The 61,935-nt window shown below is 34.3% G+C and overlaps 4 protein-coding genes, 1 long non-coding RNA gene and 1 pseudogene across 7 annotated transcripts; 3 read left to right on the top strand and 3 right to left on the bottom strand.

Annotated features, from left to right (window-relative positions):
• Positions 1-119: 119 nt before the first annotated feature.
• On the bottom strand, positions 120-2,075 carry LOC111402890 (SUN domain-containing protein 5-like). The gene is made up of 2 exons (XM_023031209.1): positions 1,986-2,075; positions 120-1,557 (listed from the first exon to the last, which is right to left on the bottom strand). Exon 2 carries the CDS (start codon positions 856-858, stop codon positions 472-474), a length of 387 nt encoding a protein of 128 aa, XP_022886977.1. The 5' UTR covers positions 859-1,557; positions 1,986-2,075; the 3' UTR covers positions 120-471.
• Positions 2,076-4,252: 2,177 nt separating this feature from the next.
• Positions 4,253-12,201, bottom strand: LOC111402891 (probable inactive ATP-dependent zinc metalloprotease FTSHI 1, chloroplastic). Of its 2 annotated transcripts, none has more exons than XR_002704361.1 (15): positions 11,329-12,201; positions 11,170-11,254; positions 9,760-10,194; positions 9,625-9,678; positions 9,458-9,523; positions 8,520-8,615; positions 8,294-8,422; positions 7,384-7,436; positions 6,792-6,987; positions 6,582-6,696; positions 6,202-6,476; positions 5,602-5,685; positions 5,415-5,511; positions 5,023-5,272; positions 4,253-4,690 (listed from the first exon to the last, which is right to left on the bottom strand). XR_002704361.1 is itself a non-coding variant. In XM_023031210.1 (15 exons), exons 1-15 carry the CDS (start codon positions 12,006-12,008, stop codon positions 4,514-4,516), a joined length of 2,808 nt encoding a protein of 935 aa, XP_022886978.1. In that variant the 5' UTR covers positions 12,009-12,201; the 3' UTR covers positions 4,253-4,513. The 2 variants fall into 2 exon arrangements, 1 of the variants encoding a protein (XP_022886978.1); XM_023031210.1 differs by having other exon boundaries at positions 5,399-5,511.
• Positions 12,202-25,164: 12,963 nt separating this feature from the next.
• On the top strand, positions 25,165-33,540 carry LOC111402892 (calcineurin B-like protein 7). Of its 2 annotated transcripts, none has more exons than XM_023031211.1 (9): positions 25,165-25,307; positions 25,821-25,924; positions 26,021-26,103; positions 32,156-32,215; positions 32,297-32,405; positions 32,543-32,595; positions 32,704-32,784; positions 33,037-33,149; positions 33,244-33,540. In XM_023031211.1, the coding sequence occupies exons 2-9, from the start codon at positions 25,834-25,836 to the stop codon at positions 33,323-33,325; spliced, it is 672 nt and encodes a 223-aa protein (XP_022886979.1). In that variant the 5' UTR covers positions 25,165-25,307; positions 25,821-25,833; the 3' UTR covers positions 33,326-33,540. The 2 variants fall into 2 exon arrangements, with proteins under 2 accessions (XP_022886979.1, XP_022886980.1); XM_023031212.1 differs by lacking the exon at positions 25,165-25,307 and adding an exon at positions 25,442-25,494.
• Positions 33,541-36,487: 2,947 nt separating this feature from the next.
• On the top strand, positions 36,488-38,356 carry LOC111404830 (annotated as a pseudogene).
• Positions 38,357-59,415: 21,059 nt separating this feature from the next.
• LOC111402850 lies at positions 59,416-59,947 on the top strand. The gene has a single exon (XM_023031152.1). It carries the CDS (start codon positions 59,555-59,557, stop codon positions 59,945-59,947), a length of 393 nt encoding a protein of 130 aa, XP_022886920.1. The 5' UTR covers positions 59,416-59,554.
• A 764-nt stretch (positions 59,948-60,711) lies between these two features.
• LOC111402893 lies at positions 60,712-61,929 on the bottom strand. The gene is made up of 3 exons (XR_002704362.1): positions 61,673-61,929; positions 61,141-61,233; positions 60,712-61,038 (listed from the first exon to the last, which is right to left on the bottom strand). It is a non-coding gene; the product is annotated as an uncharacterized LOC111402893 (long non-coding RNA).
• Between the last annotated feature and the right edge of the window lie 6 nt (positions 61,930-61,935).

Below are 61,935 nucleotides of genomic sequence, written 5' to 3' on the forward strand. Positions count from 1 at the left end.
GGGGGGAATTATTGCTTAGCTTTTTCTTTTTTTTTTCCTTAGTTTTTTTTATTAGAAGATACCCTTTATTTTTACCCTCCTAACCCAAATCGTATGGGTCCGCCCCTGGCCATTCGGGATGAAATGAAAGCTTTCCAGGTTTCAGGGTCAGCATTTTTTCATTAATGAAAGAAATATAACGCGAATGAGTTAAAAACAAAACCTACAAAAATTTCTCGTGTAGCTAATTAAAAGGTCGTACGCATCACTATTTCTTTACATTCCATGAGATTCTTGATCTCCAATTTGAAACTCCAGAAGAGATGTAAATGTCACTACCTCTTTGTCAAGCTTGGGAAAAACAACCCCCTGCCTTCTGTTAAGTTCCATGATGTACTCCTCAAGCACTGAAAAGTTCAACTCAAGCGATCTGACCCTCTGCAACAATATTTTAGAGCAGCATCCGCATGCAATCTGCCATTGGGTTGTTGCCTACCCTTTACCAAGGATGCTGCTAGTGGTCGGTTTCTTTGGATCTGCATTAAGCTTTTGTCCTTTCGTAGCATTTTCTATTCCCCTATTGGCAGCGTCACTCACACTCACGTTACGAGAAACATCATCTGCTTCACACTTGCTGGAGCCTGGTTCTGGCAGTGTCACAGGCATGGGGACGGTAGAAGACTCCCCAGAACCAGAAATAACAATAAGATACTCAAGCATATGTTCAATTGCATCAACTCCATTCACCTCTACAACACTTAATGTACAGTAAAATTCTGAACCATAATGACTGGGTAAATCCACGTCCAAATATCTAACCAATTTTGGTTCAGGCAGCTTAAAGCATTGAGCATGCTTGACATTTGCAGCAACAAACATCCCCAGGGAATTCCATGTCTCAGTTGGATACACCAAACTCCAGGATAACTCAAAATCTTTAAAATTAGATGAATAATGCTCAAAAATCGCAATTTTGACAGCATCGACCAAAGTTTAATCTGCAAGCTCAATTATAAAGAACTCCCCACCAACCAAACACTGGTTTTCTGAGATACTTATCATGATCCTTTCCAGTACATTGCTTGCTCCCTTCGCTTCCTTGTTATGAGCCACCACTTTTGCACCCTTGAACGCTGAGGCATAGTTATAAGGTGTTCCATCAGACTCAAGCCTGCGCATGATATTTACTAGCTGACTTGGATTACTCGCACCTCTCTTGGCTTGAAATATACTTGAACTTGTCTAGAATAGGATAACTTAATGGAATTCTCCCGTTTTGTTGGTGTTCTTCTGTTTCCTATAATCTTCTTGTGGTGGTACTTGACAAACAAAAGAATCATAACCTAACACAAATGATGATACTTCCACTAATCCACTTGTTTCCCGTAGTGAGTATTCCAGGATAATTATCATAGGAAGTGGAATCATTAATCATCAAAGACACATTCAGCTCCAAGAAAGCCCCACGGGTTCGAGTGCTATTTGCAATTTCTGTAATAGGAACAGCACAGTTGAATAATAACTTCTCAGCGCAGACACTAGAGTTAGTATTGCTCCAGTTATAGATATTCAAACCTCCTGAAAACGAACAAACCAACAAGCTACGCTAAAACGCATTCTAGAATACCAAGTCATTTTGTATGCAAATACAATTATCAACTGCTAACACAACGGGGCAGTTCATTTTAAGCGATTCAGCAAATTTCAACTTGCAGTTGCCATAAACAATTTCGAAAGGAAACTTCAATTTAGTACCCCAAATCCATTAATAATAAATTAGCCAAAACCCAGTAGATTTTCCATATTCTCTAACCTTAAAAACATAAAGAATTCAATAAACTTACAAAATTAATAAAAATAAACATGCCTAAACATTGGGAACTCCAAATGTAAACAAACCCACTATCAAATATTCACCAAATTTAAAAGGGCAAGCCGAAAAATAAAAATACAGAAATGGGCATAAAAAATTAAGGCAGGTAGACAAGAAGAAAAGCAGCTAGTACCTTCGTTGCCGCAGGTGAGGCCAAATTTAGTATAGAACAAGAAAACAACAGACCAAAATCTACTGGTCCTTTATTTTATTTTATTTTATTTATTTATTTATTTTTTTTTTTTTTGTGTGTCAGAATTTCCCTTTATTTTTATTTTGCCAGAAAAGATATCAAAATTACACGATGACTACCTAATTAACGGGGTTAATCTGGGCTTGTCATCTTGCTCTCAACGTGCATGACACAGTTGAGCAGGCAGATCACAACGCTACAGCCTACAAGTGCAGGAGCGATCATGGTCAAGGAACAGAGGAAGGATACAATGGCCCCTCGCATATGGGTAGCAAGAGGGCGGCAAAAGTCGAGAAAGTTGGCAGTGCTAACGGAGCGTTTGTTTACCATTTTTGTAAAAATGAGAATGGAAAATATAATCGCTATAAACCCCACACAAGATAGAGGGATTCAAATTTGGTGATTTGATGTGATGAATAATGGTAATATTTTTCATTTTAATGAGAAAAGAATGAGAAACAAACGGGGGCCTAGATCTTGAATATTAATTTTCATTTTTCATTTTTTTCTTTTTTTTTTAAATTATAAAAACACAATTTTGAATTGAAAAATATAAAAACAATATAAGCCCCCATTTGGTTCTAATTTTTCATCATTAAAAATTAATTTTTTTATCGTTACTTTCAATAGTCAGTCATCATTTTTGACTTCTTCACTCACAGTAGGACTGTCAATGGATTGAATTTTGATCCGAATATAATCTGAAACCTATGAAATTAATGAGAGATGGATTTACGGTTTCAATCCAATAACCCAATCGAGATCTGAATCCGATAATCTGTTGATTAAATTAATCAAATATGGATATAGGTTAATCCGATCCGATAACACCCCGATGCGATTTATTATAATAACATATTATATTTTTTATATTATCAAATAATTTATGACACTGTTTTTTCCATTTTGAAAATTGTATTATACTTTACACATAATTTTTAAATAATAAATAGTATTATATAATAAGATAATATTTTTAATTGAAGATAATATTTTTAATTGAAATTTTTGAAGAGATTTAATTTTTTTATTAATTAAAATAAGATAAATCTAATAATTAATTTATTGATTAGATTTACTATAGTAAATTGTTTTATAACATAAAATACTAACAATTAATATGTTCAAAATAATTTACTTTGTTTAAATTGATATTGTTTATAATTAAAATCTTATTGAAACTATGATTTTTAATGAAAATAATAAAGTAAACTAGTAAACACTTAGAGTTGACAAATGATTATGATTAATATCTCACATTGAAAGATCACTAAATCATTGGAAGATGATAATAATTTAAAAAGTTAGAATCCCACAATGGAATATTACTAAAACATTTTAAGAAGAGTCTCTTTGAAAAATGAGTTCAAATGAGTGTTATTTGGATAAAAAAAAAATAAAATGATTTGAACCTTCTAATATATAATAAGTGAGCCCATCAAGATAGTTCAAATATTTTTTAAAATAAATAATTAATTAAAATCTTATCGATTCTATGATTTTTAATTAAAAAATAAATAAATATTTTATTTGTCTAATTTTTTTAATTTCAAATCGGGTTATCGGATCGAATATTCTATTACACAGCTAATTGAATTTGGATTTAACATTCAAATATCCGTCATATTATCGAATCGAATAATTATTCTTAACGGATTGAATCGAATTTGAAAATCCAATCCGATCCATTGACAGCCTTACTCACATATAGGACTACTTTTTTCTCTAGTATTAAAAAAATTGATTCTCATACTCATTATCGATGTATTCGAAGCGGATTTGGAAAAATTCAAGTCCATTTAACATTCAGAACGGTCTTGATGGGGAATTTTGCATCCAACAATTTACATATTCACATAGTGCTTATTTGATAGAGATTTTGATAATTGATTTTTTGACCGTTACAGATAAAGAGTCTATTTAGGAGCAATTTTTTCATCCAAAAAAATGATTTTTTGACTGTTATTTCACTATTTCAGCCGTCATATTTGACTTCTTCTCTCACAGGTGGATCCCACTATTCTCCTAACGGTCAAAAAAATCAATTCTCAAAATCACTCCCAAGCAGACTCAAGGTAAATCATACTTGTGAAAGAAGAATTAAAAAATGACGACTGGAACAGTGAAATAACAATCAAAAAATTAATTTTAATTGACTTATAATCTATACCAAACAAGCACATATAATAAAGTGTTTTGAGATAGTCTCATAAATAGTACGGGTTATGTTAAACCAACAATAATGATATTATGAAATCCAACAATAGATTATCAGTAACATTACAAATAAATGGTACATCCTAAATAAAAAAGACCTGGATTTTATTTCGTCTTCTCCATATGGATCATGATTGGATAAACCTAGTACTCTGCAGCCCAAGAGCTCGTCTGAACCATGTAATTATCAAATTGAATGGACAGAATGGATTCACAGAAAACAGCATACTATCAGATAAAAGTCCTACTTTTCATGAAGACAGAAGTCTGTATTCTACTTTATCTAGTTCTGCTTGCTTTTGTTCGAAAAATGGAAGGCCCCCTGGATCTCTTTCTTCCAATATAAAACTTGTGGGAGTTTGCGGAGGATAATTGTCAATGATAAACTCTATATCATTCCCGCGAATCTCTTTCTGGTTAAGAAGAACCTGCATTACAAATAGAGGTTTGGCTAAGCCTAATGACAAGAACGAGACAAGAATAAAGTTTTAAAGAAGTAAGCTTTCGAACTAAAATCTCCAATAAGAAGTAACTTCTAGAAAAAGCTAAAATTATTTAAAAGCAACTCCTAATTTTCGACACACGTTTAGTTAAGCTAAAACCTGGCCAAGCAGGCTCAACGCCACATGTTGTGCCGGACATGCTATGAATAAGAGGGAAATCACAACTCTTCCTAATTATTTTATGACTATGCATCCAAGGAGGTAGGAAAGATAGATGGGAAAGAAGATAAGCTAGATCAAGCATGTCAACTACATACCTTAACAGTCTTCAGCAAAGCAGCACTATGCAGTCTCAGCAAATCAACGGTCTTTCCATACATATTATGCATTAATTCTTCTGTCCTCTTTGCAATGTCATCATCTAATCTGAAGTTGACTGGAGGCTCAATTAAGTCGTAGTCATCGTAAAGTGATCCTTCAAAATCAAGCCGTGGGCCCACAAATTTTGCTCTCTTTCTCCAAGGAGCAGGTTCTCCATGCACCACCATTGGGTTCTCCAGATTCCATCTGCAAGAAGAACAAGTATCTAATTAGATATTATACTTTTCCTGGATTACAGAATTTATATGGTCTGTTCCAGGAAGGTTTTATCAATTCCTTTTAACCATCTGAAAGCAACAAATGGACACCCACATCGTAATAATCTTACGAGCAAGCCAAGATGCATCAGCAAGATAATGAACTGATGCCTTCGAAGTATCCCTCCCGAAAATGACCTCTTCAGCAGCTCTGCCTCCAAGTAATACCTTTATCAAGAAGATATGACATTTTTTATGACTGAATGCTAAAGAAACACACGGGTGAACAAAAATAAACCAGAGAACTCGAGTGTGAACCTGAAGGCGGTGTAACAACTGAGGTCGACGCTCAAACATGTACGCGTCATCATCAAGACGATGAAATACAACTTGAGACAGTGTCTGTATGTAACATCAAGAGTAATTAATTAATTAATTATTGTTTGGATAGAAAACCATTATTCTCCTAGAAGTATATCCTAATAAAGACCTTTAGTTTCAACTTCATGATCCAAGCACAGTGCAGGTCAAAAAATTAACTAAAGCTAAGTATGGAAATGCTAATTTTATATGACAGTGAATAAAAGACATCTGTCAACTTGTGCCCCAAAAAGTGCGTGAATCAATACCAGACTGAAGCCGGAAGTAACAAAAAGAAAGGTAAGACACAAATTCTACAATGGATGTGAACAAGTGATAATACTTTTAGAACAGGATTGAGTATTGTGTTGTGCTTACATTTTTTCGCAGTTTCAGATTTCCAAGTACTATCCTAAAATCCATGCCCCCTTTTCATTTATCACGAAGAGCACTCTAAGGTTGTGCAACATCACAGGTAAGCTAGACCAAAATTGCCAAGAACTGAAAAAATATATACTTTTAGGAGACTAACAAAATCCAAAAAGCTAGGGTATAGACCTGTCCACGAGGTTTGATTGATATGCGATCACATCTCTCAATATTTGCATTCTCAAAGCGCCTTAGCAGATGAGCAGTCAATGCGGTCCCCACTTCCGTAGTAGCTCGGCGACATTGGCCTTGATGGCCCAATTTTATTCCATCACGCTTGGGTCCCACAGTAAGACGGTCAACTGCATCATCCATGTCTTCCTGAAGAATTGCATTATGCCTTTTCCTGACAGCCACAAGAGCGGCCTCTTGGAGCAGCTGTGCCAGCTTCGCCCCCGACCACCCTGATTTACATTATTTAAGGATGTTCCGAAATGAAGATTATTTAGCAATGAACATAACAATCACAATAATTTCTTCAAATATTAGCAGTTAAATAGAATGCATACCAGGCAAGTTGTTTGCATAACTGGTCAATTCAACAGTATCTGATAATTTCACCTTACGGCCATGAACTTTTAATATTTCCAATCTTCCCTTTGCATTTGGAGGCCGGATTCTTATCTATAAGATAAATAGTTTGAAAAAGAAATTATAACTGCTGAAGATAAGGAGTTAAACACCCTTTGATAACTCTAAATCCTATTTAAAGGTACAACCTTGCGATCGAACCGACCAGGACGAAGAAGTGCAGGGTCCAACAAATCCATTCGATTAGTGGCACCCAAAAATATGACACCTTTTCCTGTATCAAATCCATCTAGTTCGATCAAGAGTTGGTTCAATGTGGTTTCTCTTTCTTGAGTTGCTGCATTGTATAGATGGTCTGTTGTCTCACGGAATATTCCTTGCCGCCTGTGTATTAATAAAGTATAATTAACAATTGAGGATCATTTATATTCTCCAAGTCGTACATCAATAAGAAAAGAGAATAGTAAAATTGGCCAAGAATACACGAAACATAGAACATATTAGAAACAGAGGAATGCAAGGATTGGTTGGTTATGCAGATGGAGTATCAGAAGTTATGAATAACTTCATAATATTATGAAAATGTTGAAAGAAAGTCAAAGAGGCTCTAGCTTTTACCCCTGGACTCTGCTTTAAATATATTAATTTAACTATGTAAGGATCAAAAAGGTTTCCTTCAAGAATTTTTTCTCGTATAATTACGTGAGAAACATAGATGTTATAAATTTATAGTAAATTCCAACACACTATTAGCTGAAAGAAAATATAGAACAACCATACCTTGTAGCCAGGGCATCAATTTCATCAATAAAAATGACCGATGGTTTATTTACCTGTAGAAAGAGTTATCAAGTCATGTTTTATCATGTATAAAAGTAATCATCTCATTACCTAAAGCATAGTGAGGAAAACTGTTCTCATAATTTCGAACATCCTCATGGTAGAAATAATGTACAAATCTTCCCTTTTCCTTCATTATTAACATTTCCCCTTTTGAGTTTCATAAAATCCTTTAACTTTGCTGATGTTATGACATATTTATTGGTTGCAAGAAGAGAAGGGTATCACCAATTTGACTATGATCCATAATCACCTGCAAGGGTATCACCAATTTGACTATGATCCATAATCACCTGCACTCTATTGCATCGTGAAAGTTCGAAATCCCACAAAATACTAGAAACCCATGCTCTTGCCAACACCATAGCCTTTATAATAAATAGAATATCACTATTTGAGACCATATTTGAGTACATAACATAGATCTTTGAGTAATTTCGTCATAATGACTGGATAGATATCTTGCGTAAAGAAGAATCAGAGTTGGTAACAATACATGGTTATATATTTTCAATTTTTATACAAGTTTAAGGTGTCCAACCAGACTTGGATAAAGAAGTGCATATCCTATCAAACTTTCCGTTGGTGGAAAGATTGTCAACATGAATTTAGATCACATTACTGATAAAAGTATTAATTATGTTAGATGTTCCTGAAAGAAGACAGAAGATAGTAACAATTGACGTTCATAAATCAAGCCAGTGGAAAGCTAATTCTTCAAAGATTAAATGACATAATAATTAAATGCATAAAGTTTCAACAGTTTCGCCAAATTGATGGTTTGATAAAAAATAATGAGTCACATTCACAATTTATAAGTTTCACTGAATAAAAATTGTGGATGGTTTACCTTTGCTCTCTTAAATAAATCTCGTATACGAGCAGAACCAACACCAACTAAAACTTCCACGAATTCAGATCCAGCCATTTGGTAGAATGGAACACCAGCCTCACCTGCTATGGCCTTGGCAACTAGAGTCTGATAAGGCAACATGTGATTATATTAGAAATCAATATAGAAAATATCAATAATATCAATCTTTGAGTGTAACGTGATTCTAGAAAAGACAACCAACCTTGCCACATCCTGGAGGGCCCTCGAGAAGAACTCCATGTGGAGGCTTTATCCCCATTTTATCAAATAGTTCAGGATTTTTCAGGTATCGCACCAACTAATCAGCATCGAAAGTTAAACAGAAAAATCAGTGTCGAACATTAATGAACATAGCTAAATTATTCTATTACATCTAGAATTAACGAGGACATATATCACATACTATTTCAGCCTCAGAAGTCTTATTCTGTAAAACAAATTTTTCATCCAAATATTCACAAAGATTTTTTACTACTTTCAAGTTTCAAAAGAAATGTAAGTTACAGCCCCTAGTAGATATGCAATCATCGACCTTTTAACAAACTTGTAACAATCATCCAATTTTTCTTTAACTTGTGAGGGTTAAAAGGGATGTTTTTTTCTTCCTCTTCTGTCTAGAAAGGATTTCGCCAGCTGTTAAAAGGACAAAATTTCCATAAAGCAAATACTGCAGATATTTAAAAGTTAACATTGATCATTATCATACCAGAATGGACAGTGAGAAACGAGGATAAAAACCAAGAAAAAGATGTAGAACTAATTAAGGGAATGACTACTTGGGGATGATGTATTTCTTGCACATAGCCATAGAAGCTCTAATTTACAAGAGGAATGCAAGATAATTGAACAATTTAAAGATGAAGAAGTATCCCAAACTTAACATGAAAGGATATTGTTGCAAAGAATTGATTTCATTGGAGTTTTCAACAAATGCAATGATGGAGCAAATGAAGCGGCGAAAAACGATTCATCATTCATGTAGCTGATACAAGTTTATTAGGAAGAAATGTTATAGTCATTGTTTTATGTTCAAAAAGGGTTTCACTAAGAACGAAATAAGTCACTGGTAATTATTTTTTCAGGGTAATGAAAAATTGTACATACATATAAAAACTATAAACATGTAACGGAAGTATATACCTCTTGGAGCTCTTCAACTGCTTCCTCAATGCCTGCCACATCATTAAATGTGACTCCAGTGGAACCCTGAAAGTAGATAATCATTCCATTAAAAAGGCCAAAAATCATACCTGCTTATGAGGAAATTTAGGAATGCGACAAGAAGTAAATTAAGAAGTATAACTGACATCCACACGCGCTTGTGGTTTTGATTGAGAAAATTCAATGCCTTGCCATATATCCTGCATAAAATAGAAAGAAGTGAGGGTCACTTTGCATGAATAGCTAGCCTGCCAGAAATAGTTGTAGGAAGCAATGCTCACCCATTTACGGAAATTCTTTGGTCTTCTAGAAAGGGTAAAACGGACAAGAAGAACCATGGTAAAAAATACCAGCATAATTGGTTTCAGCATTTCAAGACTAGCAGACACCCCACCAAAAGTGTATAGTTCGTACATCTTGGAAAAGATTCCTCCATCACCAAAAATATCGGCAAGATTATCCCACGCTCTTTCAAGAACTCCAAAAACAAGACTAAAAATTAGTTGCAGAAATGGTTTGGTAATAGGCCATATGATGTATACAGCCGCTGCAAAAACAAAGCTGGTAGCTGCAAATATTGCAGAAGCCAAAAATCCTCCAACAACAACTGCAGCTGCAGCCATTGCAGCAGTCAGCACTCCAAGTTCAACCATCATTCTACTCGATATTTTAGATGCCACTGGGTGAGGATATTCTGGCAATTTTCCTACATAGGACTATAAAAACAAAACTAACTGTCAGACAGAAGGGAAAAGCAAAAAAGGAGGAGAACACTTTGCAAATTAATAATAAATTCTTGGTAGACCATATGTGCTTTTAAACTTTGGTGGATGATTGTGATAAAGAAAAATCACACATAGTGCTTAATTCGACCATTTTGTATGTACATAGAGGTTGTTTGGGCTCCATTTTATCCAAAATGCATTTTTCTCTCTCGTCTTTTAACTACACATTCTCCAATAAAAAAATATTACACGTAAATAAAAAACTTTTCCTTTTATTAGCCCCACATTCTTAAAAATAATCACTATTTCAAAATATATTTTCCCCAGAAACACATTATAATGAAGCCCAAACAGGGGCCTAACATGCAATAAATGATAATTCCAAGTCCTTGAAAGGTAGTCTATTCTGTAGTGTGTTTCATCCTATTGGCACATGAGAATTTTAACTTCTCGTTCAAAAACATAGCTTGCTGTGTGTTTTAAGACATTAAAATGAAAGGTATGTAGTTATCACTATCACATGCATAGAATATCCACTATCGTGAGTTAATGGTTATGATAGTAGACGTGTTCTTGAACGCTTAGCCTAATCTTTTCATCATAAATTCCATTCATAGTTTATTTGATCACACAAGTTCTCTTACAAAAGAAGAACTCCATTTAGTACAAGACACAGAGTGAGTGATAAAAGTATGAAATCTTATTGACAGCAGTTCCTAAACCTCAACAGAGAAGCGACAAAATAATAACCAGATTCAAAGCTTCCTCGCGAACTCACTGAAATGAAAGACTATTCCAGAAAGAAATGTCTTTTATATTTCTAACAGCATTTTTTACTACTTACCTCCAGCATCCCATTTTCTCCCCATCCACACAATTCCAACCCGAGTCAATAGAGTATATTTGCATACCATTGGCATGAGCAGATATTCGAAGAGGAATTGCTAACAAAAATCAGAAGAATACCATCATTTGCTTCTCGATTTCGTATCTTGGCCCCTGGTACTCCTCCAAAAGAACTTGGGCTTGGTCTCGATCCAGCTTCATTGCCCTATAACCAAAATTCACAACATCAAGCAGACCAAACACAATCAAAGACAAAATGTCTTATGTTACAGTACAAACCATTTAGTTCTATGCAAGCTCTTTTCTCCAGGTATTTCTTTCAAATCGACCACAAAATCCCTGTATGCATAATTACCACTATTCTCCTTAAAAGTCACCAACTTTATTTTATCACTCTTCAAGTACTTTTGAAAATCCACGTAGCTCAATTTTGGCAACTCCTTCAAATTCTTGTTGAACTCCTCTTCCTCGGATAAATTTATCCCAAAAACTTGCTCGGGTACATAAAGTTTTCCTTTATACTCCCTCAGGATATCGTTCAAATAAACTCCTTCCGACTTCACTAAATTGCTGTCAATATCACTCTCCTTTCTACTCACTAATGCCTTCAAATTCAACCTCCTTATTATTTCAAAAACCGGGTTATCAAAACGCTTTTCACTCAAACTCACCTTCTCTTTCAATGTGTACAATCTATCCCCAACCAAATATTTAGGTTCCACTTGACTCGGGTTTTCCCTTAAAACCCTAGTCACAAAATCCTCTTTCTCAACATCAGAATTCAACAAAGTCTTGGAATTTGAACCAGGTTTTTGCAAAAAAGCACGTGGACTATTGAGAAAATACAATCTTTTTGGAAGTATGGGGGAAAAGCTCAATCTTTTATGAGATTTTTGGTCTGAAAAATTGGTGGGATAATTAATGAAGGGTTTAGGAGTGCCAAATTGTAAGTAATACATGTTTCTTTTAGCGAAGAATTGGGTTAAACTACTGGATTGAGGTTTCGGGGATTATTAGGAGACAAAAATTTTGGCATTTCTGCTGGAATGAGTGGGAGAGTAAACCTGCACACAGACGGAGAAACAGGGATAGTGAAGGAGACAATGAGGAAGGAGGAGAAAACAGGGATTAAATCGTATGCAAAAAAGGATGTGTCCTATTAAAAATGAAGTCGCATGTTTCTTGGGTAGTTTTAAAAAGACTTGGCCAAAACATCTTCTTCTTTTTTTTTACTTTGAATTTTAAACAATTAAATATTTTTATGATCATCTCTTGAATGTTAAAAGATAAAGATATCCATGTGTATGTTACACAATTACAAAATATTATTTTCTTTAAAAGATATTATTACTCTTTTAGTTTACAAGTGAAAATATGAAGACTTTTCACTTAAAAATTCAAAATCAACTAATTTTTCTTATTTATTTATTTCAACACAAATAAAAATTTTCTCATTTTTCATCCGTTTCAATCTCAAAACTTCAAAAATTTATCGAACGTTGAACAAAAAAATATTTTTTCTATATCCCTTCTAATCGATAAGCATATTTACATATGTTTAATTTCGTTTTCATTAAATTAGTATGCGTTTTAATAGATAAATCTTATTTTGATGTAAATTAATATGTAGATAATTTTTTAACAAATCTATAATTTTTTTAAGTATGAACAAGAAAAAAATTATCTATATGTATATTCTTTCAGACGAAATCCATCTGCATAAAAAATAGTCGACTATTTACCTGGCTGTTTGCTGACTGGCCTGCTTTTGTTGAATAAATTTATATTGCCCAGTGGATGAACCGATTTTTCAACTAAATTTTTTCTTATAATTAAAAATTTTGTTTCAGCATGTAGATATGATTGTAATTCCGATTTTTTACTTTGGTGATTTGAAATTCGATAAAAAAAAGATCGATGGGCATTGATGTCACATAAGACACTCAACCTTGAACTCAACCTTCCATATGACCTGACCTTCCCCTTTTACATATTTCCCACCAATGAGGTCAGGCCGTAAGTCCATTAATGCTATTTTTTCCCTACATTTTAGAAAACATTAATCCTACTTCGACAATAACTCGCAGTGATTCTTATCCACATTATAAACTTATCATACTTCGATTCAAACTTAAATAGAACACTTTCAATGTAACACAAATACCTTACATAATGAGGATGAGGATTACATGTGTTCAATCATCCTAAAACTCTGCTACCAACATCTATAAATACATGTCCAAGCCTTATTATTCAGGTACATTCTATATTATTTTCAATTCATAGCCTCACGCATAAATTCTCCATCTGACTTAAGCGTCGGAGGAGTGACGAGGACACACTTCGACGCCTTTGTTTCACGTATTGGAAGCACTCATTCGCAATCAATCTCCGTCATTAAGCACATCAAGCTTAGGGATAAATAGGTGCATTTTTTGGTAGTATCATTGGCACAGTCTGTGGGAAGCTCTATCAAAAGTCATTATTAACACACATCCACAACATCTTCTGGCAAACTTATCCGTTCCTAGCCAATTCCCCGCCAAGGATCCTCTGGTTCCTCAGGAGGAATCATTAGGGGAGCCAGCACCTCTACCAGCAGTCATTACTCCCGAAGCTTTTGAGAAACTCCGTCAACAAATTGTCACGCTAACTCAGTTGCTAAGTCACAGGAGTCCACATCCAGTACCACCACAGGAGGGTGGTTTTATGGCTGATGCTCGAGCTCAGACCTCACGACACATCAGTAGTGATGTAGGAACCTCGGGCATACTTCATGAGGCCTCGGGCTCGAGGTCAATTGCAATTGATATTCAATGATAACGACACGTAGGAACTTGGTACTTAATATGACTCAATCAGAAATGTCAAATGATCTCTGATATATTTGAGCCCATTATCGCAATAAGTCCATAGTCGGATCAATGTGCTACATCAGGAAACACCAATAAAAAGAAATGGGTTATTTCATTTAATAAACAAATAATTATGTATACATAATAAATAATAATATGACTATTTTGCTTGCATTGTCGACGAACAACACTCCCGAAGTGGTAATGTCTTGAAACCACTTATAAACATCCGAGATTGTCTTTTAAGCTATCGCGTGACTAGCTTTAAAAAAGAAATAGAAAAAAATGTTAAAAAAAGTATAGATGAGTAAGCGTAGCGTACTTTACTATAATCATAAAATATGTACTCGGGCATAATTCTTCTCCACTCTATCTCGAACACTTTCCACTTGTTAGTATCACCTCTCGGAAGAGATTGAGGTACGTTTTGTCGACGAGTGACCTTCTTTGTGAAAGGAGAAATGTCGTACTGTGATAACAATTTCGGCCTCTTGTCGACCCCCTGCTCCAGCACGTCAACAATATAATTATTACCCTTTATCACGGCTAGGGTCCTCTCCTTATCTTCTACCTCCTCCGTGCCGAGTATATTCTCTATCCTAGGGACGTCATCCCCTTCTCCGTCTCGAGGCTCACCATCCCTCCGTCCTTTCCTCGTCCTCAGCCACCTGTCTCATCCCCATCGGGACCACCCCCTCCATCCTCTTCTCCTCCTCCTCCGCCACCTCTTCCGTTCCCATGTGACTACTTCCTTCGTTACCTCTTCTATCCCCATCAGAGCCAATCCCTCATCCTCTCCTTCTTCGCCATCTTTTTCATTCCCATCCGGGCCATTTCCTCTCGCTCCACAGATAACAAAAATGATTCTAATGTACCATCACCTATCCAGAACTATGGGTGACCCTCTCTCCATCACTCCCTCGACTGCCTGAAATATCGCCTCGGAGCGCTGAGACATCATCCGAAGGTCTACTAAATAGCCTCGTAGTGCGCCCACCTCCTCTTGTAGTGCGCCCATTTATTTTTGTAGCCCGCCCATCTCCCCCATTATAACTTCTGTCAAGTAGACATACAGATTATAAAAATAATAACTCTAACTATGTGTAGGAGATCTACGTGGGAGGTTTTTGGATAGGGGAGAATATCTCATCAATATAGGTAATTCTATCGACGAAGGTGATCGTTGATCTACTGGACCGCAATCCTACACAATAATAACATTAAAAATTATTTACTTAATTAAAACAGGCTAACTCATACAAAACGATAATCAATAAATTATATTCAATTCACATACCCGATCTCAATTCAGGATAGAATCGGATATCTGGTCGTCCTGAGTATGTGAAACGACTCATTTATGCACAAAACCTCGACTCCCTTTCTCCGTCGATGGAGTCAACTGAGTTAGGACTTCAAAATAATATATTAAAATTTCAACTAATTAATCATCATGTGCTAAGATTTTGAAATGACATACAATACAATTCGCCAATGTATACTCACCTAAGCATCGTCGATGATAGCTGATAACTGTTTGTCCGATAAATAATCTTCTGCTCAGGATGCTCTCCAGTGATGCATCCAAAGACAATATGTCTCCTCTCACCTTACAAATCGGGTACCCAAGAGGGAGAGTCTCACATGCCCAAATCTACAACACATATAATTATTATATATAAATTTAGAGGGTGTTTGGTTAGGATTAAAATTAATTTTTTTAGTAGATTGTGATAGAAGTTTTTAAAATTTATGGTTAAAAAGTTGTGGGACATATGAAAGATGTGATTAATATTTATTGTTTGACTTTGATTTAGATTAAAATTAGATTTAAAACCGTACCAAATGGGCTATTAATATAAAAAATATTTTAACGTTGATTATTTTATTTGATGAAGACGTGTAAGGTGTCCTCAAAACATCTCTGACCAATGAATAGTTGTCAAAGGTATCGATGTTTTCAATAATTTCCAAATGAAAAATGTCGATTGTAATCTTTTTTGTGATGACACCTCACTACGCTATTAAGGATATAGACCAATCCTAGCTTCAACCTGTCCAACATCTTGGTCGCACTCCCTGATTGCGCCAATGTATTGCATTAGAAGTGTTGTCCCCTGTCCATAAAAATACATATTGTACAGCCTATTACTTCTTTAAGTATCGTCCTGAGCTGTTTCATTGCCCGTAATCTTCAGTCCAGTCATCTGGGCAAACTCAAACATAGAGAAATTGAGGACCTTGTCCTTCAGGTCGAACTGGAAGGCATCGCTATCAACTGGCCTAAGCAGCTGACATAGTAGTGCATCAATGATATGTCCAGAGTACTGCACCTCTCTCAATTGATACATGACCCACAAGAAGGATTGTTATAGCATATATGCATCCTGATAATCAAGCAACTCCAATACTGTAATAAAATTATCAAAACTACTGTTCAAAGTAATTTTTCCCACCATTAATCCCAACTCAACATTTAGATTGTACTTCATTCTGCAAAAATTAAAATGTTAGAACCTTCAACAAGAGATAAAGGAATAAAACGTAATACCAGAAAATTAAATGAACAGAATTGTAACTAGCATACACAAGAAAAAAATATTTATTTTACGTCGATACTAATAAAAAATGATTTAATAAACTAAAGAAGAAGCACAAAAAAAGCAAAGAATTACAGACAAAACAAAAAATAAAGAAAATAAGAAAAGATCAAAATAAAGAATATAGCTATTATTTAATTAAAATTGAAAAAACTAAAGATTTGTTTAAAAAGAATACTTTATTAAAAAGGAAATAACATATATAAATTAAAGAGGGTAAAAATTATTTAATTATAATTAAAAAAATAAAGATTTGTTTAAAAAGAATTTTAACTTGAAAAAAATAAAAGGAAAAAAACGAATTTGGTATTTGGTTAAAAAGAATATTTGATTTGGTAATATTCAATTTAAACTTCTTTATTCAATTTTTAAAAAAGAATTAAATTTTCTTAATTTATAAATTTAAAAATATTTAAAAATTAAACAAAAGGAAATTATAAAAATTAAATAAAGAATATAAATATTATTCAATTTAAATTAAAAAAATTAATATTTGTTTAAAAATAATTTTAAATTGAAAAACGATAAAAAAAAAAGGGGAAAAAAAGAAATTGGTATATTGGTTAAAAATAATATATAATTTCGTAATTTTCAATTTAAACTTCTTTATTTAATTAAAAATAGAATCAAAATTTCTTAATTTACAAATATAAAAATATGTAAAACAAAAAATTTAAACAAAATGAAAATTATTAAATTAAATAAAGAATATAAATATTATTTAATTTAAGTTGAAAAAAATTAAGATTGATCATAAAAAAGAATATTTAATTAAAAACAACTTTAAATTGGAAAAAATAAAAAGAATAAAAAAGGATTTTGTAATTTAAATAGAATATTTAATTCGATAATTTTCAAATGAAACTTCTTTATTTAATTTAAAAAAGAATTAAAATTTCTTTATTTAAAAATTTAAAAATATATAAAAAATATAAAAATTAAATGAAGAATATAAATATCATTTAACTAAGGCTAAAAAAAATTAAAGATTTGTCTAAAAATGATATTTAATTAAAAAGAATTTTAAATTGTAAAACAAAATAAAAGGAAAAATGAATTTGATAATTTGGTTAAAATGAATATTTAATTACATAATTTTCAATTTAAACTTCTTTATTTTATTCAAAAAAGAATTAAAATTTCTTAATTTATAAATTTATAAATATAAAAGAAGAAATAAACAAAGGAAATTTGTAAAAATTAAATAAAGAATATAAATATTATTTAATTGAAATTGAAAAAAAATATGATTTATCATAAAAGAATATTTAATTAAAAAGATATTTAAATTAAAAAAATAAAAAGGTAAAAAGGAATTTGATAATTTAATTAAATAGAATATTTAATTTGATAATTTTCAGTTTAAACTTGTTTATTTAATTTAAAGAAAAAATTAAAATTTCTTAATTTATAAATTTTAAAATATATATATAAACAAAAAATTAAACGAAAGAAATTATAGAAATTAAATAAAAATAAAAATATTATTTAATTAAAATTGAACAAATTAAGATTTGTTTAAAATGAAGATTTGATTAAAATTGAAAAACAATATGAAAGGAATAAAAGAATTTTGTAATTTGGTTAAAAAGAATATTTAATTTAAAAAAGAATTAAAATTTCTTAATTTATAAATTTAAAATATATAAAAAAAAAATTAAACAAAGGGGGCAAAAAAATTAAAAATTGTCAGACTGTGCTGAAAACATTCGAAAATAATCTGCCGTCGACTGTCGAAGTTAATGGCCTTGTTGTGTGGTGGTGAACGACAGGTTGACTCTGACGATGACTTCTTCAGCTGAATCTCCGCTCGAACATTAGGTTGAAGATGAGGGTATTTTTTGGTTTTGGTATTTAACTTATCATTTTTAGATAACTTTTTATTTTAATGGTCAAAGGCCATTATGAAAACATTGGCCGAGTCAACAGGCCATTTCCTTGTATTTCCTCGTGTTTCTTTTATGCTAATGCCGAATGGTGATAGGAAATGTTCTACTAAAATTAAAGATGCATGTTCTATCATAATTTTATATTCACAAAATGCACGGATAATATTTAGGGTCAATTGCCCAAAACTTCTCTCTAGAAATATTTTCATATGCAATATATCCTCTACCTATTGAAAATCGTAGAAAACCCTCATGTTTGAAACTTTTTGTGCAAAAAACTTTTTACAGTCAAGATCCATCAAATTTGTCGTTAAAAACAGTAAAAAAATGTCAAAATAAAAAAGGAGTAATTTAAATTTCAGTATCTAAATTTTTTATTTTGCTACGAATTAAATCTAAATATTTTAGCCGTGCCACTTACAATTCCAAAATTTTCAAACTTTATGTTTCACCCCACCCACTCCATCTTCTTTTCCAAAAATAAATTGAATAGCTGAAACCTTGTCAGTTGACCACAATTCCTCCAAAGTCAAACTTGACCCTCCCTTATTTCCTCCGAAGTCAAACTTAACCCCACCTTGAGTAAGAAGACGAAGTGAAGTGACGTGGAGTGAGATGACGTGGTGTGGCATGGAAAATAAAGTTTTAAAAATTTGAGATTATAGGTGACACTTAAAAAAAACTTGGATTTAATTTATAAAAAAAATAAAAAGTTTGGATATGTAATTGTTCATTTTTAATTTTGACATTTTTTAATTGTTTTTAATGACATTATATGACGGATTTTGACGGCAAATGATTTTTCGCACAAAAGATTTCAAACAGGGAACTTTTCTGCAATTCCTAATATTTACTGTATATCTAATAATAAAAGAAAACTACATTACCAGAAAATAATAATGAAACAAAACAATAAATATAAAAATTATAGAAACACTTTACTTTGTTCCTTGACATAAAATACAATATAAAGATAATGGATACCTAAATATAGATATCTTGTGTACATTTAACTTCTTTTCAGAACCCGTGTTGTGAGATATTCACTAAACTTGTCATTGAGTTCGAAATCATTGAATGACGGTGATCATGCTTAATTATTATCTCAACGCATTATATACCCTATAATGTCATAGTCAAATTTCAAATAGAAATATGTTGCCGATTCTCTAAATTTATGTAACAAACGGAAGAACTTAAAAGGAGCAATGGTCGCTGCCTTTGTGCTTGGGGCTTGTCACGTATGATAGTTCAGCCTCTAGATTAATCATGCATTCGCTCTTCAGAATAGTTCAAATTCGATTTAACTTCACGGGCCAAATATTCAATGCATATCTCAATATTTTGGCTAATTTTAATGCAGATGCTCTAAACGTTATTTAAAATGGGTGACTGAATATGACGTGAGTGGTGACGGAAATTATTTTCTTATGATAATAACCACTCAATTTAAAAATTATTACATTAGTGGTCATTCAATTAAAAATATTAACTTACATCCTAGGTTATGCCGTTAAGTGGCTATGTGTGATGATGTTTATTAATTTGGAGTTAAAAATGGGAGATTAAACACATTTAGACGAGAAAATGTAATGTGACTTTAGTTTTGATCAGATTTTTAGGCTTAAACCATTTGGTAAGCTCACTCTTTTTTATTGTAATGATTTTTGTTGGCTTGTCATAGTAAATAACATCGTTTAATGACATGTAGAAACTTAACGAGGTCACGTGAAATTTAAATTGTTTTTTATTGAGTGACCATTAGCATAATTAACTCGATTCAAAATACCACGGAATTTGTTCCTTGCTCCGGGTCACCAAATTGTCATTTAGTAGAATTTCTCACCTTCGAGTTGGGAAACTGTCCTTGAAATATCTGGAAGCTGCAACTTGATCTCTGAATTTTCTTATGTTTTCAATTAGGTCCCTAAAATATCTTGAGTCTGCAATTCAGTGCCTGTAATTTTTTTATTAGTGCAAATCATCCCTAACTTATCACGTTTCCACAAATTAACAATTGAGCTCTCTGCGACCTGCAAATTGGTTATTGAAAGGTTCGGCCCAAAAGTGTTTGGTCCAAACCCCTATCCAACTTTCCTAGACCCAATTCTGCTACTATTCCAAATAATAATGTTATTCATATTCATCGACCGCAATAGTCATTTTACAAGCTGCCCGCTATTTGAGGTCTTAATTTTTTGTAACTTCGTTGCTTCAAATAACCATATAATGTTTCAAATAACAAGTTACTGCATATGGATAACTATTGCAACTACTGACTATGAATATCGTTACTATATTCGAAAAAGATTATGGCTAGGTTACAAGGAGGAATTAGTGGAGAATGCTCAAGATTTTCCAAATAACCTTTGACTCTTTTTTTTTTTTTTTTAATTTATTAAATATATTTAAAATTAAAGGCATTTACAATATCCATTTTACCCCATTTTGAACGTTGAAATTTGAAGGGCCTATAAATCATCTCCTACCACAAATCGATCCTTCAAGGTCTCTTCATCAATTTTCATCTCCATCTCTATGTCTCATATTGTGTGATTGAATTTACATTAATGGTTATTTTCTTTGATTTGTTTTGTTAGTTTCTAAATTTTTAATTTTTTGGCTTACAATGTTCTTCGAGTAATGTATTTTATACTTTAAACTTATCTATTTAGATGTATACTTACTTTGACATTCAAAGATTTGGAAAAAATAATTGATTTGTAGTGTTGGGAAAGTGGATTGTCGTTGTGATCACAAACCCCCAATGGGAGTCTGTGAAGGTATCTCCTACCCTCAAATTTGAAATTCAAATGGGTTGACTGTGGAATGGAGGGTATTTTTATCTTTTCACATAAAAGAGGCATTTATCACTTATATTTCGTAAGTTGGGGTGTGTTTTTGATTGCGAACATGAAATTTACATAGAAAAAAATAAATTCTAAATAATTCAATTGCTTAGAAATTATTTGCAAGAAAATTGTCTATTAAATGTGTTTGATTGATTTTATTTCCAACCTAGAAAATGTTATATTTGTCTATTTTTTATTGACGGATAAATAGGGAAGAATTGGTAGATGAAAGAGAAAGATGAAGTGAATTACTTGAAAAATAAATATCTACTCCTTCTAAAAAAAATATTTTTCTTATTTCAAGAAAAATATGATCACGTGATCAAAAGTAGGAAAATATTTTTTATGGAAAAAAATATCAATCAAAGAGCACACAAATAGGAATTTGGGTGAAAAATAACGTTTTTTATGAAACATATTGACAATCAAATGTACTCTTAGTTTTCTTTTTCAAATGATGTCTTTGACTTTGATTACATTCCATTTTCCATCACTAGTCAATTAATGGTCCGTTTGATTGTAAAGATGAAATTTGGATGGAAAGAATACGAATTCGAGAGAATTGAAATACCTAGAAATTATTTTACCGGGAATTGTTATTTACTGTATTTGATTTGTATAATTTTTTACGTGAAAAATGTTGAAGTAAAAGTGTTTTTTGGTGTTCATTTGACATTTTTTATATGAAAATTATTAATTAAAGAGATGAAATTTACTGGTATTGGGGATAGAATTTGTTTTCATTGAAAAAAAAGGTCAAGAAAGGCATTTATCTTTTAGTGTTTATTTGACTTTATTTTACATGAAATTTGTCAATTAGGGTCCATTTGATTGCAAAGATGAAATTGAATTGCCTAGAAAATGAATTTCAGGGAATTGAATTACCTAGAATTGTTTTCCTGTGAATTGTAAATTATTGTATTTGATTGGTATAATTTTTCACGTGGAAAATGTTGAAATAAAAGTATTTTTTAATGTTCGTTTGACTTTGTTTTACATGAAAATTGTCAATTAAAGGGAAATATTTTTTTACAATAATTCTTAGAATTGATTTTCATTACCAAAAAAAAAAAAATAATCGCTACAGTAGGGTGGAATTTGAATTCTCATCATATATGGTGAGAATTCAAATTCCACTAAAACAAGGAAAATTCCAAGTTCTAAGAAATCCAAGAAATGCAATTCCATGAAAAATATAAGGTATCAAACACCAAAAGTTGGAATTTTCAATTCCAATTCCATCTTTTTTTTTTCCATTTCCATGCTATCAAACACTCCCTTAAAGGAAAATATTTTTTTTACAATTAGGGATATAATTTGTTTCCATTATACAAAAAAAAATAAAAAAAATTTGATAGCAATGGCCTAGAAAATCAATTCCCACCATATTGGTGAGAATTGAGTTTTAAGAAAAACCAAGAAAACCAATTACCTGGAAAAAAATATGCTATCAAACAACCAAAAAGTGGAAGTTGCAAATTGAATTCCATTTTCCATCAAAAATAATGACCTATCAAACAGGTCCTAAAATTTTCAAGCTTTTTCCCTTTTAACATAGCAACTATTGAAATGTTAAAAATAATACTTTGCTAGACAAATGCCCAAATAAGAGAGCAATAGGTATTGCACTATGTCTCAGTCGAGATTTTTTATTATTGTTTTTGAATAAAGTTTCTTGTACAAAAGCTTCTAGTGTATTTGTCAATTCATTTGTCAACTGCTTTTTTACATGAAACAAGGTTGATTATTTTTTACAATTCTCCGATAAGGCAGACTTTATTAAAGAGGGGAAAAACACCCCTTAAGCAAGACTCTAAGAAATTATACCCCATTTGAGCCCCAGTAAATTTTAATACATTTTTTTCTTCTTTCTTAGTAACTACACATTCTTCAATAAAATAATATTACACATAAACAAAAAAAAATCTTTTCTTATTTTTCAACCATACATTCCCCCCAAGAAATACTATTTAAAAAATTATAACATCAAATGATGGTGGCGAAACAGGGTCTTAATATTTTTGTGAAATTAGACTAGAACTTCCTGATTTGCACAAGCAAGCATGTTAGCGTCGGTCCAAATTGAAGACAATAAATGGAAATTGTCGTACAAATAACACTAGAAAAATATATAATTGACAAACAAAAGTCAATCAAATAATAAAATAACCGAAAATGATAATTATGAAATATTGATCATGTTGAGACTTAACTACACGATTTTCACTTGATAGTGAGGCTAAAGTGTTATTAATTTCCAATACATAAAACAGCAGTCTAATTTCTTTTATTAGTATTCTAATTTTTCAAGTTGCATAATTTAGGCGTCATTCAATTAATTTTTGGTACAATGCACACACATTGTTCGATAGTGATTATAAGAATTGATTTTTTCACAGTTAGAAAGAAAAATAATAACGACTGAAATAGTAAAAAAATAATCAAGAAAATTAATTTTTTTAGTGAAAATTGCTACCAAACGGGGACTTAGACAAATAGTATGCAATTGAAAAATTTATTTGATTACAATTCCAACAAAATTAACGGATCATACTACATGAAGCTATCAATATTTTTCTCCTTAATCAAGTGTCCATTTTACTAGAAAAAAAAAATGGAAAAAAATATTTTTCTCCTTAATATTTTTTTTCAAACAATGACTAAGTGTCATGCCCCTTTACTAGTATAAATACTAAATATAAATCTTTGCATGTATTGCAATTAACATGACAATTGATTTTATGAATATAAGTTTATTTGGTAAGCTATTGACATATTCTATCCATCTTCACTGGGTAATGGCTCTTTTCAAAATTTAATTTTATCTTCCAAAATTTTATTAAATGTTGAGCTATGTCGCGACTATATTTTTTATTAGACGATAATATCTCTATTTCTCGTACGTTACTACTTACTTGAACAGTGAACTATTTTACGCCTACTTCATTCACATTTTTCTATCTTCTATCTAGCTCGGAATATTCTTTGGTTTATATTTCAACCAATTTTATTTTATTTTTATTTCTTTCAAGATTGTGAAAATGTTAACCAGCAGAATTATATTACAATAATTAGAGGTTTAATATACATTTTGCCTCTTTTATTCCTTCACACGAAAGCAAAATTCTCTCTTTCGGCAATTAAAATAAAAAAAAAAAAAAAAAAAAAAAAAAAAAAAAAAAAAAAAAAAAAAAAAACTCAAGAGTAGTGGGGGTGCAATAATGTCAACCACATGAACACGCAGAGTGACAATGTCAACCGCCCCATTTAGTATGCTGACACATTAATAATAAAAAATATTCTTTGTTTTTGATTTATATGATAAATTTCAAATATAGTACAGATAGTAGCCTAAAAATCGTTTATTGAATGGACTTTACCAAATAAAGAAAGTTATTAACCCCTTGTTTGGCCTCCATTTTTTAGAAATGGATATAGATAGAATATTATTTTTTTGAAAAATGAGTGGTTGAAAAAAAAAGAAAAATTTTCGATTTATGTGTAATATCATTTTATGAAAGACTGTGATTGAAAATAAGAGAGAGAAAAATGTAATGTAATGAAATAGAATTTAATGGGGGTCAAGCGGGAGTTTGACCCCCATTTAGTAAAAATGAAAATGGGTGTAATAATGTTTTTTTTGAAAAATGAGTGGTTGAAAAAGAAGAAATTTTTTTCGATTTATGTGTAATATTATTTTATAAAAAATTATGTGGTTGAAAATAAGAGAAAAAAATAAAATATACTGGAATGAAAATTAATGGTGACCAAACGGGGGCTTAAAATCTTCACGTAAGTGACGCAAAAGAAGACTTTTTCCTTCCTCGACATGAACTATAAAATATAAAAAAACGCACATAGTTTGAACAGAGTTTCATAAAATAATACAAACCTGTCTTTGTTTTTTAAAAATATTTTTCTAATATAAACAATGTGTAATAAATTGTTGATGAATATCTTTACGATTTCATATACAGGTTGTTTATATAGAGCAATCTGAGTTTACCATCCGACCAAACAACAGCCTAACGCCTTCACCAGAACAAAAAGAAAAAGATAAAGGTATCTTTCTTCTCTTAATGTTTGAATGCTGTAAATATATATTCTTTGTGTAACAGAGCCTGGATTTTCATGTCAAGGGGCGAAAAAAAAAAAAAATAAATAAAAAAAAAAAAAAATATATATATATATATATATTATAAATCCAGAGAAAATTTTGAAATTGTTGCACAGATGATGGCTCTGCACGGTGGGTGTACTTGTTATTGTGGATTTCTTTGAGTGTGGTAAAGAAAATGATAAACATGCTTTTTGACCTGTTTTTAATGGCGTATGAAGTAGCAAGCCAGAGAGTCGTCTCATAATTAGTTGCAACTGTTTCATTGTTGAAACAGTTGATTCTCTTGAATCTCTGCAAATTCACCTGTAATTTTGATTTTGATCAATCCACGATTTTTATTGAGAAAGTTTAAATTACGGTTATGAATTTCTGATCAGTGCAAATGTTAATGAGTGCATGTCTGCTCTTTTTTTCTTATACTGTCGTTTATTTATAAATTTTCTCGTCTTCCTCAGTTTGCACAGGATTATGCATTCCATAAAGAGCTGTTTTTGCTCATCGAAACCTAGATATTCAGCCCGGTTTAAAGACCATGCCATTCTCGCTGCCGAGACAACTTGTGAGTTAATTGGAACACTCTTATCTGTTGAACGAAATAAATATGAATTATGAACAGTTTTCACATTGATTCTGAAAACACTGTTTCTGTTGGCAGTTAATGTGAACGAAGTCGAGGCTTTACATGTTCTGTTTGAACAACTAAGCCGTTCCATTATCGATGATGGTCTTATTCACAAGGTATAATTATCATAGTTCAACCGTAAAGTTGTAATCTGAATAGCAATACTAGAATAATTTACTTGTAGATTAAGCCCTGATCCCTGGAGTCGAGATCAATAACAAATAGAAAATGAGCTAATTCTTGTTGAAATGTGAAGATTCTTTCCTTCAATTGTTATTCTTTCCTTTGCCAGTACTAATGTAACTGTACAGCAAGTGTGGGTAGGTTCATTAGACACAACTTGATTATAGGAACACATTACTCTAGTATAACTTGATTGTTAGAACTGTAGCTTAATTGTAGGATCGAGATTATTGTGCCATTGCTATATATATGTACCTATAAATCTCCATTGAAAGCAAGAATAAGAAAATATTCTTCCTTGTATTTGATTTTAAGTTGCTATCAGAGCTTGTTTAACTCGAATCTCAGAAGCTTCATCTCCCTCGAAAGATGAACCGATATTTCCAAGTTTTTTGCTGAAGAACTGATCCCATTAGATTCTTTGACAAAGAAATTTCTGGGATCAGAAAATATTGATCATAGAGGAAAACTCTGCAATCGGAGGTCCGGAACCGATTTTTTTATTTACACTGCTAATTCCATCTCTGACAGCCTCTGAACACAAACCACATAACCATTTACCATCAGATTTTGCCTTCACTTATATAATCCTGCGTACAATCTGCTTTCAAACCACGACACTCACACCTAAATCATTTCAAAGTCCACAATGAATACCACCATGAATAAGACAGATTGTGTGGTAACAAACTTACTCCCATTATTATTCAATCCGAAGGTTCCTCTTTCAATGCAGGGATTTTACTCAATGAGACAAACTATGATATGTGGTCTCAAATCATGGAAATGCATATTGCAGAGAAGGAGAAACTCTCCTTCATTCATGGGAATTCACAGGTACCTATAGAGAAAGATGATGGATATGAGAAGTGGTATACGGATAATCAAAAGGTCAAGAGATGATTTTTGATGTCTATTTCTCCAAAAATTACGAAGCGGTATCTTCGTTTACCCATGGCTCGTGATATTTGGAAAGCTCTCTCTAAAGAGTTTTATGATGGAACGGATGAGTTGCAAGTTTTTGCCTTGAATAACAAACCTCTCACTGCCAAAGAAAGGGGGAGAGCACTTTCGGTGTATTATGGAGAATTGACTGAAATTTTTAGTGAGTTGGATCATGTGATAAGGTGATCATGGAGAGTGAGAAAGATGTTGAATCTTGTCGAAAAGTAGTCCAATGGAAAAGGGTGCATATCTTTCTTACCGGATTAGATAGTGATTTCGAACAAATTCGTGGTGAAATTTTGAGGGAAAAATCGATTCCTGAACTAGAAGAATGTTACGTATTGATCCACCGTGTGTCCATTCGACGTACAATGATGAACTGGTAACCTAAAAACTTTGAAACTTCAGCCATGGTGGCCCAAAACCGTTTTCTCAAAAACCAGCAAACAAAGTCTAACCACTGGAAGAATGGTGCTGACAAATCTGCTTATAAATGCACTCACTGTGCTCAAACTGGTCATACCAAAACTAGATGCTTTGAACTTGTGGGGTTTCCAGAATTGTGGGATCATAGCCACTATCCATGAAAGAGGAATTCCAAGAAATCCTCTACTGCTGTAGTTGTTGAAACACAAGTAGTTGATATTGCTAGGAAGGCCTCATGATTGGCAGTAGCTGAAAAGCATGGTGGTACATTTTTAAATATTTCTACACCTGTTTCTAATAGTGCATGGATAATTGATTCCGGTGTTATAAATCATATGACATTTGATTCTATTCAGGTCTCACTAGTTAAACCATCCTCACAATTTTTTTTTTCCACAGCTAATAGCAATTCAACTCTCGTTAGTGGGGAAGGATCAATCCCCCTCATTGATAATTTGAGTTTGGATTCAGTTTTAATTGTTCCATCGTTAAATTATACTCTGTTGTTAGTTTCACAAATAACCACGACCTTATCTTATATTTTCATTTTTTGGCTTGACTCTTGTGTTTTTAAGGACATCCAAACAAGGCAGACGATTGGTTATAGTATTAAGCGAGGGAAGTTATACTATCTTGACTTGACATCAAGTAGTTCAAACAAGTTATATCAAGTTTTGGAAATAGATGGTTCTTAGGGGGAGAAGAAAAAATCTAATATCTGGTTATGGCACCGATTTCTGGGACATATCTGGGTTACTTGCATAAATTATTTCCTAATTTATTTGCAAAATGTGATATTTTAAGTTTTAAGTGTGATGTTTGTGAACTTGCAAAGAGTCATCGTGTTTCATTTTCATCACACCCAAGGGTAACTTGGGTGTGATGAAGTCCAAAAGCAAAGTGAACTTGTTATTTCAACAATTTCATAAAACGATTTGTACTCAATACAACGCACACACTCTAGTTCTTCGCAGCGATAATGGTGGAGAATACATGAATTCTAAATTACAGTATTACTTGAAAACCCATAGAATTATTTACCAGACTACTTATCCCAGTACATCTCGATAGATTATGGTAGTTGAGCGAAAAAATAGCTAATTGTTGGAGGTTGTTCGTGCTTCATTAATAGAAGCTCATATGCCGTTGTCCTATTGGGGAGAAGTTCTTACATCTATATAATCAATTGGGTACCCTCTAGCACTATTGCCTTCCAAACTCCATCCCAAGCCCTCGCTAAAGATGCTATCTTTCCAGCCATCCCAAACTGACCTCCTCTTGTGTCTGGGTGTGTAGCATTTGTACACCTATACAAGCATCAATGCAACAAGTTGCAAACTTGGGCATTGAGATGTGTCTTTCTAGGATATGATACTCATCAAAAGGGGCACCGATGCTATTATCCTCCAACTAAACGAATGTTTGTCACACTGGATGTAGTTTTTCATGAAGACTCAATGTATTTTTCTTCTAAGTCTAAACTTCAAGGGGGAGTACCAGGAGGAAGTTCAGATTCTAGACTATGATGTTCATATTTCTACAAAAGTTACACCTCGTAACGAGGATGTAAGTGTAGTGGATATGAGTGGTATAAATTTGGATGCCAGTGGTGATAATGACTCACAAACTAGTAACCAAGATGTGGGAATTGTAGATGCAAGTGGCATAAATTTGGATACTATTGGTGATGGTGATCTACAAAATGGGTCAATCTATCAATAAGAGAGTGAAAGTGATATACCAAACCAATCACTTGCCGATGATGCTCCTATAGTTGAGCCTGTTAGAACACTACCACAACATCACACCAGAGGTATTCCTAAACACACATATGAGCTTAAACTTTCGAGTGAAGTCAAATTCCCATGAGTCATTATGTGTCTAACCATCATTTGTCTAAATCAAATATGTCATTTGTAAATCAATTATCTACCGTATCTATTATTAATAGTGTGCAGGAAGCCTTAGTTGATCCAAGATGGAGAGCAGCCATGAATGAGGAGATAGAATCATTGTTAAAAAATAAAACATGGAAACTTGTTGATTGTCCACCTGAAAAGAAACCAGTTGGGTGTCAGTGGATCTTTACTATAAAGTATAAAGCAGATGGTGCAATTGAACGCTTTAAAGCGAGATTGGTGTATACGCTCAAAACTATGGGATCAATTATACAGAGACATTTGCACCTGTAGCTAAAATAAACACAGTTCGGGTCTTGTTATCCTTAGTAGTAAAATGGATTGGCCATAATAATAGTTTGATGTAAAGAACGCTTTTCTACATGGTGAGTTATCCGAAGAAGTCTACATGGATCTTTCACTAGGATGCATGATCCTAGAAATACATAGTCAAAAGGTGTGCAGATTAAAGAGATTATTGTATGTACTGAAACAATCTTCAAGAGCATGGTTTGGAAGGCACACAAAATATATGAGAGCCCACACTCTATTCTTAAAAAAAGGGCATGATAAGATCACGACACTCATTGTATATGTAGATGACATAATGGTTACTGAAAATGATCTCCAGGAAAGGAAGAATCTACAGAGTTACTTGTCCAGAGAATTTGAAATGAAAGATCTTGCTCCCTTGAATACTTCTTTGGAATCAAAGTGTCTAGATCTGAAAAGGGTATATTTCTTTCTCAAAGGAAATATACCTCAGATTTTTTTACAAGAAATTGATATGTCAGTTTGCCAACCAGTTGATACACTAGTTAAAGAAAGGTTGAAATTATGTGTTGAACCTAATCAAGTACTGGTTGATAAAGGAAAATACCAAAGACTTGTGGGAAGATTGGTGTAGCACACACAAGGCTGGACTTACCTATGTACTAAGTATTGTTAGTCAATTCATGCATAATCCTGGAGAGCAACATATGAATGCAGTTATGTTTATTTTGAATTATTTGAAGGCTATCCCTGGAAAAAGGAATTTTATTTATTAAAAATGTAGATTGTCAAAGTATAGAATATATTGATGCTGACTGGGCCAATCTACTTCAGGGTATTTCACCTTTGTAGGTGGCAACCTTGTTACTTGGAGAAGCAAAAAAATAAAATGTAGTTGCACATTCAAGTGCAGAAGCTGAATTTAAAGGTATGACCCTTAATATTAGGGATGACAATTTGAACCGTTAAAATCGAAAATCGCGGTTAACCGAACCGAATGAGACGAAAAAAATCGAACAGATGATGCAATGGGGTGGATATGGTATTTGATTTTAATGAACTGGTTCATGACGGTGCGGGTATGGTATTTATGCCGTCGAACTGAAATCGAACCGATTATTCACTTAAAAAAATATTCTTTTATTAGAGATGTCAAGGTGTAGTGAGAAGGAAGTTGACAAAGAGGTACTTTTTATTATTTAAATCTTAGTTAAACTATTCTGGATTAGGTAGTATCGTTGTATTCTCTACTTACATTTCTTATTTACTAAATAGGAATCAATTTTGTGTGCTGACCTATGCTAATAAGAGTTGTGGGGAAGAATGAAGATTGAATATGAGTTAAGGTTGAAACTTTTGAATTATTGAGCATGAATCAAGTAACTACAATGCGCAAGAATAAAAAATGAAGGAAAATTTTAGTATTGTTAAATTTATAATATTGTTTGTTAAATTTATATTTTGCAATTGAAATTTGGGATAATATTTGTATTTTCATTTGGAATATTGTGTTTTTGTTTTCTTTGACCCTCTTTTCATAAATTGTTTTATATCAATTTGATGGATGGATTTATAAAAAATAATTTATTTTCGTGGTTATTAACCGAACCAAACCGAGTTGAACCGATATACGAACCGAACCGAATCGAACAAATTTACGTGGTTATGGTATGACAAAAAATTTGACGATTTGGTGATGGTTTTGGCCGAACCGAACCGAAACCGAACTGTTACCATCCTTACTTAGTATTCGTGAAGCATTATGGCTAAGACTTCTCATAAGCAATTTGGGCTATCCTCCTAGGCAACCAATTCAATTATATTGTGACAATAAAGCAGCATGTGATATTGCCTATAACCCAGTTCAACACGATCGTACAAAACATATGGAGTTAGACAGATTCTTCATCACGGAAAGGTTGGATGAGAAAATTGTAGAGTTGCCTAATATTCGATCTGAGGATCAATTGGGTGATATCCTCACCAAAGCAGTTTCAAATCGACCGTTCTCAAAGTTCTTGGACAAGCTCGGCATGTGCGATATCTATGCACCAACTTGAGGGGGAGTGTTAAAATGTTAAGATTCTTCCCTTCAATTGTTGTTCTTTCCTTTTCCAGTACTAGTGTATCTATACAGCAAGAGTGGGTAGGTTCATTAGACACATAGCTTGATTATAAGAACACATTACTCTAGTGTAACTTGATTGNTGTATCTATACAGCAAGAGTGGGTAGGTTCATTAGACACATAGCTTGATTATAAGAACACATTACTCTAGTGTAACTTGATTGTTGGAACTGCAGCTTAATTTTAGGATCGAGATTATTGTGCCATTGCTATATATATGTACCTATAAATCTCCATTGAAAGCAAGAATAAGAAAATATTCTTCCCTGTATTTGATTTTAAGTATTCTGGACGGACTTCTTCCATTTGGTTTCAGGAAGAATTTAAGCTTGCACTCATCAATAGCAAGAGCAAGAACAATCTCTTTGCAGACAGAGTTCGTACATTCTTTATCTTATTTTTATTGGTCAATAATATTTAAGAGACTATAATCCAATTTCATGTTGTTACTTTGCAGTTGTTTGAGCTTTTTGATCTTAAGAAAAATGGGGTTATCGAATTCGAAGAATTTGTTAAATCCTTAAGTATCTTCCACCCAAATACTCTAGATGAAGACAAAATTGCTTGTAAGAGATAAAATTCTTATGTTTGCTCATACTTGATGGTGAAGTCATGTTATGAATATTTTCTATCAATGCCAATCACGACTTCCTATATGGTAATATTATCAACAAATTTTTACAGTACAAGAATTTTCTTGCAGTTGCATTCAGGTTATATGATCTAAATCACACTGGCTACATAGAACGTGATGAGGTGAATACCTTCACTCATTTTCTGACTTCTTTTAGCTTACTTTTGCTATTATAAGTTAGAGCTTCGCTTTAATCATTAACACAAATACTCTTCTTTCCTAACTTTAAGTTGAAGGAAATGGTATCGGCCACTTTGAGCGAGTCGGATTTATACCTTTCAGATGATGCAGTTGAGACAATTGTTGAGAAGGTAGTGAACAAGGGCCTGTTTGTGATTGCTAGCTTTTTGTAGGAGAACTTCCTAAAATGGTCATCTTGGGATAACTTTTTCTAACAAAACAAAACACTTTCATAAAAACAAGTCCAAAAACAACTCCTTAGACCCAGAAGCAACTTTTGACATTTAAAAAACCTTGCCAAAATGGCCTACACTTAATTCATAGTTTGAAGATTTTTTTATATTTATGTTCATTTACAAACTTTTGTGCTTATTCGTTTACAGACGCTCTGGGAGGTAGATCTGAATGGAGATGGAAAAATCGATTTAGAAGAATGGAAGGAAATGGTTGCAAGAAATCCTTCTCTCATAAAGAATATGACCCTTCCTTATCTCAGGTTAGTAACAAGCCGTTTTAGCCCTGCATAATTAGTTCATAATATGAAACAAGATATGACATTACATTTAACAAGAATTTAATTTTTATTTCAGGGAAATTACTTTAGCATTTCCACATTTTGTGATGACGACTGAAGTTCCAGATTCAAAATTGGTCTTTCAAACGGCAAACTAAATCATGCCATGTCATGTAACAAAGTGGTGTGAGATCTTATCAGCATATGACACTTGGTACTCATAGAGACAGTAACCATTTTATAATTTTTTTCCTGTTAATTGTAACATATGATTGTTGTAAGAAGTGTACAAAAAGAGCTATAATAATCAATTTTCACTGCAAATGAGCAGAATATGTTCTAAAGTTGGTCTCTTATTGTGGACTGTGGAGCATCTATACAAGTTTACACTTTGCAGGTCTAGTATTCAGTTTTCACGTTTGGTTATTACAGGATCCCTCAACAACTAGGCTCAAACTCTGTCAAAAATTGTTATAATTTGGATCAGATTTGAAAACACTTTATTAAAAGTGGAACGACTCTAGTACCAATTTGTTGTGAAAACATTAGAGATTAAGCCACAATATGAAGCAATTGACTACAAAAATGCAAGAATAAAATAATATGCAGAGAATTGATATTTTATTATAATATGGAGAAAGAATACAAAGATTTTGTATTTATAATTTATTTAACTTGTAATGAGGTTAAACAACCTAATTAAATTGTAAAGAAGAGCCAAATATATATAGGAAACGATTCAAGCCCTAGAAATAGAGTTGTAGATGAAATAGAATGTTAAAAAGTTTCCTTATATTGATTTTTTTAAATCTAACACAAATTGCGATTACCAATAGGGTTTTCAAATAGAACTTTAACTAGAATTTACCCAATAGATTTCAAATATGATTCCAAAAGGATTCCAAATAGAATTCTTCTTAACATGTACTTTAATTATAACTTTCAATTATCTTCGACAAAGAATTCGGGTCACACCCAAATTCTATCAGAAATAATTAACTGAATTTGGAAAATAAGACAATATGACGTTGAATGTACCTTGAACAAAGACTGGTTAAGCCGGTTTGAATATTTCTAATTGGCTTTGAACTTGTCATTCTTGCATACTGATGAAAAACGGGAGAGTTCCTACACCTTCTTTTCTGTCCTTGGAGTAACTTTTCTGAAGATTGTTGGACTTGGATCAAATAAATTAACAGTTTTTTACCACGACATAACATATCAAATAGGCAATGAACATTCTGATATTATTCTCAGCCTATGGCCATGGAATCCTGAATTGGAAGGGGGGGAGAGTTCAATGTTCAAACTTAGGGAGCTTATTTTCTTCTGATTGGCAGTTCATACTTGTATGGTAGCTTCTTACAAAATCAACTGAACACCTAATTCCATCACTGCTATTAAGTAATATCCAAGATTTGTGCTTGCGGTTATGTCGAAAAAAGTAATAGAGGTGTTAACTAGATCGTGTTGGCTAGTACACTTTTTGAATTTAAGATGAACGAGTTTATATAGTGTTTTAACCCCCCTTTTGACCCCATTTGTTCAAATTAAAATGGGTGGAATAGTATTTTTTGGAAGAATGGGTGATTGAAAAATAAAGAAAAGTTTTTCGGTTTACATTTAGGGATTGTTTGAGTCCCATTTTTCTAGAATAATGTATTTTAAAATAATATTATGATAGAGAATGTTTGGTTAAAAAATAAGAAAATTTTTGGATTTGCGTGTAATATTATTTTATTGAAAAATGTATGGTTAAAATGATATTAAATCACTATTGAAGAATGTATTTTGATAAAAAAATGGGGCTCAAACAAGGACTTAATATTATTTTACGGAAGACTGTGATTGAAAATAAAAGGAAGAAAAATAAAATTTAATTTAATGGAAACCAAGCGGGAGCTTGATGGCTTAATAAAGGTTCGAGCCCACGTTATCATGGGAATGATGAGAATCACGCTGTTATTGGCATAGAAATGGAATGGTCAGAAATGTAGCAGGTGTAAGAGGAGTTAATCATGATGATCCATATATCCTACAAGGCCGCGCTATTACATTCTAATAAGGGGCGTCTGTGTAGTGCATAATAGCCATCTCATTTAGCCCTTATGTAGTGGGATTAAAATTAAATTTTTTTTAATAAATTTTGATAAAAGTGATGAAATTTAGGTCGATTTGTTGAATCCCATTAGAAACGAAAATGGCGTCCAAATCTTGTCAAAGTTTTGTATCCCCATTTTATGTAAAATTATAAATAACATCTATTCTAAGGGGATGAATGTAAGTTTTATACGTACAGAAAAATTTTCACGGAAGTGCTACAAAAATTCAAAATGGAGGGCATGTGTCGGGTGAAAGGAAAAGCAAAGTAAGGTTGGTTAGAGAAAATTATTAGAAAATTCATTAAATTACTTATGTTTTTGTCTTAATTTTTGGGCTCATTACAAGATATCAAACGAGGTTGAAATGTTACATTTTTAATATCATTTTGAAGTATTGATGACCTAATATTTCACGTCATTAACAGTACACGAAATGGCCAATCGTAGCAAATATTACGGCGTGTCAAAATAGGCATTTCTAAACTAGTATTTCAAGAATTTCGATGACAAGCTAACTTTAAAAATTCTTCGATGATTCTACGCTAGTCGAATCCATAAATTTTCTATATTTTCTCAAAGTTCATTTCGAGAACTATATAATAGACACATCGAATTTGTCTAAATGAAATAATTGATTTTTTTTTTAAAAAGACGAGTTATACGCATTTTTTAACACACGCGTTTGATGTATATTTAATTATTTTTGATATTCAATTAGATCATTCGATGTGTCTATGATATAGTTCGCGAAATGAGTTTCGAGAGAATATAAAAAATTTATGGATTCGACTAGCGTAGAATCGTCGAAAAACTTTTAAAGTTAGTTTGTTATCGAAATTCTCGAAATACTAGTTTGGAAAGACCTACTTTGACACGCTGTAACATTTGCTACGATTGATCGTTTCACGCACGTTAACGATGTGAAATATTAGGCCATGACTACTTCAAAATGATATTAAAAATGTAATATTTCGACCTTGTTTGATATCCTGTAATGAGTCCGAAAATTCAGACAAAACATAAGTAATTTAATGAATTTTTTAATAATTTTCTCCAACCAACCGTCCTTGACTTTTCTTTTCACTCAACACGTGTCTTTCATTTTAAATTTCTGTAGCACTTCTGTTAGAATTGTTCTGTACGTGTGGCTTTACTCATCCTCGTATTATCTGAAAAGCCCTAATTTTTATCCAGAAAAGCCAATGCAAAAATGAATAATTAAATCTTCGATTATTCATCACCACCCGAAATTTTTTTGTTGTTGTAGTGTTTTTTTTCCCTCACATATAAGCTCAGTTTCAGACACCCACTTAGCTTTTGATTCTCCTTCCGTTTTGCCAAGCATCCACCATGAGCTTTTTGAGAGAATTTTACAGCCCATGTCTCTCTCATTGGAAAATAATTTTTATTTTTATTTTTATTTTTTTTTTGTGGGGAATCTATAGTTGATATAGCCTGAAAAGCTCGTCTTTTGAGATTTTGTAATCTTCAGATCTTTTATTTTGGATTTTTGGGTGATTATTTTCTAGTATTTTTTTCCTATTCAATCTTTTGAATTTCGAATTACAATGCAATCTCAGTTGGTTCCTGATAATTTGTGTTTCTTCTGGGTTCATATTCTTGATTTTTGCATTTTGTATGTCCATTTTTGAGTTTCATGTAATTGGGTTATTTCCATTGGATCTATAGGCCTTGGATCAATTCCTGTTTTATATTTGCCTTTGTCGAAATTTTGAGATAGAGGAAGATAATAACAGAAAGTTGTGAGAGAAACGGGTCCTATATTATCCAGAGGGCGGTACAAATTACTATTTAATTAATAATGTGGGCTATTGATGTTGCTTTGAATACCATTAGCGAAGAGACATTGAGGTCAGCTAGCTATATTGATAGCCGGTTGGCCCTTTGTTCAAGTGAGTCAATTGTAATATACATCACCGTCTCTGGTTCTTTGATTCCCATTCGCGTGATGAAGCCGTACTCAATTGCATCGATGAAACTGAGGATTCAGTCATCTCAAGGGTTTGTATTAAAGAGGCAGAAACTAGTTTTTGGAGGCAGGGAGTTATTAAGAAATGATTTCCTTGTTAAGGGAATCAATGTTTGGACCACCAGCGAGGAAGAATTTGAATTTCGTATTGATAGGCATAAGAACATAGGGTATCTAAAGCGTAGGATTGCCAAGAAAGGGAAAGATTTTGTAAGCCTTCAAGATCCTGAGCTCTTCTGTGATGGTAAGAAGCTTGAGGATCAAAGGCTAATTGATGATATTAGTAAGAACAATGATGTCGTGATTCATTTGGTAGTTCAAAAATCTGCAAAAGTTCGGGCTAAGTCTGTTGAGAAAGACGTTGAACTCTCCATTGTGGCTACGAACTCCAACTGAAGGATAGATGATGATCGCCAAGTCCCTAAAAGTAACAATCTGTTGAGGGAACTACAGGTTTTATCTAGTAAGCCACCTGATAAGAACTCTCTGTTGGAACCAGTTGTCATTAATCCAAACATAAAGTTCCCTTCTTTTGTATGGGATATGATTAACTCAGCATCTGATGGATTGGCAAGAGGAAGACAGCCAATCAGATCGTTCGAGATTATGGGAGGAACTTATTTCATCCAAGATGTTTCAAGAAACAAGTATGTTTCCATTTTTAAGCCGGTAGATGAGGAGCCAATGGCTGTGAATAACCCTCACGGTCTACCTCTATCGACCAATGGTGAAGGATTGAAAATGGGAACCTGAGTTGGAGAAGGTGCATTGATAGAGGTTGCAACTCACATATTAGACCATCCGAAGACAGGTCCTAGGTCATTGTCCAGTGGAGAAATTGACTTTTCTGGTGTACCTCCAACAGTAATGGTGAAATGCATACATAGAGGCAAGCAGAGGAAAGAAGCAAGAAGGGTCCTCATGATCTATTAAGATTGGATCACTGCAGATGTTCAAGAAAAGTTTTGGAAGTAGTGAAGATATGAGTCCTCAGGATTTTCCTGTGGAGGAAGTCCATAAGATCAGTGATGCAGGATAGATTTGGGAAGAAGAGGCAAGAAGAGGAAAGAGGCAAGAAGGGAAGGAGAAGAAACAGAGCAGCAACACTAGAAGATAGAGAAGAAGAAGAAAAACTCAGGGGAAAGGGAAAAGAAGAAAACCTATGCTTCAAGCATATCATTCATTTCATTCAATCATCGTCCCTCCAATTACGGTATACATTCATTTATATAGGAGAAAAAGACCAAACCTAAAGCATAAAAAGCCTTGGGCCGGCCCATAAATTCAACCCAATTCAACTAATAAAATATAAAATAAATAACATCCAAGTAGAAGCCCAACATAAAATAAATAACATCCAAGTAGGGTGGGTGGAAAACTCGAATAAACATAGCAAAAGATTCAGTGTGGGAGCTCTCAGGTGGAGATAGAAAATGATCATCAAAAGGGTTAAAATAGCCTTTGAAAGCAACGAAGCCCTTAACAAGTAAAATAAGGTGGTGGTCATAATATGATGAAAGATCATTGACATATACATTTGGATCAACATGCTTTAGAATTTTAAAATGACCAACATTACGGGCTTGCAATATAACATAATCCCTAATATTAAATTCAAAATGTCGTTTATGCAAATCAAATCAAAGTTTGTATGATGTATTACTATCTTCAAGTTATTTATTGATCTCAACGTGCAAGTCATGTAGAAGGGGTAAAATTACCTCATTTGACATCAACAAATTAGCATGTGGACACATGAGAATAATATCTAAAGGTCTCATAGGCTTATAATCATGACTAACTTTAAAGGAACTCAAACCTAGAGATTGATTCATAGAATTGAGGTATGCAATTTCAACAAGTGGGAGGATCAAATCCTAATTCCCAATATTTTCCTTGAATATGATATGATTATGCAACTCATCGCACCTTTGGGCTGATTAAGGATATTACATACAACACTTGACCTAGAGGTATCGAGAAGAAGGAGTATAATATCTAAATTATTAGGAAGAGTCTAGATACCACATAAGGACATGTCCTCACTATCATCCAAGCCATCAAAATCTTCACATTTAGGTTCATAAACTAGATCTGCTAATGGCTCGTTTATCACAATCTTCTGTGCTTCAATGACTACGGCCAGGTTAGAATATTTGGAAGAAATATGGCCAAAGTCCTTACAATTGAAGAATTGCAAGTAAGAAGAAGTCATTGGAATTTCAAGACCTTCATCCTTATTTTCCTCGATGGGAAGAACATCAAATGAGAGAGTTCCAAACTTAACGGGAGGAAGTGGGGCTAAGAAATAAAAGGATGATTGTCAATATACCTTCTATATGAAAAAGAAGGCCTGGAATATCACGACCTTTGTACTTGTTTTCCCAAATGTGAGGGCCATTAGATAGGGAAGGCTCTATGATAGACTCATGATGAGGTGGCGCTAATGAGATGGGTAAATGTTGGTGATTGCGCTTTTCATATGGAATACTAATAAATAACTCATAATGTCGAGCAAAAGAATAAGAGTGATCAAGAGTAGTAACGCCTCGAAGGAAAAGCTCACGCCTAAGTACATCTCTTAGACTTGTATAAACCTACTCAAAATCAAGGCCTCATCATCAATGACATGGCATATCATTCAAAATTCCTCAAATGGAGCAATATACTCAGTCACTAACTAATTCCCTTGTTTAGTTTAAGGGTAGTCAATTAAGTAAAAACTTCAAAATCTAAGCAACCATTAAAAGTAGGAGTGTCTAATTTAATGTCTCTAAACAAACTTTCCTTATGATGAAGAGGGGAATGAGTACCGTGACGGTCATAGGCTTGTTCTCGCCCACGAACTTGATCCCTATCACTACGATCGTATTGAAAATATTTTCCATCTCTTCGTCGATGACGATAATGTCTATTATGGGATACTTCCCTTTCATCCGTTGAAGTAGTATAAACCAAAGATAAATATTGATACAATTTTAAAACGAAACAGTAGCATAAACCCAAGATAAATAAAAACAGTAACTTTCCTTTCATCAGTTGAAGTAGCTGTGTCAAATCAATAGGAATAAAAAGAGGTACCTGCAAATAATAGAAAATACGTTTTCTTTTCACATTTTCTCCTTCCTTTTTTTCCACTTTTTTTTTTCATTCTGTTTCTTTTTTTACACCTTTTCTTTTCTTCTCTCTTTTTTTGTTTCTTTTGTTTTTTTTTTTTTACTCTCTTTATTTTTCCTCACTAAACTATAAACAAACTAATATGCAAAATATCAATTAAGCCTTTATATAATTAATGCATTCAACTCATAGCAAAATCAACACATGAAAAAATTAAAAACTGAAAATCTTAATAAGAGAATGTAAATAATCCCAATTGGTTACATTATTCTCCCTAACAATGAATTTAGCTACTCATAATGCAAGAAGAAAATTAGGAAATTGTCTTAGAATACATCACCGAATTTGTAATAAAGATGTAGAAGAAAAGGTAGAATTCTTACACTAAGATCTCCTTCCCCTTCCAATGAATACTTCTAATTTTCAATTCTTGGTGTTAATTTTCTTGAATTTCTCTTTTGAATCTCCCTTTTTTGTTGTCTTGTCTCCAATGTGTCATGAACCCTTCAAAGGTATGAGAAAGATGTATTTATAGATGCCCCTCCGTTTTATGTAGAAGTAGGATTTTTATGGATTTAAAAACGTCCCAAAAAAATGCGCCCTAAATATTCAATCGCAGTGCCTAGGTGCTACAAGACAGTGCCTAGGCATTGATGATAGCGCCTGGGTCCTACGTCTTCAGCGCCTGGGCGCTATGATGGCGACTCTTAGGTGCTATGATGGCGGCTCTTAGGTGCTCCCTCTCGGGTTCAATTTTCATCTTTTTTTCAGTTTTGTAGCACCTAGGCGCTATGAATGCAGTGCCTAAGCGCCGTCTTTCTGTCCCAATTTCGTATTTTTTGTCTTTTCGTCCACTTAAATACCTCTTTTCGCATCGCCTCTCCTAATCTTCAAAACAACACTAACAAACAAATCAAAAATGTTCTATACTCACAAGATCTAGCATTTAATCAAGCTAAAATTGTACAAAAATCATGAGTGAAACAAACTCATCACATGAACTAGCGAAAAGTAAATAAAAATCTATTAACAATTACTATGAAAGGACATAGTATGTGTTCAAGTATTTTCTATTAATAGTTGTCATGAATTTTATAGAAATTTGATAATAAATTTATTTGTATCTTATGCATTGTTCACGAAATTATTTGTTCCGATTTTAAATCTACCGCAAGTGTACAGTTCATTAACAAGTAGTAAAATGGACCATGAGTCCAAGTATCGATCCCACAAGGATTGAATTAGTTCAAATTAACCTATTATGACCTTAACCGAAATACGAAAACAAAATTGATCTTTTTTACTTTAACTAAAAAGATGTAAACTTTGATAGAATTATGAATGAAAAATTATACTAAATGCAAAATAACTTGGATGCATTTTAACTTGAATTTATGGAATTAATGAATATACTAACGCACTAGGATCACGAATCCCTAAGCAATACCCATTCAATTTTCAATCATGCAAGTTTGACACGCAGTTACACAAAAGATAAATCAATATTCTTATTTTAATTTAGCAATCTCTCTCGAGCAATGCCAAACCTATCCTAATATATGATTCGACTATATTTCTATGACGAATACAAACATACCAAAATGTATTATAAATTTATGAATATCCAAAAATTCACACAAGGCATAGAGGTATATTTCTTTCTCCTATTAGACCCTATGATGATTTATGTTATGTCGAACCTATTTTCCTTCTTTCGAATGCATAAAATAGGCCACCAAAATCATATAATTACGTGCACAATAACAATATGAAAATAAAAACGTATAAATCATTCAATTCCGGAACATATGCTTAAATATGTCAAATCTCCAATTCAAAAATCAAAAGTAGCATTGCAAGGTTCATCGATCTCCTCGTACATGAAAAATCTAGCCTAACATACTAAAAAGAAGAAAATACAAATAAAGTTGAAGAAACGTCATCACCCGAATCAAGTTTCAATCAATTCTTCAATTGGCGCGATGTTTTCCTCTTGTTCTCTATTCGTTTTCTCCTTCAAAATCTCTCTTTTTCTTCCAAAAACAGCGTCCCCTTCATTCTAGTCGAGTTTTTGTTTATATAGGACCCTAAAAATCTTGTTTCCATAAGAGTTTCGGCGAAATAAGGAAACTGGAGATTCGGTCTCCAAATTGCTCTATGCGACCGCATAGTACATCTCTATGCGGTCGCATAGAGTAAACATTTTTGAGAATTTATTCTCGGGTGGCCTCTATGCGGCCGCATAGAGGGTAGCTATAGTGCTTCCAACTATGCAAAAAGTCCATTTTGGTTCTTGAACTTTCATTCATCTTTATTTTAGTCCCTTTGCAATTCTTTCTTCTTCCAATCATCTTGTATCGTGTTTGAGTTAATACTTAGCATGTTTGCATTCCCGGGTTACTTTTTAGTTCAACTTTGAATATTTGCATCCTTAGTCCCTGAATTATCACTTTGCTCCATTTTAGTCCTTTTTCGGCTCTTTTCTCCTGAATTCCACCATTTTCATAGAAATACCTACATTGCATGAATTCAACGAGATTAAGTCACAATTTAAACGTTTTGCTTGTAATTAAATTATGTTTGTGATCTAAATAAAGTATGTAAAAACACACTTGTCAAACCCCCCAAACTTGAACTATTGTTTGTCCTCAAACAAGATAGTTACTTAATTTTGAACAAACATGGCTTAATATCCTATCGTGGCTCAGGATTGGACTAAGTATTTGACTTTATGAAAATTTATCGATGCAAAAATGACATCAACCTTTATATGTTAAATGCACGCTTGACGTGTGTGTGTGAATTCATGCTAACATATCAAATTCATGATGGATTGAGTCCCGACCCCAATTGGTCAAATGTATCCTTACTCGCTCGAGAGATACACAACCCCCCAAACTTATTATTTTCACTCAATTATCCCGGGGTTGTATTTTAAGATTAGGAATTTACATAACTGTAGTCCTCACCCTCTTGTACTTTGGATTGATCTCACTATCACAAGTTTACATTTCTTGACACGCAGTTACACAAAAGATAAATCAATATTCTTATTTTAATTTAGCAATCTCTCTCGAGCAATGCCAAACCTATCCTAATATATGATTCGACTATATTTCTATGACGAATACAAACATACCAAAATGTATTATAAATTTATGAATATCCAAAAATTCACACAAGGCATAGAGGTATATTTCTTTCTCCTATTAGACCCTATGATGATTTATGTTATGTCGAACCTATTTTCCTTCTTTCGAATGCATAAAATAGGCCACCAAAATCATATAATTACGTGCACAATAACAATATGAAAATAAAAACGTATAAATCATTCAATTCCGGAACATATGCTTAAATATGTCAAATCTCCAATTCAAAAATCAAAAGTAGCATTGCAAGGTTCATCGATCTCCTCGTACATGAAAAATCTAGCCTAACATACTAAAAAGAAGAAAATACAAATAAAGTTGAAGAAACGTCATCACCCGAATCAAGTTTCAATCAATTCTTCAATTGGCGCGATGTTTTCCTCTTGTTCTCTATTCGTTTTCTCCTTCAAAATCTCTCTTTTTCTTCCAAAAACAGCGTCCCCTTCATTCTAGTCGAGTTTTTGTTTATATAGGACCCTAAAAATCTTGTTTCCATAAGAGTTTCGGCGAAATAAGGAAACTGGAGATTCGGTCTCCAAATTGCTCTATGCGACCGCATAGTACATCTCTATGCGGTCGCATAGAGTAAACATTTTTGAGAATTTATTCTCGGGTGGCCTCTATGCGGCCGCATAGAGGGTAGCTATAGTGCTTCCAACTATGCAAAAAGTCCATTTTGGTTCTTGAACTTTCATTCATCTTTATTTTAGTCCCTTTGCAATTCTTTCTTCTTCCAATCATCTTGTATCGTGTTTGAGTTAATACTTAGCATGTTTGCATTCCCGGGTTACTTTTTAGTTCAACTTTGAATATTTGCATCCTTAGTCCCTGAACTATCACTTTGCTCCATTTTAGTCCTTTTTCGGCTCTTTTCTCCTGAATTCCACCATTTTCATAGAAATACCTACATTGCATGAATTCAACGAGATTAAGTCACAATTTAAACGTTTTGCTTGTAATTAAATTATGTTTGTGATCTAAATAAAGTATGTAAAAACACACTTGTCAAACCCCCCAAACTTGAACTATTGTTTGTCCTCAAACAAGATAGTTACTTAATTTTGAACAAACATGGCTTAATATCCTATCGTGGCTCAGGATTGGACTAAGTATTTGACTTTATGAAAATTTATCGATGCAAAAATGACATCAACCTTTATATGTTAAATGCACGCTTGACGTGTGTGTGTGAATTCATGCTAACATATCAAATTCATGATGGATTGAGTCCCGACCCCAATTGGTCAAATGTATCCTTACTCGCTCGAGAGATACACAACCCCCCAAACTTATTATTTTCACTCAATTATCCCGGGGTTGTATTTTAAGATTAGGAATTTACATAACTGTAGTCCTCACCCTCTTGTACTTTGGATTGATCTCACTATCACAAGTTTACATTTCAACAAGTGAAAGCTCTCCCAAGTTTGATTGCTTCGATACTCAAGATTAAAATAGGTTACTCACCTCACCTCAAAAGTATAGTCTTCTCAACCAAATGTCTAAGGGTTTTTCTTCATGTTATTGTCTCACTTTTGTTTTTCTCACTTTCCAATTTTTTTTTCTTATCATCATCTCATTTGCTTTCTATACTACCCATGTAACGAGCTTTAGGCCAGTGACTCCCAAGCCAATTGGCTTTAGGGCACCAGGTTTTAAACCCTTGCAGGCGTATTCATTCGAGTTATAAAGGCTCGATCATATGACTTTTTATTAACCTTTTTCCCTCTTGTTTTCTATATGACCCCTTTAGCGAGTTTTAGGCCAATTGACCTTAGGGCACCAGATTTTGAAATTTCCTTGCAGGCTTACTTGCTCGAGTCATAAAGGCATGAAAAGAAGTGTCTTATTCTCACAAATTAATTTTACGCTCTTATTGTTCTAGACATTTAGTTTCCAAAACCAAACCCCAATTAAAGATTTTCGTCTAATCTTCACCTCACTGGCCTAGACAATCCACATAATAAAATTTTATGCACAGAGCCCCCGCTTATCTCAATGCTGCCTATAATAGCTCAACCAATTCCAAACTGTCTTAAGGTAATTTACGTGTTAATTCAATAGATGGTTATCATTCTTTTCCTACTTTATGCTTAAAATCCAGTCATTCACCTAACATGTCAAACATGAACAACGTGCATAGATAATGTCAAGTATTGCATCACAAGTATTGGTTAATCTATTGAGCACTATATTCAGAGTTTATAAATTATACCAATCCAATAATCACATCATAGTCGGCAAGACTATCAAGGCTACACGAGCATGCCAAAGTATAATTGACACTCAGTCATCAAGCATCCATCATGCAACAATTAGTCAAACTTAACGATGGACTGTGAAAATGTAAAATAATTACATGCCGACTATTTGTTTTAAATTATGCCACCATTGCCCAAACTTATACAGTACATTGTCCTCAATTTAAGAATTAAAGTTGAGATAGCATAATTTAAAAAGAAAAGACAGAAAAAATAAGAACGCAAAATAGCAAAATGAGGTAAACAAGACTCCCCTATTCAATACGATGGCTGCGATGGAAGGCTAGGTCCTGCAGCATTATCTCCAAGAGGGGGAGGAATGCGGGATAAAATCTATCGCAATATGTCAGACTGCTGGGTCTACTCCACCTGCATAGCCTGAACCTTGGTCTCCACGCTCCCTAAACGGTCCCATGTCTCATTTACTTGCTATTGTATACCATCCATCCTGCCAACGTACATTCCCAATCGCCCATCAAAGGTACTCATCTCTCTTCGCGCTGCAAGGGACTCACTACTGGTGTTGGATACGAAGTTTCTTGTGAGTGCCATATCATTCTGCACCTGCTGGATGGTGGTACTCATTGCTCCAAAAGATTGCTGAAGAGTCTGCATGTCTTGGCATAGTGGCAAACATCTGCCTCAATAACTAGGTATCAATGTCAACCGGTGGTGGAGGAACTTGTGGCATTTTGAAGTCCTCAGCTGCTTGTCCTTCCTCAGCCTATTACTGTTGGTGTCGCTTGTTTTCTAACTTCTGTTGATGTTTAACTCTGGCTCGGTCTTGGGCCTCTAGTGTGAGGCACTTAATATAGGGACTTGGTTTTTATGGTGCCTCTCCAGGCTGGACTTGTATGCCTGCAGCTCTACATATCCCACTTATCAAACTTGGGAAAATCAGTGAGGTGTGCCTGTCTCTCCATGTGCCTATAAGTGTATCTGGTTGTAGATATAAGTGGCCAAGTCAATCTTGTTTCCCTGAACCAAATGATAGATAAACCTCGCCTTTTGATTTGTGAATGTCGTCCTATGGGATATGGGCTTGATGTTGTGGCATATGAATAACCATAGGATAGCTATAAATGGGGTGAGATCAATCTGATACCAATCTGTAGTAGGTAGAGGCCAAGGATCCTCACGTCCCAATAATACTTCTGCAACCTCAATCCGGTTGAAATTATGTGGGACCGAGACCACATTATTTCAGGTTAGCTGATAGTAGTCATGAATCACTTCTGGTGAAAACATAATCCATTTACCCCGAACCCATGTTTGATGTAGGTGATATGATCCAGGAGTGTCGATTTCTGTATTGAAGTTGGCATAGAACTCCTTCACCAGATTTTCATACACTGGATGTGGTTTTTCAATCACTTTCTCCCAACCACAGTTTTGGATTAAATAAACTAATTCAAAATCGGGGAAATCCTCCAGCTTAACTAGCCTTTCGGGGATGAGTGCCCACTGACGGACAACGTTGGTGTAACGGGCTACTGTGCCTGAAGATAGAAATCTCCTGACACCCCCTTCGACCTCTCTAGTACGGGTTGTGCCAGATGCGAAACCAACTTTCTCTTTTTCTTTTGATATTCTTTTTGGAGGCATCCTGCAAGGTGCAAAAATAACATTCATTAAACTTCTTGTTGAAAAACGAAGGATGGAATGAGATTAGCAAGACATATATTTCACAAATCCCCCAAACTTGCTTTGACATACATATAAAACACATTGGTGTGCAATCTTCGAAACATGATATTCAAGATAGTGTAAATAGTGTGCCAATATGAAAAACTAAGAAAACTAGGCCTAAAGACGCACATTTGAAAAACTGGACCCATGACCGAGTGTGCATGTTCGGCCTCGGACATCATTGAAAAATATCAAAATTTTCCTGGGCAATCTCCAGGCACATGAAAGTATTCAATGAGGTCTAGCATATATTCAAATTTCAAATCAATTGGATTTCGTTTGGTGTGTCAAATGATGGTGTAAAATAGGGGACGTAGCGTGTTGTGACATGCCATGACCTAGCCATGTGCCTATCTGTGCGTGGTTGGTGAATGAGTGCTTCCAGCTCAATTTCTATGGCATTCGATCACAATGTGTATGTGAATTTATATATTCAGATTGTCAAATGTGGGATTCCACATAATGCACAACAAACTTTCACTTAGGCAATTTATTGAACATGTTGTGTGCAATATATTCAACTCCATTCTATTAATACTTGGCAAAGTGTAATCACCCACAATACATAAACACAAATCAATGCCATAAACCAAGCCTACTTAAACCCTTTCAACTCAATTCCCAATTGTAAATTGTGAGTAACTACAAACCAAAGTCTAAATGAGGAGAATGAATAAAGCTCATACCTTTTTTGCCATGGTTTTTGAGATGAATGCGTGAATGATTGAAGAAATGAAGGAGGGTCTAAAAATGTTTTTCGGTGTGTGCGTGTAAGATGGGAATTTTTGGACATAGGATTTGAGGGAGAAATGTGAGAGGGAAATGGTGGGAAATGATTTAGAGTGAGCCGTTGTTTCCTATGCGGTCGCATAGTGATATAATTTGCCCCCTTTTTTGTTTCGATTGGTGTCTATGCATTTCAAAATAAAACAAAACGTAATGAAATACAAAAATTTATTTTCCCTCTTTGAATTCTCTAGTACACATTTCCCCTTTAAATTTTTTAAAACGTTTTTTTATCCCAAAATGCTTGAATTATACTCCCAATCACCCAAAATCATTTCAAACTTACCGAACATATGTTCAATCCCTAGGAATTTATGTGGATGATACTTAAATTCTATTGACATGCATGGATGAACGATGACCTAAAAAAATGCAAATGCGAAAATTAAACAACTCCTAAAATAATGTGAAAAGTAAAATAAAGCGAAGGATACAGTGGGTTACCTCCCACCCAATGCTAGGTTATAGTCGATAGCTCGACTTTACCGTATTGTGTCATTCTGGTGGTCTAAGATGAACGGTAGACTTTTCCTTTAAGAAATTGTCACTCTAATAGTGCTTCAAACGCTGTCCATTGACCTTAAATGTTTCCTTACTGTCATGAGTGATCTCAACTGCCCCATGTGGAAATACCTGTGTAATAGTATAGGGACCAGACCATCTCGATCGCAGCTTTCCTAGTAACAACTTAAGCCTAGAGTTGTAGAGTAATACTTTTTGCCCCACTTTAAATTCACGCCTCTAAATATGCATATCATGCCACTTCTTGGTGCGTTTTTTGTGGAGTCTTGAATTTTTGTAGGCCTCCATTCTGAGCTCATCCAGCTCATTAAGTTGTAATAGACAATTTTCACCCACAACCTTTAAGTCCAAATTCAATTTCCTCATTGCCCAACAAGCATGGTGTTCTAAATCAAGAGGTAAATGACATGCCTTCCCGAAAACCAGTCGATATAGTGACATCCCTATAGGAGTCTTGAATGCAGTCCTATAGGCCCACAAGATGTCGTCCAGCTTCTTAGACCAATCTTTTCGTGAAGAGCTTACTGTGACTTCAAGTATTCACTTTAATTGCCTATTGGACACTTCAACCTATCCGCTAGTTTGAGGATGATATGCAGTGGCTACACGATGTTTAACGCCATATTTAGTCAACAACTGTTCAAATTGGCGATTGCAGAAATGTTTGCTCCCGTTACTGATTATAGCTCTCGGTGTGCCAAAGCGGGTGAAAATATTTTTCTTAAAAAAATCAATCACCACCTTCCCATCATTGGTTGGCAATGCAATGGCTTCTACCCACTTCGATACGTAATCCACATCCACCAATATGTACTGATTAGAGAATGATGGGGAAAATGGCCCCATGAAGTCGATCCCCCAAACGTCGAATAGTTCCACCTCTAGGATACTGTTCAAAGGCATTTTGTTTCTCCTGGATATATTACCGGTGCGTTGACATCGATCACACCTTTTCACGAATTCAAAGGCATCCTTAAACAACGTAGGCCAGTAAAAACCTGACTGAAAGATCTTCGTCGCTGTTTTTGAAGCACCAAAATGTCCAGCGTATGTAGATGAATGACAATGTTCTAGTATTAAGGGAACTTCTTCCTCTTGTACGCAATGATGAACGATTTGATTAGCTTCTCGCCTGTATAGAATGAGATCCTCCCAAAAATAATACTTCAACTCAGCGAAAAATTTCTTCTTCTGGTGATTTGAGTAATCTGACGGAATGATAAATCTGGCTAAGTAGTTAACTATGTCAGCATACCAAGGTGCCTCCCCCACACCGAAAATCTGTTCATCGAGGAAGACTTCATTGATTTCCATGATCTCTGTCTGCTCTGTGGTCACGAGTCGAGACAAGTGGTCTGCTATCACGTTTTCACTGCCTTTCTTATTCCTGATTTCCAGATCAAACTCTTGAAGTAGCAGCATCCAACGAATGAAACGTGGCTTGGCATCCTTCTTTTCCATCAAGTACTTGATGGTTGCGTGATCTGTGTAAAGACGACCTTTGACCCCACAAGATATGATCGAAATTTGTCAAAGACGTAGACTACAGCAAAGAGCTCTTTCTCTGTAGTGGCATAGTTTAATTGAGCGTCGTTCAAGGTCTTACTTGCATAGTAGATTACACGAAATACTTATTTCTCCGTTGTCCCAATACGGCCCCAACAGCAAAATCATTAGCGTCGCACATTAATTCAAATGGCAGGTTCCAATCTGGTGTGATGATCACGGGTGCTGAAATTAACTTCTCTTTCAAGGTGTTAAAATCCATCAAACACTCATCTGTGAACTCAAATGTGGATTCCTTCATCAACAAACAGCACAGTGGTTTAGTAATTTTTGAGAAATCCTTTATGAACCTTCTGTAGAACCCGGCATGCCCAAAGAAGCTACGAACACCTTTCACTGATGTTGGTGGCGATAATTTCTCGATCACCTGAATCTTTGCTCTGTCCACCTCAATACCCTTTGCTGATATTCTATGTACTAACACGATGGCCTACTGCACCATAAAGTGACATTTCTCCCAATTCAATACCAAGTTGGTCTTTGTACATCGCTGTAACACAAGATTTAGATGTTCCAAACACTCATCAAACGAAGACCCAAACACTGAGAAGTCGTCCATGAATACCTTGATGAATTTCTCAATCATATCAGAAAAGATAGCAATCATGCAGCACTGAAAGGTGGCAGGGGCGTTGCACAAACCAAAGGGCATCCTACGGTATGCAAAGGTATCGTAGGGACATGTAAAAGTTGTCTTCTCCTGGTCGTCAGGTGCTACTGGAATCTGATTATACCCAGAGTACCCATCCAGAAAATAGTAATGTGAGTGCTCTGCTAGTCTCTCCAATATCTGATCAATGAATGGTAGTGGAAAATGATCCTTTCGAGTGGCAGTGTTTAGTTTGCGGTAATCGATGTAAACTCTCCATCCAGTCACTGTTCTTGTAGGAATCAACTCATTTTTCTCGTTCTGCACCACTGTGATACCTCCCTTCTTTGGAACAACCTGCACTAGACTGATCCATGCACTATCTGATATTGGGTAGATGATGCTTGCATCGAGCAACTTCAATACCTCAGCCCTAACAACTTCCTTCATGTTTGGATTTAATCTCTGCTGATAATCAATGCTTGGCTTGAAATTTTCCTCCACAAGTATTTTGTGCATGCATAACGATGAGCTGATCCCCTTGATATCTGCGATTGACCATCCAATGACTGTTTTATTCTTCCTCAGCACCTGAAGTAGTCTCTCTTCCTCCACTTCACTGACAATATTTGAAATAATAATCGGAAGTGTAGAAGACTCCCCCAAGTAAGCATATCGAAGGTGTGGTGGCAATTATTTGAGTTCCAACTTGGGAGGTTGCTGAATAGATCACACTGACTTTGTAGTCCTAGTTCCCAGTTCTTCGAAGTGACGCTTGCGCATGTATGTTGGATTAGTCTCCAAAAATCGTGCACATGTTTCAATCTCACTTGAATCAGTGTGAGTGGATTGAGAATGTACAATGCATGCCTCGTATGCATCGGAAGGATGATGTAGCCAAAATGTATCTTGAATTATTCTGTTAATTACTTCGATTTGGAAACAGCTGTCTGACTCAGTGGAAAATTTCATTGCCTTGAACACGTTGAAAGAGATCTGTTCTTCGCCAAGCCTCAATATAAGTTGCCCTTTCTGAACATTTACAATCACTCTTCCAGTAGTTAAGAAAGGTCGTCCCAATATGAGTGGAACATCCTTATCTTCCTCCATGTCTAGAATGAGAAAATCTGCTGGAAATATAAACTTTTCTACTTTTACCAACATGTCTTAAATGATCCCTCTTGAATGTGTAAGAGATCGATCTGCTAACTGTAGGGTCACTGTTGTGGCTTTAGCTTCTCCCAAGCCGAATTTCCTGAAAACAGAGAGAGGCATCAAATTAATACTTGCACCTAAATCACACAAAACTTTATCAAAATGACAATTTTCAATAGTGCAAGGTACAATAAAACTCCCTGGATCCTTTAGTTTTGGAGACAACCTTTTTTGGATTCGGACACTACATTCCTCAGTTAGCATCACTGTTTCATTTTCTTCTATTTTTCATTTGTTAAAGAGGATATCCTTTAGGAAATTTGCATACCTCAGCATCTGAACAAGTGCCTCAGCAAATGGGATGTTGATGTGTAGTTTCTTGAAGATTTCAAGAAATTTACTATATTGTTGATCCAATTTTTATTTTTTCAACCTCTGCGGGAATGGAATAGGTAGCTCATGAGGGTTGATAGAATTGGTAGTTGTAACCCATGATATATTGGAGCTTTTCTTGGCAACATCCTCTATTGTTTGTTCAGTCTGTTCCACAATCTCGTCATCTCAGGTAGGCGCTGATTCCTTGCTAGCTATCGGTCTTTTCACATGTATCTTCGGTAGTTGTACACCACTTCTAGTTTTTATAGCTTTTGCGTGCTCCTTAGGATTGATTTCAGTGTTGCTGGGTAGGTTTCTTGGTGCTCTACCTATCATGGAGATTGCCATCTGTCCCATTTGCATCTCCAAATTTTTTATTGCAGTACTTTGATTTTGGAGAGTTGCGTCTGTCTTTCTCATAAACTGGTTGTTAGCCTCCATGTACTGATTAGTCGTTGCCATGAACTTCTCAAACATCTCTTCCAATGGTGGCTTTTTATCCTGCTGCTGAAATTGACCTTGTGGTCTTTTTTGATTCTGGTTACTCCATGAGAAGTTTGGGTGTTTTCTCCAGCCCTGATTGAAGGTCTTCGAATGTGCATTGTTCTGTTGGCGTTGACCCCATTGCACAAAATTTGCATGTTCGATCTCCTGTGTGAGAATTGGACAGTTGACAGTATTGTGGTCTGCTCCACATTCTTCACAGCTTGGCTTCTCGACTTGTTTTGCATTGGCGGTCTGTGAAATGCTCTCGACCTTGTGGAACAAGGAGTCTATCTTTGCGAATAATTCCGAGTAAGTATCTACTTCATAAACCCCTGACGTTCTCTTCTAAACCACTCGATCTGTAGACAACATGGCTGAAGTTGTAGACATTCTTTCAAACAGTTCCCATGCTCCGTTAATTGTTCTCGTGGAGATTGACCCGTCGAATGATGAATCCACCGTGCTCTTGAAGGATGGAAGTAATCCAGTGTAAAAAATCGAATTTGTGTCTTTTTTGCTATCTCAGGTATGTCATGCCGCATTTTCTACCTTAGCTGGCGAGAAGAACTTGGTGCAGAATTTGTGGGCTAGCTCGTTCCAAGTGGTAATGCTTGCGACGAGAAGTGAATCCAGCCATTCAAGTGCTTTATCCCGCAAAGTGTGTGGAAACAATCGCAGTCTTATAGCATCGTCTAAGATACCCTGGTACCTAAAGTGTTGGCACATGTCCAGAAATTGGGACATGTGTGTATGTGGATTCTCATTAGCCATCCCTGTGGTATTGATGCCCATTCTGAAACAGTTGAATTACATTTGTTTTCAGCTGGAAGTTTGGTTGCCCAAATGAAAAATACACAATGCTAGATTGACTTTGGACCACCAACGGTGCCATGAAGTCCCCAAGTACCATATTCCCTTCATCTTCAACCCCCGCGCCTTCGTTGAGTTGAATTATCGGACGATTTTGCTCGTTAGCCATCTGTTGTTGCTGTTTTTGGTCTTTTTGAATTTGTTGTGCTTCTCTTTGCCAGTGACGAAATGTGCGTTCGATCTTTAGATCAATGGGAACCAAATCTCGATCAGGTGCTCTTTACATACAAGCCCTGAGATAGCAAAAAAGCACAAAATTAAATTAAATTAAATAATAAAATAAGTCGAGTAAGCTAATTACTACTAATCTAGGTAAGTTCGAATTAGTGTCACAATAGATAAAATTAAACTAAATTTCAATCCCCGGCAATGGCGTCAAAAATTTATTCACGAATTTATTTCTTTCAATTTAAAACTCACTGCAAGAGTACGGTTCGTTAACAAGTAGCAAAATGAATTATGAGTCTAAGTATCGATCCCACAAGGATTGGATTAATTCAAATCAACCTATTATGACCTTAACCGAAACACGAAAGTAAGGTGTATGTGTTGTGATTTAAATAATGAAGATGTGAACTATGATACAATTATGAGTCAGAAACTTATACTAAACACAAAATGATCTGGATGCAATCTACGATCATTTATGGAATTAATGAATTACTAACGTACTAGGATCACGAATTCCTAAGTAACACCCGTTCAACTTTTAATTATGCAAATTTGACACACATTCCCACAATTGATGAATCAATATTCCTATCTTAATTTAGCAATCTCTCTCGAGCAATGCCAAACCTATCCCAATATGTGATTCGATTATATCTCTATGACGAATACTAACATACAGGAATACATTATGATTTCATGAATATTCAACAATTCACACGAGGCATAGAGGTATATTTATATCCCCTATCGGACCCTATGATGATTTATACCATGTCGAGCCTATTTTCCTTCTTTCGAATGCATAAAATAGGCCACCAAAATTATATAATTACGTGCACAATAATAATATAAAAATAAAAACGTATAAATCATTCAATTCCGGAACATGTGCTTAAATATGTCAAATCTCCAATTCAAAAATCAAAAGTAGTATTGTAAGATTCATTGATCTCCTAGTAAATGAAAAATCTAGCCTAACATACTAAAAAGAAGAAAATACAAATATAGTTGAAGAAACGTCATCACCCAAATCAAGTTTCAATCAATTCTTCAATTGGCGCAATGTTTTCCTCTTGTTCTCTCTTCGTTTTCTCCTTCAAAATCTCTCTTTTTCTTCTAAAACGAGATTAAGCCACAATTTAAACATTTTGCTCGTAATTAAGTCATATTTGGGATCTAAATAAGTGTTCAAAAACACACTTATCATATGTGTATTTGTATATATAGAATGACCAGTCCATAGGAATGGATTGAAGCTGGGATGACAAAGATGAGACTTTGTTCTCTTTTGGTTCGAGACTCAGTTATATATTTCTAAGTTCTTTTTCTCCATCTTTTCTTCTTGCTTCTTCATTGTATGAGCCAGCTTCACTACTGAAATATTTAACGAAAATCAAATTATGAATAAAAGAACTTATTTATTTTATCATTATTTAAGTCTAACTTTCGATTGTTATTTCTCCGCTATCAAAGCCTTAATGGCTGAAAATAATTGCTTTTATCTCTTCTTTTGGATTCAGCATATTCCATCATGAATGTGATGAATGTTTATTTTGATTCTTGACACGTATAAGCAATCCCCAAAATATAAGCAATTTATTAAAAGAAAATATTTTCACTCACTTCTACATTATTTTTCCTTTAATTTACATGAAATTATATTTATATTTTGATGAAAATACACTGCTTTCTCTTTTCCTATGGATTCTATTGATTCATATTTCCTAGCACACTTTTCTTATTTTAGATGCCTCACTTTTCATTTCTTTCCTAACTTTTTCCTTTCTATCTCCACTCTCCATTCCTATACTCTGTGCTAATGTGATCCGGGGGTAGAAATTTTCAAGAATTCCAAGTATGTTGGCGAGAGGCTAAGGACCAGTTCAAGCTTAAATGGGGATGATAAAACCTGTGCAATTATGTGTTCAAAGTATAGGATTCAAAATGTTGAAGTCAACATGCCAAGCAACAAGTTATGTGAAGGGCTCGAGATTCGAAATTAATTGGAGCTGCTTGGTTCGAGCAAAGGGCGAAGGAGGCTGAATGTAAAGCCATGCAATCGCATGCATGGTGGCAAAAAACAAATAGGGGTAGATCGTTTGAACCATGCGACCGCACCCAAGTACTCTTTATGGTCGCTTAGTTGAAGTCTGGGGACGAATTTTCTAGATTTCGTGAGTTTCCTAATTTCCATAGAATTCTATTTTTTTTGATACTATGTAATCTTTAGTAGTTATTTTCCGTTTTTACGATATTATTAGGGTTTATTATAAATATGTTTCATTTCTTTCACTATAGATAAGACTTTTGACATGAATAGAATTAGAGGGTTTTCTCAAGAAGCTTTGCTTCAAAAATCTTTTGTTCTGGATTGAACAGAATTATCGAACTTATCAAGAAGTAATTCTTGTGGCGTTCACAAATCCAGGAGAGATTCACTAATTGTGTGATCAAGAGGTCGGCAAATTTTTGTTTGTTGGTTCGTAAGTTTTGGGTTAAATTCAAAACCTTGCTTATTGGCATTCTTGGAATCCGATCTCAATCTCGTTGTAGGATTCGTAAACGCCGTTACTACATGGATTCACCTCAGGATGAAGGTTGTTGCACTAATATACCTAGTATCGTGCTTGTTGAGAAGTTAGTTTTGATTACAACAAAACACTCTAAACTTTACAATTTACATGGTTGGATGATTGTAAAGAGGTTAAGGTGAATAAGATAGTATTAGTGAGCTTTTCTATTGGGCCGTATAAAGATGAAGTGTTCGCATGTTGGACATATTTTGTTGGGTGGGCCGTGGCAGTATGATAGGAAAGTAAAACATGATGGGTTTAGAAATAGGTACAACTTTGACAAAGATGGAAAATCTATTACTCTTGTACCTTTAATACCACAGCAGGTATATGAAGATCGAATGAAATTGAGAGGTGAGGAAGAAAGAAAGGCAAAAGGAGAGTTTGAGAGAAAATAATGAGGTGGCTAAGTGTGAGAAAATTAGAGCAGGGCCACAAGAGAGAAAAGAAAGAGAGCCTGAGAAGAGAGAAAATTGCCAAGTGAGTTTCTATGCAAAAAAGAGTGAGCCTAAGAGTGATTCGGTGATGACTAACAAATCCCTCCCTAGTTTGAATGTATCTTTGATGCAGGAATATGAAAATTTGTTGTATGAAGACTTCCTTCTAGGAATGTCACCCTTTGAAAATACGATTGATGCATTGCAAATGGAGAATCTTATGTGCATTTAAGGATCATTCAACAATGACATGACGGAGTATCAATATACCACACATAAGAGGGATAATGGTCTAGCAGACGGAAAGCCGAAAATGGAGTTGTGTTCGTTCCAAGGCAGTGAATAAAAAAGGCGTAAAATATTCAGACCTGGTGATTGAGCCTAGAAGAATCGGCAAAAGGGGTGTGATCGTTTGTAGAGAAGAACAAAGTTATACCCGAAAGGAGACGGTCCATTCAACGACATTGCAAGGCTAGAAATCCATGGAAACAATTGTGTTCTTGAAGTTCCAGATTCGTGTTTGAATCCTTTTGAAGAGAGAGGAGATGATGCGATTCAAGGGGGTAGAAACTTTCAATAATTCCAAGTATGTTGGCAAGAGGCTAAGGACCAATTCGAGCTTAAAAGGGGATGATAAAACCTGTGCAATTATGTTCAAAGTATAGGATTCAAAATGTTGAAGTCGGCATGCCAAGCAACAAGTTACGTGAAGGGCTCGGGATCCGAAATCAATTGGATTCGGTTCGGTTCTAAAGAAAATCGAACCAAATCAAAATTTTTGGGTATCTAGTAAATGAAACTGTCGGGTCCAAATATAATTATGGAACCGTTCAGGTTTGGTCCCGTTCGGTTCCATATTATAATTAAATTTTTTAACATTTATAATAACATTATATTAATACAACTAATGACACATTCAATGATTTTGGAATGTCAGAGACTAGTAGACTACCTTATTCAAATGATCGCTACAATCAAAGCTTCAATCGACAGAGGTCACAGCTTTGGTTGGAGGTCAAAACATCAGTCGGCGATTGTATAGGTTTTGGAATGTCAGCGAGGCTGTGAGAGTGAGTGCAAGAGTCGAGACAACGTTATGCACTTTAGTGTAGGTGTTTAGGGTTATTTAGTGGGTTGGATCTTGTTGGGCTAAGAAATGAAACAATAAATGGATAATTGGGCCAAAAATTAAAAAATTAGAAATAAAACAAATTATTAGGCTAAAAATTTGGATTTAGAAATTTTTAATTTGTTAATTTGTTTAGAAAAAATTAAAATTAAAATAATTTGATTTTTTCAATATAACAAAAATTAGAAAGATTCGGTTCTTCGGTTCTTAGAACCGAAGAACCGAACTGTACTTGTCGGTTCTCAATTCAGATACCCGTTCGGGTAATTAATTTGACAAGAACCGTCGGGTTCGATTCAATTTGATTCGGGTTCGGTTCGATCAGTTTGGTTCGGGAGATTTGCCCAACCCTAATTGGAGCAGCTTGGTTCGAGCAAAAGGCGAAGAAGGCTGAATGTAAAGCCATGTGACTGCCTGGCTTAAATTATCATGCGGCCACATGCGTGGTGGCAGAGAACAAACAGGGGCAGACTGTTTGAGCCATGCGATCTCACCCAAGTACTCCTTGCGGTCGCATAGTTGAAGTCCAGGGACGAATCTTCTAAATTTTCGCAAGTTATCTAATTTCCATATAATTCTATTTTATTTGATACTACGTAATCTTTAGTAGTTATTTTCTGTTTTTACTACATTATTAGGGTATAGTATAAATATGTTTTATTTCTTTCATTGTAGAGAAGACTTTTGACATGAATTGAACTAGAGGGTTTTCTCGAGAAGCTTTGCTTCAAAAATATTTTGTTCTGGATTGAACAAAATTATCGAATTTATCAAAAAGTCATTCTTGTGGCATTCACAAATCCGGATGAGATTCACTAATTGTGTGATCAAGAGGTCGACAAATTCTTATTTGTTGGTTGCTTGGTTTATAAGTTTTGGGTTAAATCCCAAACCTTGCTTGTTGGCATTCTTGAAATCCGGTTTCAATCTCGTTATGGGTTTCGTAGCCATTGTTGCTACATGAATTCACATCATGTGCCCCCCCCCCATCCCGCCTCCCCTATGACCTCTCTCTCTCTCCAACTTCTATGATCCCACCATTTGCTAATTGCCTGTAATCCCCAAGTATTCTTTTTTGTGAGAGATTATTTGAAGTGAAATTTAATTCTTTTGGAAAATGTATAATTAAAAAGTGTGAAAAGTATATCGTTAAATCATCTTCAAGAGACTCTTAGCACGTGTAGTCAAAAATGAATTTTTTGAATTTAGTCCCTTTTTCGCCATAAAGCCCTCAAGTCAAAGGACAAATTTCTGTCCCATAACACAAAAAGCCAATAATAGATGGCTCAGTGCATGGACGAAAGTCACACACAGCAATTCAAGAAAGTCTTCATTTTCACACTGCCATAACAATCTCAAAAACACTAATTGCAGGCATTTATAGGATCCAAATAGTAACTGTTCTCGAGAATTAGAAATGGCCAAATCTAATCCTCACAAGCCACCAAATGGCCGCACAAATTTAGCCTCATGCATTGTAGCAACCATTTTCTTGATATTTCTACTCATTCTAATCCTAATAATTTACTTCACACTTTTTAAACCCAAAGAGCCGAAGCTCGCCGTCACCGCCGTGCAGCTTCCCTCCTTTTCTGCCGGCAAAGGTACCTTCAACTTCACCTTCTCCCAGTATGCCAACGTCAACAACCCCAACCGAGAAGTTTTCACCCACTACGACAGCTCACTGCAGCTCCTATACGCAGGAACTCAGGTGGGGTTCATGTTCATCCCCGCCGGAAAGATTGACGCCGGCAAGACTGAGTACATGGCAGCGACTTTNCTTTTTTTTTTTTTTTTTTTTTTTATCTAACATAAAAGATTGTGTTTAAACTATCGTTTTGAGAATGTTTCAAAATACAAACAAAAGTTGGTTGCTACATAAATAACGGACAAATAATCTAGTCACATAATGCAAAAGAAGAGTAGAGTTAAATTTTTAAATTTTTAATAATTTCTTAATGAGTTTCCATTGAAAGAATTCCAAAATCCGGCATGATTTTTATGGTTTAAAATGATATGTGAATAAGTAGTTTACTCTGCAGAATATTCAGGTTAAATATGGGGTTTTAATTGGAGGCGGGGTGTAGTGGTGATGGTGTTGTCATGGGACAGCGAATGGGGGCCAGGCCAGTTGACATTGTATCATTTTTCCATAGTTTAGCTACATGTATAATTTGGCCGTCAACATTTTGCCATTGATTTTAACAATACTTGAAACAATCAATGACACAAATTTTTACACATCATTGAATACCAACAGAGATGTAAACAATCAATGTACAAATAACATGATTCATTTTTCCACGGCTCCTTCCGAGGGATACAAGCTGAGCTTCTTTCTTTTTTCCTTATTTTATTAGCATAACTTATTTTTCACTTATGCCAACATACGAGTTTTTAGGCTACTATTTCCTCGGTTTTAATATTTGCTTAGGGGGTGTTTGTTTCCCATTATTGTAAGAATAAGAATGAAAAATATAGCCGTTATATATCTCATACAAGAGATAGAAATTCAAATTTGGTGGCTTGATGTGATGGATAAAGATCATATTTTTCATTTTAATGAAGAAAGAATGAGAAACAAACAGAGACTTAATAAGAAAATAAGCTGTAGCATAACAAATAAATATGTTTGCTTGACCTCGTAGAGCATCGAAGCAGAACATTACCATAAAACAACTTTCTTCACCTCGGAAAATGGAGGTAAATTCATTTAGTCAAAATAATAGCACACTTATTACCATTTTACAAAAAAGGCAAGGCACCTTCTCATGCATCTATGTGTCAACATGTCAACCAGTCGTCAGTTACTTAGTCGGCTGCGAAGGCTCGTAGCCATATAAGTTCTTGCTGGCCCAATTCCATTGATCCCGGCACATCTCGTCAATGCCATATTTTGCCCTGAAATGAATTTGGTAGTGAGAATTTTTTTTGTTTTGTTTTATCAATCTTTCTGAACGTATAGAAGTAATCTTGCCTGCATTGATTGAGTTATCCACTTACTTCCACTTCAACTCTCGTTCAGCATTTTTCCGTTGAGGCATATACAATCTCAGCATCACCTGGACGTCGACCTGCCTTCACAATAGGGATTTTCTAGAAGCAGGAAAAAAATGAAAAAGAAAGAAGCAAGTAATTTGAGCTGCATGTTCTAGTTAGTATATCAAACATTAAACAATCATCATCTTATCCCTAGAGCAAAGATGCAACTTCTATACATTTAACAATTCTGGTTGAGAGAACTAACGCTAGATAAAACTTTGTCAGGATTATAAACATTATCCAAATCTTTATCCAGTGCAAACCAAACACAGAAAAATGTGATATCTAATAATAATTATTCATGCTGTATTAATTGGTATATAGCTCGGCTAGCCTAATCTAGTCAGTCAGCAAACCAAGTGTGGCCTTAATTAGTCCTATGCAATCAAATAAAAGATTAAAAAGAAATATCCACAAGAGTGAGCCTTAATCATGTTTTTAAGGGCTGCACATTTGTGCATATCAACAAAGCAGTAAAAATCGTAAACTTTACCTTCCCGGATGCCTTCTCGAATGCTGCAACCATTTCCAAGACAGACATACCCTTCCCAGTTCCCAGGTTACCTCACAGCCTGAGGTTCACATTCTTCAAAACTAAGTCAAAGGACAACAACCATTCGCAGTTGCACAAAACAAGCAAATCAGATAAGCTAATCCATACAACCAAAAAATAAAATTAAATTATGGCTATAACATTAAATAGCAAATGAAAAGGCAAGAAGCAAAATGGATCTCAAATACCGTCCATTTTAAACA

This window comes from Olea europaea, chromosome 11, assembly GCF_002742605.1.
Source record: "Olea europaea var. sylvestris chromosome 11, O_europaea_v1, whole genome shotgun sequence".
NCBI lineage: Eukaryota > Viridiplantae > Streptophyta > Magnoliopsida > Lamiales > Oleaceae > Olea > Olea europaea.

Excerpts from the sequence above, each read along its gene's own strand:
- LOC111402890 (XM_023031209.1), bottom strand. The coding sequence starts at position 858 with ATGTTTGTTGCTGCAAATGTCAAGCATGCTCAATGCTTTAAGCTGCCT.
- LOC111402891 (XM_023031210.1), bottom strand. The coding sequence starts at position 12,008 with ATGTATTACTTACAATTTGGCACTCCTAAACCCTTCATTAATTATCCC. Across the intron at positions 8,616-9,457 it reads CAGTTGAAGAGCTCCAAGAG|TTGGTGCGATACCTGAAAAA; the intron begins GTATATACTTCC and ends GATGCTGATTAG. Across the intron at positions 6,988-7,383 it reads ATTGATGCCCTGGCTACAAG|GCGGCAAGGAATATTCCGTG; the intron begins GTATGGTTGTTC and ends ATTAATACACAG.
- LOC111402892 (XM_023031211.1), top strand. The coding sequence starts at position 25,834 with ATGCATTCCATAAAGAGCTGTTTTTGCTCATCGAAACCTAGATATTCA. Across the intron at positions 32,406-32,542 it reads AGATGAAGACAAAATTGCTT|TTGCATTCAGGTTATATGAT; the intron begins GTAAGAGATAAA and ends ATTTTCTTGCAG. Across the intron at positions 32,785-33,036 it reads TTGAGACAATTGTTGAGAAG|ACGCTCTGGGAGGTAGATCT; the intron begins GTAGTGAACAAG and ends ATTCGTTTACAG.